The sequence below is a fragment of the Beta vulgaris genome, chromosome 7 (genome assembly GCF_026745355.1).
Source record: "Beta vulgaris subsp. vulgaris cultivar EL10 chromosome 7, EL10.2, whole genome shotgun sequence".
In the NCBI taxonomy this organism is placed as follows: domain Eukaryota; kingdom Viridiplantae; phylum Streptophyta; class Magnoliopsida; order Caryophyllales; family Amaranthaceae; genus Beta; species Beta vulgaris.
In genome coordinates this window covers 30,044,861-30,116,949 of record NC_079208.1, presented here as the reverse complement: position 1 = coordinate 30,116,949, position 72,089 = coordinate 30,044,861, and the positions used below count along the sequence as shown (strand labels likewise).

Below are 72,089 nucleotides of genomic sequence, written 5' to 3'. Positions count from 1 at the left end.
CAACAATAGTCGGTTAGGACGATTAGGTACAGAGCTTAGGCACTTCTCTTGGCGATGCCTATGCCGGGGTACTCCTTCGTTCTGCCAGGCAGGGAGGATACTATCGTTAGTGATCCGTCAGGACATTTTGCCGTTTATCGGCTGGCTCTAGACGCAGGGTTGGGATTTCCCCTTCACCCATTTATTAGCTGCCTTCTTCATCACTACAACCTCAGTCACAATCAACTAGCCCCTAACTCTTGGCAGAATATACTGACATTCTTCACCGTCTGTGAGTTAAAGGGTGTTAAACCTTCTTTGGCCGCCTTTACCCAGATACACTATGTATTTAAGGTTCCCAAGACGGTAGAGCCCGGTTTAACGTCTGCAACCTTCGTGGCTTCTTGATGTCTTGGGACAAGACATCCAAAATGCACGCCTAGAGGGCGGAGTTTTTATTCGTCCAAGTCCCTAATGAAGAAGTGGCTAGACGCTGCTGCTATTTTAGCCGGGATCCTACCAATACCGGACGAACGAATTCCTTCTTAGATCTGGAGGATGACTCAGTTAAGGAAATGTTGGAATACTTCAGGATACCGGAGTATTCCACTCCAAACAACTCATCTTTTAAGGGTTCGTCCAATTGGATTCCCTTTAAAGAGATGTTCTATGATGATAACTTCTTGGTTGTCGTAGGCTTGCGACAGGCCGAGGATAGAGGTCTACCTCTTGATTTTTCCAAGTAAATGGCCTCGTCCAACGACTGTAACCTACTAATATTATGCTTGTCCTTTGCAGCTTCTACTAAAGTCGTCCTAAAGAAATATTGGACAGGAGACATTCGCATGTCTAAGTTCATATAGGGGACCTTCTAGCAGAGGATGTTCCGCTGATCGAGGGGGTGCCCTCGACTGTCGAGGCGCCTGTTGCTAGCGGGGGAAGAGGCCCAGGAGGAGCACTCAGAGGAACGGCAGAGCTCGAGCAACCACACCTCTTCTGAGAATGATGAAGAAGATGATGATGATGAAGAGGACGTCCTTGAGACCTTGGACAGCGAGACCTCGAGTAGCTCTGCTTAGCTTTGTACTTAGCTGATAACTTTTTTCTTTTTGCCTTTCCTGGATGTATCTAGCTACGCCTTTAGTGGCTTTTAGGATGTAATCCTTTCTTTTGAATGGAATGAAGATACATTTCTTTTTGGCCCATCTTTTATTGATTCATTCTTTTACGTCTAGTCTTTCGATGTGTGGTATACTCGAGACTTGGAGCCTCTTCGAGGAGTTTTGTCATCCCTTTGATGAGCTATAGCTCATATGGGCGTGTTATGCGTGATGTTTCTTTTCTGGGCTTTGACACGTGGAGCCCATTAAAGGGTAGGTTATTAATGCCTTTTTGGGGAACCGTAATCTGACTTGCTTATAAGTACGGACAAAAGTCCTGCAAAATTCATAATCCCATTTTCCTCTCTTTTCTCTCTTTAACTTAATTTTCATTCCCTCTTTCTTACCCTCGACCGACCATGTCTCAACCCTTGATCACTGCTAAAGCCCTTCGAGCGGCCAAACACTGCAAGCTGGCTAAGGCCGGGTCTAGCTCGTCCTCTGCCTTGAAGGAAGTAATGGGGGCTTCGACTGTGAAGCTCGAGGCTGATTCTTCCATAGAACGGTTGAAGCAGCCCCCAAGCATCCTGGCTCCGAAGCCTGAGTCGAGGACCTGACGACGGTTAAGGTTGACAACCAGCCTGCGATTGTTGCCTCGAGTGCCGCCGTTACGAAGGTCTAGCAAAAGAGGTTGTGGCCCGAAGAGACCACGAGACTACCCTTCTCAGCCCTCTCGAGGGCCAAAATGGCGGCGAGGTTTGACAAGGCCTCGGAGCACCTCATGACTGAGGTGGATGAGAAGGCGTGCCTGACCCCTGATGGGCAGGAGGTCGAGGCCGTTAAGGCGACCCTGACCGAGGTAGGACTACTCTCTTTTCTCTTCTTTGAGCGTTTTGTTTATTTTAATGATGCTAATTTTCCTTTTTTATGCCAGCTGTCGATCTGGGTGTTAGCCCTGGCTCGAAGGTCTAAGCCAGGGATAGTCGTCGGAACTGCATCGGGGGAGATATCATGGGATGAACGGAACACTCTTGTTAATCGGCTGCGCCTAGCCGAGATGCGGCTCTCGGAGGCCCAGGAGTCCGTGGCTAAGGCTTACAACGCCTTTGAGGAGAAGGTGGCGGAGCTCGAACATGCTGTCGAGGTTGCCACAGCCTAGAGAGAGTCCACCAGCAAGAGGCAGAAGGAGGCCCTCAAGGACTGCAAGAAGGCCGACCAGCAAGCTGAGAAGGCTCAAAAGGATGCTAAGGCGGCTAATGCCAAGGCCCGGGAGTCCCGGGAGGCGATAGTTAACGATTGGAAGGTCTCTGATGAAGGGAGAACCTTCCTCGAGGATGCCTCTCTGCAGGCTTCCGAGATAGGTCAAGCCGAGGCGCTCCGCAAAGTGCGGCTGGTCCTCGAGAGGGTTTCCCCCAACCTTTCTTGGGCTGACGTCGAGGAAGGCGTTAAGGCCCTTTCTCAGGAAGAAGAAGATGTTGAGGCTTCTCAAGTCGAGGGTCAGGTTACTCCCCCTGCTCAACTCGAGGGATGAACCCCGGCTCTTCCTTCTTTTCTTCCTGCCCCTCCTTTTTTCTCCTTCTTTTCCAGGCTCTTCTTTCTTTTCTTATGTCTCCTACTAGGATTAATGTTAAACCCTTAAGTTTTCTTGTTTGATCTAAGCTCTTTCTTGAACTTGTAATGTAGTAGCTTCGATAGCTTGTACAATGATTAATGGAATAAAACTCGGTTATTTGTTGTTTCCAAGTTTGTGCCTTAGAACTTTTATATTTTGTATTTTTTGAATCGAAACACATGCTGATTGATCAAACTCGAGGCCTTTTAATAACAGGCAATTTTTATAAAGACAATCTTAACCACTGTTATGATAATCAGTGCCCAAAATAAAGGCAAGTGACTTTTGCAACGTTATAGTTACGCAAATCGACATGCTTCAAGGTTGATTGCCTTACAAAATTTACAAAAGGAGTATCTTTTTGTAGTATGCCCCAAGCTCGAGGGACAAACTTTCAGACATAGAATTTCCGGAGATTATCCGCATGCCATGGTCGAGGAAAGGGACGCCCTTCCTGGTCTTCTAGGCGGTAAGTGCCTGGGTGGACCATCGAGGTGACTCGATATGGGACTTCCTAGTTGGGCAGAAGCTTACCCAACTTAGGTTGTCGCCTGGTTGCTTCGAACTTCCTTAGCACCCAATCATCGACTTGGAAGGGTCGGTGCTTGACTCGCCGAGTGAACAACCAAGTAAGTTTAAGTTTGTAGGAGATGGCTTTTAAAAGAGTCGTGCCTCGAGTCTCTGGGAGGAGGTCGAAGTTGATTTTCTTTTCCTTCTCATTGATGTCGTGGTCATAGAATGTGATCCGGGGCGATGGGATGCCTAACTCGATGGGTAGGACAGCGTCGCTACCATATACATAGTTGAATGGTGAGTGGCCCGTTGCTTCCCGAACAATTGTTCTCGTTGACCAGAGATGTAATAGCCTATATTTTAAGCAGGTTTAATAACGAATTTATAAATGTGATTTGATAAGTATAATAGTTGATATTTTCAGACACGTTTTAGTCAAAGTTAGATGTGTTCATATTAGTAAAGAAATTACTTTGAGAACTATTATTTATCGTCAAAGTAAGTTCCAAGCACAAATAAGTTAGTATGGATTTTATATAACAGAGATATTGAGTTAAGGATTTTAAGCTTTGAAATAAAGAGAAACCCATTTTTAATAACAATTATTCTCTCCTCACTCATGTCATCTACTCTAGATGCTAGAGCATCACTCTCTCTTCTTCATAACTTCTCAATCAAGTGCCAAAGTGTATTTTGCTATAGATAAAAACTTTCTCTTCAAGATTTCAGTTTAATTACCCAAGTGGTTGAGAATTGGGAGAAACCATAAAACCAAAATAAAACCCCAAAAAATAATTTTCTCTCTCCTCTGATTTTATACCCGGTACTGTGCATGTTCAATTTCTGCATTCTGGAGTCGAAATTTGCCTGAAGTTACTGCATTAAAGTTGTAGATCTCAAAAAGTTATTGAACTTAGACCCAAACATCACTTGATTTGGAGTTCGGAGATATGAGTTATGGTCTTTGCAAGTTTGGTGTTGCTACCTTCATTTCTCTCTCCTCTGTTTCTATTCCGACAATTTGTTGCCTCAATGATCTACCACATGCAATCCAATTTTGATCTTTCTTGCTGCATAAAAGTTGTAGATTACTTCTAGCCAATGAATTTGGGCACAAAAATCGCTCAATTCGGAGTTCGAAGCTATAAGTTACGCCTTACACAAGTTCAACACTGCTGTTGTACTTTGTGTTACGCTGCTGCCGTGGTCGGCTTTGTTTGCCAATGTTGTCATTGCTAACTTGTTTTCTTTGTTGCTTCCATTGTTTTGGTATTCCTTTCCATATGAAGGTATAAGCTAATTTTTCTAATCTCCTCTCCTTTGATTCTTATTCAAGTATGGTGCAATTGAATTTTATATTCTGATTTTAGAAAATTTGGTTCTCAATTTTGAAAATATAGTTATGATAAGAGCTGTTAAACTTAAAGATTGAATATTTTATCTTTCTTAATGGATTGCAGCTTCTAATATGAATTAATCCTCTTAAGTAAGTTTATAAAAACAGATTTATATAAATCATGTTGTTTGATGATACTCTCTAAAATCAAAATGATGTTAATTAGAGATAGAATTGATGTTGTGAGTTGGATTAGTAGAATGAATTGTATATAAGGGTCGTGGTTGGTTAGTTCATGGAAGAGCTTAAAGAGTATGAGTAATTCAATTTGTTTATCTAAATCGTTGTAAGGATGGTTAATGATTGTTCTTATTGTTTTGAGGTCGTTGTTGGAGTATGTATATCGAGATCAGTTGCGAAGTTCGAGCTATAGTTGGTTATACAGAATGTCGAATTATTGGGAAACGTTTGAAGGTACACACATGTCCTTCCACCTTCGAATCTATATTTGTGTTTTATGTGATTTCATGTGCCGAGCTTAATAAGCCTTTTTATATAAATACAGAATTATTCAAAGTGTGTGTGTTTACAAGAGTTGTTGACTACATATTTAGTTTTAAGCTATGAGCGAAAGCTACATATGTGATGAGTTTTAGTGAGTGATATTTTTATGAAGAACTGATTGGAGGTAGTTGAATCCTTCAAGAATATAGATGTGTGATATTATTAAACCTACTTGTTTCCACATCGAATTTATAATAAATTTCTTATACTTAGTAAGTTGATCTTTTATATGAAAGTGTAGCTATGAGAATTAAAGCAAGGATCTTTGATATATCTAACTATATAAGTGGTTTTACAACAAGTACTCCGATTTACGAACTAAGTCGGGACGTCGACTCGATATCTTTATGAACTTGATTTCGATTTAAACTATTGTTATATTTGAAAGTTTCAGAGAAAAAGAAAGGAATTTTGATCAATGATGTTGAGTTAAAATTTCAGATTTAAGACACTTGTGAAAATATTGGTGATATAAGTTTTATATGGAATTCTGAAAGTACGAAAGACTCTAATTATGCTTTGAGTATTGGGAAATACTAAAGTTCAAATGGAAAATTGCATCATAGAATATTCAATTATAACATGGAAATATGGAGTGAGATATTTTGACTTGCCATAGTAATTGTAGGTGATTTATGATAATGTAATAAGGTTATATTCTAGCAATGAGAGTTCATGTATTGGGGATAAGAAAACCTTTAAGGGGAAAATTCATATCATGAGAATTTTGGAATGCTATAGTTTAGATGCTGTAAGTTAAAGACGAAAGTCCAAGTACAAAGAGAAACTATTATGATGAAGGGAATTGGCGTGCTAGAGGATACCTTATATAGTCTACAAGTAAAATATTACAGGTTAATTGTACGAGCTTAGAATTGGGTCTCGATAATAATTAATCATCTTATAAGTCTTTGAGAAACATATTTTACATTTTGATTATGTTATGGGTTCGACAGAGGAGAGACATTTGATTTCGAATACGTTTTATGTATATTACTTCCTTTAACAGAATATTTGCGGTAAGTGAGATACTTTGAGATTCGAGTTTGTGTTATAATAAGATTATTGAGGTTCAGGTATTTTGGATATGTTAATTACATTTCAACTTTGTTTTGTTTTATATTAATTTACGGACGGAAGGTTAAGTCGTTGATACACTTTGGAATTGAGTATGCATGCGATACGAATTGAGAACAAGAGTATAAGTTTTGAGAGATATAAGTCTGTGTTATTGAGAAAATAAGTATTATGATTTAGTTATTGTTTTATGGGGAAAGTAAACAACATTTATGAAGCGAGATGCTCAATATATGTTATGGAGCGGGTATTGTTCCTTTGAGTAGTTATGACCTAAAGGTTATTGAGGTTAAGTTTTGGAAATTCCTAATTCGATGTACCGAGCAAGAAGTTATGTTCATTTTAAGTTCAGTGTTTTTGTTGCAATTATTTTGACAAAAGTTCCACTTGTTCAAGTTAACTCAACCCTTTTTAATAAAGTTTAAATGAGCCCACTAAGTGCCTATATGACTTTTACAAGCAGAAAAGAATTAATTATTTCCTTACATCTTTACACCTAACTAATAGGTGAAATTGTTGTCATAAAACAAAATATTTCAAAAGAAGATTCATGTCTTGCAATGATTAGCGACACTATAGTAGTTGTCATTCTTTTTCCTCTCCATGGATGAATATGTGTTCTTTGGAACACGTGTGGTATTGATAAACTATGCATTTAAACTATTTATGTAAATAAACTATGGAGACAAGTGGGTAAAGGTCGATACCGAATAAGGTACGGTATGAACAACAACCCTTGGAGGAAGGGTGATCTCCTTCCGAACTCTTGGAGGATGGGTGATCTCCTTCCGAACTCTTGGAGGATGGGTGATCTCCTTTCGAACCCTTGCTGGGTGGGTGAAGTCCAGCAAATAAATAAAAGTGGGACATGTCCTGGTTAAGGCTTGCAAGCATAAATATTTTAACGGTGGGGTGACGACCTCCATTAGTTTAGAGACAGTCGGCTCCTTGTGTAAGCAGCCCCTCTCTATTCGTGTTCGCTTTACTTAAATAAATTAAATGCTATAGACCCAATGGGTTTTGAATGATCTAAGTGGTGATCTTCATGATAAAAATTCTTACTTTAATGCGATTGTGCAAGGATAGTAATCCTGAAAGTTTTAAATAAGCACCTTACTTGTGAAGCATACTGAATTCTAGCATGAATTGTATATGAATGGTCTTATATTAAGCCACCAAAAATGAGGTTTTGGGATGATCTTATGTATTCAACTATTGTTGAACTTTGTCCTTATGGCAAGAAACTTATTATCTGTAGTATATGTATGAGTACTCTTTATCGGACTTTCTAGTTAAGGGTTGCTGGTGTCGTAATAAAAACATTTCTAACTATTTGATTTTAAGTATTTTGAAGATTGGGATTGTTCCACTTGATGAGTAATAAACCGCACAACTATATTTTAAGCCACTAAAATGAATTTTCTGGTTAGACAGTGTGTGTACTCAGTTTTTCTGATTTTGTTCTTGGAACCTGTCCAGGTGGGGGCAGGGTTCATTGTTAGTGATTTTGCAGGGTTGATGTCGAGGACTTGGAATATGATTATTGATCAAGAAGAAGATTTTTATGTTATGAAATGGTGGGCTGAGGTTCCAATTGGATGTTTTATTTGGAAGTATTCGTAATTTGTTATTTGGTTTTCAAGTTGTTATGTTGTGGGCCCCTGACCCACGGGATCGTTTTTATAGGTTTTATTTCCGCTGCGAATAAATGTAAATTCGAGGTTTGTTAAGTGTTGATTGTGTTTTGTGTATCTTAAGTGTGATTAGTGAGCAGCTTGAAAGTGCGGGCTGTTATAACAGAATTCCAAGAAGGTCATTGATCCACGAGCCCTTAGCTCCTTCGAGCACTGTTTTTAGCCCTTTTAAGACCACTTTGTTGGCTGCTCCCGCCTGCCCATTAGTCTGTGGTCGACTAACGACGGAGAATCTGGTTTCGATCCTAAACTTGGAACGATAGTCGCGAGTAGGGCCACTGTTGAATTGCCAACCATTGTCTGGTATAAGGACTCGAGGGACCCCGAATCGGGTGATTAAGTATTGTCAAATGAACAGCTAAACTTGTTTGTTAGTGATCGAGGCCAGAGGTGCTGCCTCAACCCATTTTGTAAAATAGTCGACCGCTACCAGCAAAAACATTTGCTGTCCTGAGGCTAGAGGGAAGGGTCCGAGAAGGTCCATTCCCCACATATCGAACGGCAGAGGGGCATGCATGGTGGTCAAGGAACTTGCAGCTTGATGAGGAAGATTAGCGTGCATCTGGCAGTCTTTGCACTTTTGGACCATTGTCGAAGCGTTCTCCCTCATGGTGGGCCAGTAGTACCCTTCTCGAAGAGCTTTAACTGTGATAGTTCGACCCCCTTGATGACTTCCACATGCCCCTTGATGTATTTCTCGGAGGAAATAGTCCCCTTCTTGGGGGGTGAGGCAGCGAAGAAGTGGGTGAGTAAATGATTTTTTGTACAGTTGTCCCTCGTGGTATGTGAACCATCGAGCCCTCCTTCGGATTCTTTCTGCTTCGAGCTCGTTTTCGGGAAGGATACCATCTCGAGAGAAAGATATGATTTTGTCCATCCAAGTCGGACTTCTGTCAAGAGTGGTTACCCCCCTGTTAATGTTGGGCGCCTTAAAACTTCCCACATGATGGGTCGAGGTGAGAGATCCTCTGCTGAACTTGTTAATCTCGACAGTGCATCTGCTTGTTGATTCTCAGATCGAGGGATGTGAGTTATGGTGAAGAGTGATAGGCCAGAAATTTCCTCCTTTACCTTCCTCAGATACATCTTCATGCTGTCTTCTTTAGCATCGAACTCCCCTGTCACCTGCCCAACGATGGGCTAGGAATCGGAGTGGACTTTAAGTTTTCGAGCGCTGACTGTTTTGTATAGTTGGATACCGGGGAGGAGTGCTTCATATTCGGCCTCATTATTCGAGGCGGTGAAGTCGAACTTAATGGCGTATTCTTTTCTTTTGTGGGTCCAGGATCAAAAGTCCGGCGCCGCATCCTTCTTTAGATGACGACCCGTCGACAAATAGATCCCAAGAACATTCCTTGGTAGGCTCGGGCCGGGAGGTTCATTCTGCTATAAAGTCAGCCAGAGCTTGTGCTTTGATGGCGCGTCGGGGTCAAACTCGATGCCGAAATCTGAAATTTGGTTAGACCAATTAGTCACCCTAATGGACTGGTTATTTCCTTCGATTACTTTCCGGATTGGCAGACTTGTGAGAACTTTAATGGGGTGATCTTGAAAATAGGGTTTGAGCTTCCGAGTGGCGAAAACCAAGGCAAATATCATTTTCTCGATGGGAGGGTACTTGGATTCTGCGCCTCAGAAGGCGTGACTTATGAAGTACACTGCATGCTGGTTTTTCTCGCGCTCGGCTACAAGGACTGCGCTAAGGGCATGCTCTGACACACCCAAGTAGACGAAGAGTGTCTCCCCTGGTAGAGGTGAGACTAATTTAGGAAGGCTTGCTAGGTGGGACTTGAGCTGATGAAAACCTTCCTCTGTAGATTTGTCTCATCCAAACGTCGACTGCTTTAGGGCTCGAAAGAAATTTTGTCGGCAGATCGGAAAAGGAACCGCCCCAAGGCCGCCATGCATCTGGTTAGGCGTTGGACTTTCTTGACGGTCCAAGGACTCTTCATTTCAATGATGGCTTGAATTTTGTCTAGATTGGCCTCTATCCCCCTTTCGTCGACAAGGAACCCGAGGCATTTTCCTCCCCTTCCACCTAAGACACATTTCTTCAGATTCAGCTTCATGTTGTAGGCGTGAAGGGTGGAAAGTGTTTCCCTTAATTCGGAGACATGGTCCCCCTCCTTTTTGCTTTTGACGATCATGTCGCCAACATAGACCTCCACATTTTGTCCGATTTGCTTTTCGAACATTTTAATCACGAAACGTTGGTAGATAGCCCCAGTGTTCTTGAGACCGAAGGGCATTACTTTGTAGCAATAAACCCCTGAGCTCGTGGTGAAAGCGTGTGCACCTGGTCTTTTGCTGCCATAGGATCTGGTGGTACCCCGCATTCGCATTCATGAAGCTGAACAATACAGGGCCCGCCATTGAGTCGACCAGCTTGTCGATCTTTGAGAGAGGGAAATCGTCTTTTGGACAAGCCTTGCTCAAGTCCGTGAAGTCGACACACATCCTCCAGGCCCCAGTCAGTTTTCGCAACAGGACTGCATTGGCTAGCCACTCGGTGTATTGGCGTTCCCGGATGAAACCCGCAGCTAACAGTTTCTTTACCTCCTCGGAGGCAGCAGCAGTTCTTTCGGCCCCTAGATGCCTATGTTTTTGCTTGATCGGCCTGTATCCTTCCCGGATATTCAGCCGATGGACTGTCTGAGGTGTAGGCAAACACATCCTGGAACTCTTTGATGACCTCGACGATTTGGGCCCTTATGCCATTAGGGAGTTGCTTGCCGATTCGGCCATGCAGCCCCTTTTTTCGTCGATACACACCTCCTCGTCCCTATCTGTTGGTCGAGGCCTCTCATATCGTTTTGGGTTTTCGGCCCGGTAGAGCCCCATGACGGGAAGAGGATCCTCAGGCTCAGGGTACTTTCTCTTTCGAGTGACTTCTTCATCTTTGTTCTTAAGACTGTTGATGCAGCATTCCCGGGCAGACTTTTGGTCCCCGAATAATCAGGCGACCTTTCCGTCGTCGCCCTCGAAATGTAGGAGCAACTGCTATGTCGAGATGGCAGCCTTGACTTTGTTGAGCGTGGGGTGCCCTATAATAACATCATAGGGGAGACTGGTGTCGACGACAAGATAGTCGACGACCACATTCCTTCCCTTTCCTTTTTGCCCCATCTGAGTGGGGAGTTTTACCGAGCCGAGGGGGTGGACGGATTGTCCGCCAAACCCTACCAAAGGTTGGTCGATGGGTGTGAGATTTGCTTCTTGGTATTTTAGTTTCCTCGGACAGTCTATATTAATGATGTCCGCGGAGCTTCCGCTGTCGATTAGAACTCGACCCACCCGCAAGTTGGCTATTTTCATCTCGACGACCGGGGGGTCATCGTGCGGGGTTTGAATGGGCCGATGGATGTCCTTGAAGGTCATTGTTGGACATGTTGCTGAAGAAGCCACATCGGTCCTGTTTTTCGGGGTGTAGAGGTATTTCTTTCGGGAGCGGCTGGTTAAGCCGCCCGAGGCGAATCCTCCCGCGATGACATTCACATGCCCGGCTGTCTCGTCGCTCTGGGTTTGCTTTTCATTTTGAGGCTCGATTTTCTTTTCCTTTGGATCTTTCAGATACCGATTCAATTTTCCTTCATCGGCTAGTTTGTCTAGCGCTCTTTTCAATTCTCGGCAGTCACAGGTTGTGTGACCGCAGTCATGATGGTATTCGCACTAGACCCTCTTGTCCCTCTTGTTGACGGACGTTCGGATGGGGTTAGGCTTTGGTAAGGTGTACTTCTCCTTGATGTCTAGGTAGATTTCTCTTCGATTCAAATTGTAGCGAGGATCGTGCCCATTGTCCTCCAGTCGGGGCTTCTTGTCTCCTTTTCGAGGGACATCCCTTGAATTGTCCACTCAAGGAGTATATTCGGGCTTTCTCTTGCTGGAATTGGGTTCCTCGTGTGTCTTGCAGATATTAGAGGCTTGGATGAACTTTTGGGCTAGGTTCATAGCCTCTAAGAATGACGAGGCTGCACTTTCTGCAAGCTTCAATTTGAATCTGTTCGAAGGGTACAACCCGGACATGAGCGCAGTGAACGCAACATTTTCTTGGAGATCGGAGACCTTTAGTGACTCCTCGTTGAACCGCTTGATATAATCTACCAAGTCTTCTTCCCTTCGTTGCCAAATAGACATGAGATGAATACTCGTCTTTCGGTGCCTTCGACCGGCTATGAAGTTCTGCTTGAAAGCCCTCTCGAGAGCTGCGAAGCTCGAGAAACTTCCGGGGGGAAGCTCTGTGAACCAGGTTAAGGCCAACCCCTTCAAGGTATTAGTAGGGAAGAACTTACACCATGTGGCCTCGCTGCTCGTCTGCACACTCATTTGTGCTTTGAATGCTGCTAGATGATCGATAGGGTCCGTAGTCCCGTCGTAATGGTCGATTGGAGGAACTTTGACCTTTCGCGGGATGGGAGCCCTCATGATATTCTCGCTAACAGGAATCACAAAGCCCATGTTGCCCATTTGGGCCTCAGACTCGTGGCTGGACTCAGAACTGCTTGATGCCTGTTCTTTTTCTCGGTGGCCCCTCTACTGTCGAGGCTCCCTCTACTGTCGAGGTTCCTTTTGTTCCCAGTTAGGGATGGGAGGGACTTGTCCTACTTTAGACGGTGCTCGCTTTTTGTTCAGGACTTCGCGGGCGTCACGATTGCCACTCCTCAGATGGCGCTCGTTGATCACATGTCTCGCGTCCCCCTTGCTAGGGGAAATTCGAGTTGAGCTTTGAGGAGCTCGTGGCGAATTTGTCGGGTCGAGGGCTATGACCTGAGGTTGGTCGAGATTTCTTGCTCGAGGCTGGCTTATAACCAGTCGAGGTATGGGGAAGAGGAGGCCTATTCGAGGTCCCTTCTCCTCCTGCTTGGAAGTTCAATATCAAGGCCTGAAGGTTGCGCTCGAGGTTGTCACTTATACGATCTGCCAATTGTTGGAGATCTTGTTGGAGGCCTGTTCGAGGTCCCTTCTCCTCCTGTTTGGAAGTTCAATATTAGGGCCCGGAGGCTGCGCTCGAGGTTGTCACTTATACGATCTGCCAATTGTTGGAGATCTTGTAGGAGGCCTGTTCGAGGTCCCTTCTCCTCTTGCTTGGAAGTTCAATATCAGGGCCCAAAGGTTGCGCTTGAGGTTGTCACTTATACGATCTGCCAATTGCTGGAGATCTTGTTGAGTGACCGGATTAGGGCTGGTCTGCTCATATCGAGGGGGTCCGCTTTAGTTTGAACCGTCCTCAATTGAGGTCCCCCAGGGTTGATGGCACTGGTAGCCTCTCGAGGGTGGACCTCTTCTAGGACATGTTGGTGGCGAGATGACAGGACGGCAGCTTGCCGAGGGTTCCGTGCTGTTTCGTCAACCACCTCGTGGGACGGTGTCCTCGAACGATGAGATGGGACGAGGGTCCTTTGCCGTCTCCGATTTCTCCGAGTGATGGCCATGACTTTTAGTTCAATCTCCCCACAGACGGCGCCAACCTGTTTTGGGTAAAAACTTGTATTATGTGAGATGGATCGAGATTAAGGTTAATGATGGTCGGATGCTCGAAGATTACTAAGAGACCTACACAAGACGAGAGTTAGATTACCCCCGGGGTAAATCCGGGATCGCCCCTCCGATGATCAAGTTAGTTGATGTGTGTTAATTGGGATCTGTGAAGTAGTTTTGTCTAGAAGTTATTAGCTCAATAAATGGGGATCTGCTCCATATTTAGAGGTGTTGAAATGTGTGAAAATGTCCCTGCCATGATGGCACATGAGCCAAGACGGGTGGGACCCACTGAGAGCTTGCCATGCTGGATAAGGACTTTGGAGGATATGGTGGCCCACTAAAGCTTATTGGGCCCAAACAAAAGAGATTAAATTTATATTAAGATTATGATAACATGAATTGAATAATTACTAAATCAACTCTCAAATCATGACTAACAATCAAAATTATGATAACATCGCATTTAATCATGTGAACTAAAAATATAAGAACATCAAAACAACTGAAAACTAAATCAAAAATTAATAAGTTATGAATACAAGAACAATAAAAAAACTAATTAATTGAAAGTAAGAAGGGAAAAACTCATAGATTGGAGTTACGCCTATGCAGCTGTTGTCCATGATTTCACGCACAAAGAATGACCATCCACCTTCATAGGCCTTCAACATCATAGCCCTAAATAGAACTCGAACCATGTTCACTATCTCACAAAACCCTTACATTGTGTATGCTTGTGTGTAACGCTCATTGACCATCCACCTAATTCATAAGCCTTCAACATCATATTTTCGGAGTTAAAAGATAATAGAAGATCTTTAAAACGCGTTTCATAAAGAGCTGTCAAGTGTACCAAAAAAGTAAGGAGGTGCGCTTGACACACCTCAGTACGCCTAGTGCACCACCCTGCGCCTGGCACATGATGTGCACCATCTGCACCTTACATGTGGCGTTATGTGTCACACAGAAGTGCGTACCGCGTATACGCTTTCTATTGGGATTGTCGCATCAAACACACCAATGTGCGCGTTGCAAACGGATTTGTGCATGACACGTCATCTTGCGTCCGGTGCAGTTGGCGCATGAAGCGCACATTCATTTTCCCTATAAATACTCTTGATTTTCGTACGATTTTTCATCAACGTCAACACCGGACTTCTACAATACAACTTTCAATACTTTACGAACCTCCCTACGAAACCTATCTACAAAACGCATACAAACACATACTTTCAGACATTAATACTTTTAGGTTTCACTATTGCTCGGGCCGAAGGTTGTCAATCTCGTATACCCAAGTTACAATTTAATCCTGAGGGTACTTGAATAAATTTCCTATTTTTATATTGAAGTTTCTAATAGTTTCTTTCCTAATGTAGATCTTTAATATTAAAAAATCGTGCCTTGGTATATTCTAATCCTTTTATTTATTTTCATATATTATTATATGTTTGTATGATTGATTTATGCATGATTTTTATCACCCACATGCTTATTTTTGCTAATCAAAGACCTAAAAGATTGTTATAATATTAATTAGATTAATTTGAACAACTTGCTAGGTTTCATGTAATTTGATTGCCTAATAACATATCACTAAAAAAAATACTCTTTTATGTGTTTCAAGAACCAATCTAGACTAAATTATTTTCAGGATGCATGAAAACATTATGTAGTTGTTCTTTTGAATAAATCTTGACAAGAATCGATATTAAGTAGAGGCCAGCAATGGGTGACATAGTACCTGACCATGTTCGTACCCTTACCTCAAATTCAAATTTTGGTTCATTGATCATCTACGGAGTCAAAACAGGAAATTATACATTGAATAAGTGTCTAACTTGTCCCCTATGATTTTCCATGTCCAATTAGGTTTATGAGTTTTCATTAAAGACTTGTTAGCGACTTCAAACCAATTTTCAATAAAACCTTACAATAGGTTAGTCAAATCAAATATGCTCTCATACGAGTTCGTACACTTACTACAACCCAGGTTTCACACCCATCTCGAGCTACAACTAACATGATACGAAGGAAAGGAAAATACGTCAAGTCTATCTCATTCCTTAAAATAGGTATAATTTTATCTGCTTTGATAGCTAGTATATAAGAGCAAAAAAAAAGCTCGCTTAAATTATTATCGTTCAGCTTGTATCTTGTAAACTCTTTTGCAAATTTTGCCGATGTCAAAAAAAATAAGCACGTTTTTGTTTGAGTGAACACCTATGTTCGAGACTTTTAGTGAACTAAAGTGACGAGAGAATACTTCTTGAAAAGTTAGGACACACCAGTTAGAGGAAATTGATACTTGAGTTCATAGGACAACTCCAAGCGTTTGGCCCAATATTCAAATAGATGAAATCTGAAAAACTTCTTGTCGATGTTTCTGCTAGTTTTGCATTAAAAACACAATGTCATGTCTTTGACTTTGTTTGGTAGAAAGAATCTATACTATTATCTAAAGTAAAATCCTAAATCCTACGTGTCAAGCTCACAATAACCGAGCAATTCTAGAGCATTTGGGGAGTAAAAAGATCATATAGGCTATCCACGTAGGATTGCCTATGTGGCATCCGAAATTTTTAAAATTTTCAGAAATTTTTAAATCTTAATTAGGGGTGATTTGAGGTAATTATTGATGATTGGCGTAAATTGTGGAATAAAAAAGGCAAGGTCGGATTTTAAAATTTCCAATTATGTTTAAATTTGGCCGAAAATTTTGGAGATTCACTCCATATGGAAACAAGCAATTACAATATTCAATCATGTGCAAGTTGATCACCTAAATCAAAATCATTTCTAATTTGAACGACATGATTTTAGGGATTAATTCAATCAAGCTTTAATATGGAAATTCGTAATTTAATGATATTTTATTATTTTTAAAAAAAAAATCGTGTTTAGGAAGATAACCTTTATTTTTCACTGTAAATACCCTAATCATATTTGCATTGCACTACAACATCAAAATTCATAACCCTAAACACGTTTCCATACATCATTTGAGAAAAAAATTATGTCAAGCATCATTCACGGTTTGCAACGAACATCCAATTTTCTGTAGAAGGTGAATTCGTCGCATCATCAAATGGGAATATCAATTCGTTATTCATGGCTTGCGTGAATGAAATAGTGTATCATATCTCACGTGGTTGCTTAACATTTTTGGATGGGATTGCATAAGATTTTTTTTTATGTTTAACATTATTTGTCATTTTATTTTTGTCATGATTGTAACACAATTTGTCATTAGTTTCCTCTATATTATTGTTTTTTATATATATATAGTATATTATGATAATAGTTTTATTTTTTTGGAAAGATATTATGGTCATAGTTAATTTGTATGAAATAGTGTAAACGGCTTACTAGGAAGTTAAGGATGTCATTAGTAGCTTAGTCAATTGTATTAAGCAAAGAATTTGAGGGTATTACAGGACCACAAGAAGTTTTTAGTGGCTTAAAGATTGTGGTTAATGGTTTGAAATTATAGTGTACAATAGCAATATCATATTCGTAAAATTGTATTATTTGGAGGAATGATGGATACAATGTCCTGGGTTCTCATTTATTCTAAATAAAAAACTCAATTAAGCAGAAGGAAGTAGTTATCATTGCAAATATAATTGGTGATTGTTTATTATGAGCACTCAATTGTTTGGTGACGATTAATCTCTATCCAATTCCAAGCCTCAGTATTACCAAATTATTTATAGAAGGCTTGCCTATTTATGTTTAAATAGTTTGCAGTGTTAGGTGTTTAGATTTCAAGATCAAACATTTAGTTGCATCAGGTTGTATTTTGGCTAGCATTGAAAAACAAAACACAAACATCCTAAGGACCAGAATAATTCTATAATCCTAAGAGATAGAAACATTGTATCACACCCAAAATAAACAGGTTGTAGCAATCAATTCTGATTTCCGCCAAACTTTCTCACATTCATTTACCGCTTCAAAAGTACTCCCTCTGCTTTTTTTATCGTTCTCACTTAGAATCTTGACACTATTCATACTTAGAGAGAATCTTCTCAATTTTTTTCAATTTATAAGAAAAAATATAGTCATGTGGGATCTTGTTTGATTCGTCTCAATTAGTACATTATTAATATTCAATCGTTATAATTTTTACTAATATATGATGAAAGATATTTAAGTTCAAAAATGTGCATTGGAAGATGTGTAAATGGAAAGTGAGAAAGATAAAACAAAACAGAGGGAGTACATAAATAATACTTCCTCCGTTCTGAAATAATTAAAACACTTTTATCTAAAAGCTCTCACATAAGAAAGAGAAGTGTTTCACTTATTTCAAAATGGAGGAAGTATACTTTGTTAATGTGCATATGTTTTGACATGGATGTGAATACTAGAATGAAATTCTCTTAGTGATAGCTAAGTGTTTTTTGTTTAATAATGCGAGTTTAGTTAGTGATTAACTTCAAAATATATATATTCTAGAGGTGAATGTGCATATAAATTATATCAAATTTGCATATAATTTTGAGTAAATGTTGCAAATTCAAATTAAATTGTAATTCTAAAAACAGTAATTGAACAATTGAAGCAACCTCTACCTTTGTATTTTCATTCAAGGACATGTCGTCACTTTTAGTTGAGATCAAACCAAAATTACTCAACAATTCCACATCCAATTCAAAAACAACTAAAATCCATCAAAATCCTTAGAAAAATTAAATTTTGTTTTTTTTTAAAAAAAAAAAAGTGAAAAGCAATTACAATTTTAGATTTTGAGGATTAAATTTCATATAATCTTAATACTAAAATAATCCAAAATAATGATCATATACTACTATATTGATAATATAGTAGCTTATTGTATTGAGTTGGTAGAATACAATACATAGCTTCAATTGAGAGAAATTCTATATTAAACTTACGAAGCTTTAATTTGTAGTAGTAGACAAGTTGAGTTGGTACAATACAATACATAGCTTCAATAAGTTTAGTTGCTTTTAAAAACTTCCTAGGTGGTTATTGATTATTTTCAGTAGAATTTTGCGGCAAGTTGTAGTAGAGTTTTGTCTTTTGAGGTGCTGAAATATGAGTGTAGATGGCCACAAGTTGTAGAGTTTTGGGGGAAGTTTTAAGTTTACTAATTGATAGACTTGAAGGATTAAATTTGGATTTTAAAAATAAAATAAAAGATAAAATCAATATCATATATCATATCATATAATATCTATATTTATACTTATTAAATTTGCATTAATATTTGTTTCTCCAAATTAAAATACGTTTATATTAGATTATATTGTGCATATTTAACTTTTTCCAATTTTAATTTAATCAAGGAACTATACATATGGTGCATAAAAATACAAGAATAAAGAAATTAATACCTTACGATGTATTTTCTTGAAGTCTAATAAATCTCCTTTGCAACATACTAACATGCAACCCAGTTTTTAATTTTAACTACATAATTGCAAAATTCGTTTAAATAAATATTATAATCAACCTTCGTTAAATATATATTTATGTACATAAATAAAAAATGTCAAAAATAAGAATTTACCTGAAATTCAGTTCAACCAAATATAAAATATACCAACTTATTGTTGATATTCCACCAACATCTATATATTTAAAACCAATAAAATCATATTATTATTCAATAGTACACTGTTTTACATTTAAATTATAATTTAAAAAATATTAGGACTTTATTTATTATTTTCATTATGCTGAAGATAACATTTTAATTTTAAAGAAATATTAACATGCAATCTAAATACTCAATCACATTTGTAATAATAACCAATAATATTAATAATTATAATGAAAAATTATGTAATTATAAATTCATCATGTATAATTATATGTTCGTACGAAAAAAATTGTATATGCAAAATCTTTTGTTCACTTTCTATTAAACTTATGTATCTTGAATTGACCCATAATTCACCAAATTTTTACATGTAAATCAATATAACAATATAATTTATTGTAGTTATTCATAACTTTTTTAAGATCTCTCAATAAAAAGTAAAAACTGCATATAAATATAATACAAACTATATATACATAAACGAAAAAAAAAACATGTTTAAATTAACAAAAATAGTTGTTTCTTACCTTAATTTTCAATAAACATTAACATGCAATCTAACTACGCAATCATATTTTTATTAACAACCAGTAATATGAATTATTATAATTAAAGAAAAATTTAAATTATAGATTTATCATGTATACTATTATCGGAAGAAAAAAAATTATAAACGAAATAATTTTGTCACTTACTATTAAACTTTTTAACTTAAATTCACCCATTATTCATCAGAATTTTTACATGCAAATCAAATTTCGAATATTCATTATTGTATTTATTCATATTTTTATAAGCAAAAGCAAAAAAAATATAAAACTACATATCCACATAACATATATCATATAAACAAAAACGAAAAAAAAAAGAATATTAAAACTTACCAAAAATCTTTAATTTCCATCTTGAATATGTTGAGATGATGACATGCAACTACATTTTGCAAGTAAAACATTTGAGAAATTCCCGAATTAAAACTTTGAAAAAATGAAAATATGTAGAATTTCCATATTATTTTCTACCGAGACATTTCGAACCAAAAAAATCTGATTTTTGTGTCTCATGTTTGATGTTGAATTTGTGTATTTGATTTTGAGAATAAAAATTTGTAGGACAAAATCGTGAGAAATGAAGAAGTTTTTGGAAATTTTTTGAGAGTAGATGAAGAATTTGTGAAGAATTCTAGAGAGAAGTTAGAGAGATAAGAATAAAAGAAGTGTGTCATGATTTGAGAAATGAAGTGAATAAGAATGCATGTGAATCATCACAATATAATAACAAAGGTTGCTTATAGATGTTGTCTTGACCAAAGTATAATCACTACATGTTGGCTTATAATTTGATATTTTGTACATAGTCAAATGGTATGTTACTAATGTTATTCTATGTTTTTAAAATAAAACAAATAATATATAGGTTAATTTAATGAAAGCAGTCTATTTTAATGTCAAAAAACATGAATTTTAAGAAGACTTTATATGTAAACATATTATCTTTAACCCTCTCAATATTAATTTATTTGTGATACTATGATTACTTAAGATATAGTCATAATAAAATATTATTATTCTAAATTTAATTAATTAGTATATTACAAATTATCTTTGTTTTGGTTTTCATTTGGCAATTATATTGTCGTTATATAATTCACTTTTTGTATTGTATTGTTTTTGTTTTTTGCAGTATCCTCAAGATCTCTAAATCAATTGTATCAAAACAAATTGAACAACGATGTGCAAGGCAAAAAAGAAAACTAATATTATCACAAAGACGTGAAAAAGTTTCAGGCCAATTTAGGGACGCAGCAATCCGTATTTAATTCCAATGTTTTTTGTCGTTCATTGAACGGTATAGATGTGTACTATAGAGGCTATTATTATACGAAATATTATCGTATGTTAAATATAAACTTATTTTATCTTTTCGTATTATATTCAGATGGATCCGTTGTTAATTCACCGTCAATAAGCACAATATTTAATGATTCAAGTATTATTTGTACTACTCCATTGGGCGTATAGGTAAATATATAATAAATTCCCTTTATATGGTAATTAAATTTAATGTTGATATTAAGATAATTAATATACAAATTTTTATTTTTCTAGATTTGCAATCATCATCTTCTAAGTCGTCTTTTGAGGCACCGCTAAACACAGTTATTGCTAACAATAATCCTACCAGCATTGTTATTAACGGTATACGCTTTACATACATTCCGATATGTAATTATTATTATTTATATTAAACGATTAAATAAAATTAATATGCAAAATCTCATGAAGATATTTATTTGACATTTACTTTAGCCACACAATCTCCTTCTGATATTGCCAGAAGTAACAGAAAGCGGATTATGTTAGAAAAAAGAGCTCGAGGTATGCATTCTCTACTATTCAATGAACTGATTGTATTCGATAATTACATCGATTTTTTTTATATTAACTAAAACGCAATAATTAATAGGCAGCTCTATGTTTCTGGAGACATGTTGGAATTGGCACAATCTCATAGTAATGTTAGATCTAAGAGACATGTGGTTCGAAGTTCAAATATCCTTAAATCAGTTACACGGAGAATTATAAATGGTATTAATTTATTATTTACTTATTAAATACAAGTATCTAATATTTGAAGTACTTTTCACATCGTATCTAAAATGTATTGTTTTTTATGACTGTTATATAAAGATGAAAATATTGAATCAAGTTCTCATGACCAATCAAATACTACCGTTCAAGATGAGTGTGTTACAGAAGACGATAGTGACAACGACGTCAATTATATGGATATCGTTACAGGTTGGCATATAATTTTAATAACTATTGCATCATGCGAAATGTCGTACTTATTATTATGATTTATTGTTTTCTTCTTATTTATGTTTATATCGCATATTTATGATTGATTTTGTTTTTTCACAGAGAGCTACTCAGATTTAGGAGACCCAACATATGTATGTGAGTTTTGTGGCGCGGAAATGTGGTTTAATGAGAGAGTTAACAAGCAAAACCAAAAACATCAAGCCAAAGTTTTCATGTGTTGCATGCAAGGGAAGGTTCAGTACCTCTGCTAAAACATCCACCTCAAATTATTTATGATCTATTGAAGAAGAAACATAATAGAAGCAACCATTTTCTTGAAATATAAGAGGATATAATATGATGTATTCGTTTACATCAATGGGTGGAAGGATTATTGCACCTACACTAAAGGTCGAGGTCCATATAATTACAAAATTGGTGGTCAAAATCATCACTTAATAGGTACTTTATTGCCTGCTGATGGTGCACGACCAAAGTTTTCTCAGCTTACATATATGATACTGAGGATGAAATAAAGAACAGGAAAACAGCTGCAAGGTACAACATAGTAAATGGATTTAAGTATCATTGTAACTTTAATTGTTTAATTTAATATTCCTTTTCAAATCCTAACTTATTATTCATTATGTCTTACCAGTACATCAAACCCAGACAAGTTTGAAGATCGCTTAGTCGCAAATTACAAGATATGTTAGATCATAATAACCCTTTAGCTCATAATTTTAGAATGGCTAGGGATAGGTTTGCATCTAACACGTGTGAGAATTTGAAATTAAAACTTATCGGCAAAAGAGAGTCTGATGGAGAACTTACAATTTGCCAACAACATCAGAAGTAGCTGCACTTATCGTAGGAGATATTGATAGTGCCGACAAAAGAGATATAATTATCGAAACGAAGGGTGGAAAGCTACAACAAATTTCCGAACTTCATCCTTCTTACCTCGCTATGCAATATCCACTATTATTTCCATACGGAGAAGATGGATTTAGAACAGATATTATGCACAGGGATAAGACTCCATCAGACGGTTCAACAGGAAAGAGGTTTAAACTCACAATGCGTGAGTTTTTTGCATACAGAATACAAGACCGAGCTCTGGAGGCGGCAACAATACTATTATCTCGAAGGTTGTTACAACAATTCTAGTGATGCTTACACAATGATTGAAGCTGAAAGGTTGTCTTTTCTTAGACACAACCAACAAAGCTTGAGAGCTGCTAATGTCAAGAATTTAAGAGGTGCTGTCGAAGAGGTGAAACGAGGGATCTTCGACTGGAAGTCGTATAGTATTGCCATCTTCCTTCACAGGAGGACATAGTTATATGAGAGAAAACTATCAAGATGCGATGGCTATTTGCAGATGGTATGGTTATCCAGATTTATTCATAACATTTACGTGTAATCCTAAGTGGCCTGAGATTACTAGATTTGTAAAAAAAAGAGGCCTAAGGCCAGAGGATAGGCCAGACATCATATGTCGAGTTTTTAAGATGAAACTAGACCAGTTGGTGAAAGATCTGAAAGATGGCAAAATATTTGGCAGGGTTAGGGCTGGTATGTTAGACATCGTCCTTATTTAATTATTATTTATTATATGTTATTTTTAATTGGATTGCTATCGTTATATTTTTATTTAACTTGAATATCAAAACTAATTTTGTTGTCTGCTTATTTTCAGTGGTCTATACAGTTGAATTCCAAAAGCGTGGTTTGCCGCACGCTCATATTTTGTTGTTCATGCATCAGGGAGACAAATACCCTGTTGCTTCAGATATTGATAAGATTATTTGTGCTGAGTTGCCTGATAAATCTGAAGATCCAGAACTATATCAAGCAGTAAGCGAGTACATGATGCACGGTCCATGTGGCTCAGCAAATACAAATGCTCCGTGTATGATTGACAAGCAATGCAGTAAGCATTTTCCCAAGAGGTTTAATGAGGCAACTAAGGTAGATGATGAAGGATATCCAGTGTACAGACGAAGAGATAATGGATCTACAGTTGAGAAGAGTGGGGTTCACCTTGATAATCGGTATGTTGTCCCTATAATGCTGAATTGCTTCGTAAATATCAAGGACACATAAACGTTGAATGGTGTAATCAATCTAGATCAATTAAATATTTGTTCAAATATATAAACAAGGGATATGATAGGGTTACGGCTGCGGCTTATCAAGATAAACAGAAAGAAGGTGAAGTTAAAGAAATAGATGAAATAAAGATGTACTATGATTGCCGATATATTTCGGTGTGAAGCAATTTGGAGGATTTTTGGATTCAACATACATTATCGAACCCCTGCTGTTGAAAGATTAAGTTTTCATCTACCGGGAGAACAAACCGTTTTGTTTAACGACCATGCGGATGTGGAATCTACTAGACAGACCTCATATTGACAATACGAAATTCCTACTCTTGGATGCAATGTAACCAAAAATATGAAGAAGCTAGGGAGCTTACTTATGTGGAGTTCCCTACAAAATTTGTTTGGAAACAGGCACAGAGAGAGTGGACCCAAGATCTAGAGGTGTCACAATAGGACGAATCTACCATGTCTCACCGGATCTGGAGAGAAGTTCTACCTTAGAACTTTATTAAATTTTGTAAAAGGCGCGACATGCTACGAAGACATTAGAACGGTTGATGGTTAGTGTTCCTACATTCAAGGAAGCTTGCTAGCAAGGGGTTTACTTGATGATGACAAGGAATATGTCGATGCAATAACAGAAGCAAGTTTTAGAGAATCAGGGTATTATCTAAGACATTTGTTCTCTATGTTACTATTATCTGGTAGCATGTCGAAGCCGGAGGAAGTTTGGCATAAGACATGGCAGTTATTATCTGATGACATACTTTACAAAGCGTTGTCTTCAAAAAAATAAAGGTAAATAACTACGAAAATATTTTTTAGTCAAAAACCATACTTTTTAGCAATTTGCATTCTTAATATAGGTTACTGTTTTTTTATATGTTTCACAGACCTGCATTTAACCGATGATCAAATCGAATCTTTTGCATTGGCTGAGATTGAAACCATGCTCCAAAGTAATGGTAGAGCTTGCGTAGATTGTGAAATGCCGTTTCCTGATGAACTAATCATGTTTGAAGGACAAAACAAGCTTATAGCAGATGAGCTTTCATATGACATTGAGGAAATGACCGTGGAACACGACAAATTGTATAAAGGTTTAACTGATGAGCAGTCGATGATTATCGAGAAGTATTGGATGTTGTCTCGAGTGAAGAAGGAGGTGTATTTTTCGTTACGGTTATAGACGGCTATGGAGGACGGGTAAAACATATGTTTGGAAAACATTATGTGCTGCAATAAGAAAGAAGGGCGAAATTGTATTGCCAGTAGCTTCGAGTGGAATTGCTTCTCTCCTCCTTCCACGTGGAAGAACAGCTCATTCTAGATTTGGTATCCCTTTGAATGTAAATGAAAATGCTACTTGCGCCGGAATTCGCCCTGTGTCGGAGTTAGCTGCTCTTCTCATTAAGACAAAACTTATCATTTGGGATGAAGCTCCAATGATGCATAAGTATTATTTTGAAGCACTTGATAGAAGTTTGAGGGACATAATGAGGTCTGTTGATAGGGATAACTTGCATCGACCATTTGGAGGTAAAGTGATAGTATTCGGTGCTGATCTCAGGCAGATATTACCAGTTGTACCAAAGGGAACTAGGCAGGATATCGTGTTCGCCACCGTTAATTCATCTTACTTATGGGATTCGTGTAAGGTCCTAAGACTTACTTGCAATATGAGATTATAATCAGGTTCCTCAAAATCTTCTGTTGATGAATTGCGAGAATTCTCAGAGTGGATACTAAGTGTTGGAGATGGAAATGCTGGCAGTCCTAATGATGGTGAAGCCGTCATCGAGATTGCAAAAGATATCCTTATAGATCCCGGGGCCGATCCGATTTCAGCAATTGTTGAAAGCATGTATCTAGACCTACAGGAACATATTTGGGAAGCTAAATATTTCCAAGAAAGAGCTAATTCGTGTAAGGTCCTAAGACTTACTTGCAATATGAGATTATAATCAGGTTCCTCAAAATCTTCTGTTGATGAATTGCGAGAATTCTCAGAGTGGATACTAAGTGTTGGAGATGGAAATGCTGGCAGTCCTAATGATGGTGAAGCCGTCATCGAGATTGCAAAAGATATCCTTATAGATCCCGGGGCCGATCCGATTTCAGCAATTGTTGAAAGCATGTATCTAGACCTACAGGAACATATTTGGGAAGCTAAATATTTCCAAGAAAGAGCTATTTTGGCCCTAACAAATGAGATAGTGGAGATAGTAAATGATAATGTTCTATCTACTATTCCAGGAGAAGTAGGGATGGCAATGGGGCGGGTCAAGTAGGAGATGAGAATTTAATGCGGGTGCGGGTGTGGGGGTACCATCCTCCGCACCCGCCCCGCCCAATTGCCATCCCTAAGGAGAAGAGAAAGTCTATTTGAGTTCGGATGGTATAAGCAAAGAGGAAGGAAACTTTGGAGTCCACGAAATATACTCCACTGAATTCCTCAATACAATAAAATGCTCTGGTCTCCCAAATCATAGCATACGATTAAAGGTTGGTGCGCCCGTTATGCTTCTACGTAATATTGATCAAACATCTGGATTATGTAATGGCACGAGGTTAGTCGTCAATCATTTAGGTAATCGTGTTATTGAAGCTACTGTTATTTCCGGAAGTAATGTGGGTGCAAAAGTTTTTATCCCAAGAATGACATTGACGCCGTCGGACTCCACCAAGTTTCCTATCAGATTTCAGAAACGTCAATTTCCTTTAATGGTTTGTTTTGCTATGACTACAAATAAAAGTCAAGGACAATCTTTGTCTCATGTAGGCCTGTATCTCCTAAGACCTGTTTTTAGCCACAGTCAATTTTATGTTGCTGTTTCCAGAGTTAAGAGCAAAAAAGGTCTGAAGATACTTCCTTTTGACAAAGAACACGGAGTGCGTACAAGTACAACAAACGTAGTTTACAAGGAAGTGTTTTCAAACATATAAATTGTGTTAAGAAATCATTTCTGTAAATAACGATTTGATGCCTTCATATATGATTAGTTAAATATGTTTCGTTATTTTGATTCTTTTTATTGATCATTAGTTATGCTATCAAGCAATTAATACTCCCGTGCATCATGCACGAGTCCTAAAACTAGTTTAGATGGAAAAGAAAGAAAAGAAAAGGTAAAAACAAACTTTCTCACATTTGGTAAAAGAAAATATAAAGGGTTTGATTGGAAAGGAAAGGAAGTGGAAGAAAAATTATACTACTCTTAAATCTTTGCTTTCCTTTCCTCCCAAAAGCGGAAGAATTTGATTGAAAAGAAAGCTAAAAAGCTTTTACCTATATTTTCTTTATTTCTTTCCTTGCCTTGCCTTTACTAATGACAACCAAACATATAATTCCTCTCAAATCTACTAAATATACCAAACATTAGAAACTGCAACTGCCTTATACTCTCTTCCTTTTTTTTCTTTCCTTTATTAAAAAAATACCAAACAAAGTGTTAGTTTTTATAAATTATATTTCCCCAAACATACATTGTCCCTCTCGAAATATTTCATCGATTAATCGATATTTATCACAATATACAACTCGAGTTAATCTTGATTCAGATCAAATGAGGTTACATGAACAATAATTTCAAGTACAATTGTACAAACTCCATGGGGTCAGATAATCCGGTAATCTAGAACATAGCATTTTTGCCAGATCAAGTTCCGAAGAGTACGGGGCATCCGATTGCAAAATAACTAATCATCAAAGCACAAATTACGTTAATATCATTTGCTCTCCTGATGAGGCATATCATCTGTTTCACATTTTTATTAGCATATAACCCATTACACGTGCCCAAGTATCTCAGACACTGATCCGATGTCCACAGGGATGAGCAACCATAAAACAAGCGGACACACTCACAAGCATAAAGCCCCCATAGTGAAAGGTGTACCAATACTTTATGACAAATAGAAAAAAAGACATTATCGTCATCATCTAGTAACCCCCCTGTATAAACGCATTCAAGCGGTCTAATTCATCTCGATGCTCACTAACAACTGCCCGAACTACATCTCCAATGGACACCATACCTGTCATGCCTTTGCCATCAATCACCGGGATGTGTCGGATACGATTATCTGCCAACAAAACCAAAAAAGTCGTTAAAAATCAACATGTATTGCAAATTGCAACTACTGTAGAACAAGAACCAGGATTCCAGGAGCCAACAATTTCAATTAACTAACCTGTCATCAATTGCATTGCCTTCAGAACCTTGGTATCGGGTGTAACTGTAATAAGCTTGTTCTGCAAGCACACCAGACGTTCCATGAGCAAACATGAAAAACCCAACTAAACCAACCATGTCTGAGAGTAAGTAGGACTAGATGCAACATACCTCCTCAGTCATGATGTCACCAACCTTGGTGGATTTCGAGGATCTTCCTTGCACTATGATTTTCCTGAGATAATCTGGAATACATAAAACGAAATTTAAATTCATTGAGCATGAAAAAAGAATCCACTAGGTGCAAGTTTTGCCGAAGAAGGCTTGGAAGGAAACTAGCAAACTTGCCAATAAGAATGTCATGCACGATGTGATGTTTGATAGAAGTAATGTGTTTGGTTGGGACTTGGGAGAAAAATATTCGCCTGAAAAAGAGGATTTTCCGTTGTCCTTTGTTTTGTTTGCAAGGGTGGAATATAATTTTCCATGACAGCATATTATAGGAATGAGCCTTTTCTCTTCCAATAATTTCTACACATCTATATTTAAATTTATCTGATTATTTTCCTTGGGTCTCTTTACAATTTACATGCCTTCTAAGTTCTAACTACCCTTGTGAAGTAAAGAGCAACTGTTGAAAAAACTCTTGGGGAGTAAAGAATAAAAGAACGAGGCCAAGTTGGTTGGAGCCTTTAAAAGTTAGAAGTGCAAGTCACAACTTCTAGCGAATATGAGTTCAAAACTTTATATTTAGGGACTTTTCTTAACCAATTAAGTCATATCTAAACATAATGAAACTCTGGAAAACCTTTGCCCACCTTACATAGTAATATGCAATTAACATCAAAATTGCAGGTATCTTAAGCAACAATCCAACTCCATATACCACAGGATTCTCTTCAGATGCTGCCAGACTTCAAAGAGATTACAGTTCATATGAATCTAAACTCAATCCAACAAGGATTCATAACATATCTATTAACATCTCTGCAGATTAGATCTTCACATGAAACCAGTCTTGCTTGGGATATGAGCCATTCTGATAGATGTCAAATACTCTGTAGTCTCAAGAAAAGTCACCCATTTGCTTTGGGTACAAAGATATACTAGGGGTTGTATAGACTGGATCATTTGAAAGACATTGTACTGAGGAAACAGCAAAGGTAGATATGATCGAATATAGTGAGTAATTTTGTATTATAGTTGTGATGTGGTCCAAACATTAACCATGAAATAGCACTTGAGTGAATCCCATATTAAAGAATTTGAAATCTATGAATATATCTATCTTAAAAGCAATTTGAATGTCTGTCAAAACAAACTTGTAGCAGTCGTAGGGGATCATATTTTACAATCAGCCTGATCATGACTACAAACTTTAAGGCGCACAAAATAATTGTCCCAAAGACTTAACTTGTATGGTCTAAACTCTAAGCCCGCACCGTTCTTGATATCTTGAAAAAACAACCAGATTTTTTGTTTCATTAACAGATATATCGTGATCGAATCTTCCTTCATCAATCTAAAGTCATAACCATACTTGTTCAAAATTTTCCATGAGTATTATGCGCAAGGCAACTGCTTTCAAAGGACTCCACAAGATTGATCAGAATTTTGAGCAAAATTCCAAGATCAAAATAGCATTTTGAGCACAATTGCAAGGGTATTCCACTCAGGCAATGAAGATCGAATAAATGATCGTGGGTATACATAAGCAAATCATGAATGATGAATATTTAATGTTAAGAGTGTTCAGCCTCGGATCATTTTAAAGGTAGATTGAATAAATGATCGTGAATAGTGTTTCCATCAAAGGGATCTCAAACTAAAGAGGACTAAAGTTTATACTTAGACAGCTTACTTGAGGCTAAGTAGAGAGAGCCGGACCAAAACCCCATCAAAACAGGTCCTCTGGTAGACTTTCAGGTTAATAACTTAGGGTACATGGCCGTGAGGGGCCCAAAAGAGTTCATCAACACGCACTAGATTCCAACAGTAATTCTATGAGAAAAAATTGAAAATATAGCATTTCATTATATGGTCTTCTTTAAGGATTAAATCATTAGTTTTGGAGTATTAGTACACAAAAGGCCCTCTTAAGATGCTGGGCAAAAACGTTCAGGACCGGCGATGGACCCAAACAAATGTAAACATATGAGCTCCGGTGGACTTTGGGGAGCCAAATCTAAGGCCAGTAGCATTAACAGAAGATCACTTAATTCAGGGAGACCTGACGGAGTTCAAGGTGCACTGAAACTTTGAGCACCTTAAGATTAAGGGTAGGAAATAATGAGCGAATCTCTGCTACAAGTGTATTGAGCTTATTATTAGTTTTGATTGAAGTTGCCTACTGCCAAAATTACAGATGTTCACTTTACATGTTGCACTGATTCTCAGAAAGGTACCGACGGGTTTCATGTTATTTTGGAAGATTGAACATATACCTCTTTCTGTGATGATACCAGCAATTACCTCTTGCTCTCCAGGCTTCACGACCACCAAAGCTCCAACATTGTGTTGTGTCATCTGCAGAGAGAAAGATGATTTACATTGTCCACATGAAGAATAAACCTTTCTGATGAACTTCACTACTTATATATAAATAATGTACTGATACAGGACACATACCGACTTAACAGCATCATAAACACTATCATCAGTTTTGCACCAAAGCCAGGAGCCATCAGCCCCTTTACCCTTTTCTTTCAAGATATCAGAGATAGTGGTTCTCTCAAAACCATGTTCATCAATACGAGCAGGTGTAGCAGACTCAAAGCGTGCAAATACAATGGGTCTCAAAACTTGATTTCCCAAGCGTACGTGTTGCAAGACCGCATTCTTCCCATTTAAGAGAAGACCTCTAACTGCCCCTTGCATTCTTTCTGTATAACATATGTGTCACATTGTTTAGAACTTGATATATGAGTACTAAAGGTTGAATAAATATTACCTTGAACAAACACCAAATTAAATTAGAATTTTTTTTAAACATAGATAGCATGAACTATTGGTAGTCAAGTCAAAATAAAAACCAACGCTCACAAAAATACAGACATATACCAACTATTAACTTCATAAACAGAACTATGAGATTTTCGGTTGTTGATTTGAATTCAATTTTTTGCTAATGATATGTATTTGCACGACTCCATCTCTGTCACACCTTGCAAACAAATCATTCAGGCTCCAAGGTTGGATTTGTTTCGATTGTGAATATATATACCCAAGAGTTACAATTGACAACAAAACCACCCATTATAGCTCCCACAAGTAGAGCACATGCATAGTGTAGCAAGTAGTGCTACATATGTTCTACCTAGACTGCGAATGGGAAAAACACAATTACTTCATAGCTAATTAAATGGAAAGAATATAAGCAGCAGCCCTTAAAGCCATAAATCAAGTAATGCCGTAACTATACAGTTGTACACTAGCATAGTGTCCTCTTTTACATTCTATATACTCATTGGAAGCTCATTTGAAGTATTTTTATCTATGGCCATAAAAGAAATCCGAGCATCAAAGCTGAAATCCTTAAAATTTCAAAGTAAATCTATTCCATACCACAATCAACTCCCTTCATTCCAGATCACTTGTCACTATATGCAGAATTATCCATATTATACTACCTTCATCCCCGACAAATTGATCATATTACTAAGACTCTTTAGGTCAAGCTATATCTATCTCGACTACTAATTTCATCACTACACTATGTAATATAATGAAAATATGGCTTACGATGAATCTAAAACATAACAAATCTAGGATTAAAGTATAACAAACGTTCTGATCATCAAAGTCAAATGTCTTTTTATTATTTCTAAAAAAAATAGAAGGATTAATATTTTTCTTTGCTTATTCAATCACTACTAGATCTTGACTACAAATAACATGTAATAGTCAGCATAAATGTGTTCTATCTCTAGCTTTTTTATAACAACGACCCAGTTAAAAGAGTGGTCCTGCTTTTTTGACTTAATAACGTACGGCCCTTTCTCTTCCCATAACATTTTTCAAACCGAGAAACATCAACCCACCAAAAAAAGCTGAAACAAAATAGCTAATTTAAACTTAACCCAGAAAAGTAAATCCAAAACAAATATATAATGATGTATCAAAAAATAAGCAAAGCATGATCTTATTAGGAGAAATAATAATAATAAGAAAGAAACAAAGACGGTTGTGAAATACCTAGGGTTGAAGAAGATCAACGGAGATGGAGGACAGAACAAAATGGAGTTGAAGAGAGAGAAAAAAGTGAGGACGTTGAAGTGAGTAGGATGACTGTAATTGGAATCCAAAAGACAAAATATCACTCATTTTATGGATAAGAGCTAACAGCTCTTCTGGGGTCCACCAATGTAAGAATATGATATATCTTGAGTGAGGCTCAACACCGAACAGTCCGGTGGTGAACAAGGTAGTGGGGCCCATATGTAGGGGTGAAAGTTATTCGGATAAAATCCGAAATCCAATCCAATCCAATCCAAATTAGTAATTCGGATCGGATTCGAATTGTGTTCGGATTGGATTCGGATTGAGAATTTTTGAAAAATTGGATTTTCGGATCGGATTGGATTGAGGGGAATTGGATCCAAAAATCCAATATAACCGAATAGTAATATGCCTTATATTATGTATCTGGATTGGGCCTAAGTGCTTAATTGATTTTTATTATAAAAAAACCTACTCCATAGTCCAATACACATAGAACTTCAATCCTTCCCCTAAAGCACTTACTGCACTTAATTCCTCATTTCCTAAATCTACTAGCCTGCTGTTGTGCTTAATTTATTTCATCGAAAAATTAAAGTTTTTAAAAAATCGGATTTTTGGATCGGATCCAATCTAGAGTATGAAATTTCGGATTGGATTGGATCGGATTCAAACCCTAATTGGTTTGGATTCGGATTGAAAAATTGAAATCCAAATTTTATTCGGATCGGATTGGATTAGGCCCTAATCCAAACCGCACACCGAACTTTCACCCCTACCCATATGTCTGTAAACTTGTAACCAAGCCCTTTTAGAAAGAGAAACTCTACGAACTATGGAAAACCTACCCAGCGATTACTATTCCCCTAACCCTAGAATTTTCCCCAACTTAATTTGGCTTCTCTTCAATGCGATTCCAGCTCATTTGATCCTCTATCCGTTTCAAAATCTCTCTGCAAGCTTTTTTTTTTTTTCTCCTCCTATATTTTAACTCATTATTAAGCTTTAATCTATCTATTTATATAATACTATAAAGCAATAAGGATTTGCTTATGTGTCAAGAGCAGATTGAATTGCTGATGTGTCAATCCTTTGTAATATCTTTTACAATTTTTTGCCACGTGTGTTTGTCTCTAAATATTTCTGTTATGCATTACTTTTTTTAGGCATATAATTGGAAAGCTATTGAAGAAAGTTCTCTGTTATGGAATATAAATCAACTAAATTTTAGGAATCGATTGCTATTAATTAGTAATTACTTATGTGTCATATAATATATTTCCGCATACAAATTGATTTTTATTTCTATATATTACCGTTCATTTGGTACAAGTATTATTGACCTGGGTCAGTGAGCTAATCACAAACTCACAATAAAAATGAAAAAAAAATGGTGAATTGTGCATGTAACAAATAAGTGACAATACAATTTATTCTATATTTTACTTTCCAAAATAAATAAAAAAATGGGTCAAATAGTATGAAACTTACAAGTTAAATTCTAATTAAATGTTCTAAGAGAGGTGCATAGAATCTTACTTCTACCTAGAAGCCAAATATATAATCTTAACAAAATCAAAGTTTGCTAATAAAGTTCCAAACTGTAACAAAACCTTACTTAGAACTCTCAGTCTTCACTGCCATAAAAATTATGCCTTTTTCCATCTCAATTTGAACATCTAGAAAGTGAATCATCATCTTCATATAAAAAACTTATGTAGATAACATCTGAATCTCAAACATCCAACGTCAATGGATAAAAACACAATCAAATTCATTTTTTTCTCCATTTTCGAAAATATCAAGTGTGTTTGATGAGTCTGTGGTCAAACTTTTTGGATAACTTTTTTTGAATAAATCTGGTATTGAACGAGAACTTTTTTCTTTAATAACATAAGATTCAATTGATCGAATGTAGCAATTATTCGAAAAATCTCCATTTTATTTAAATATGACATTGCCCAAATTCAGGAGAAAGGTTCAATTAAATATAACAATTCTAGCTATGTTTTAAATCTTCATTTTTGGTTTGTAATTTGCATGGTTTCAGTTAGTCATATCAAGAGTAAACCAGTATTAGGGTGAAATTTTATTTGTGATAAAGATCACGAGATCTCAAGACAACAAAAGAGTGGGGGTGAGAGGGACTATAGAAAGTAGGAAAAGAAGTGGTTGCATGATTGAATCCAAATAATGGAGCGAATTGTGATTTTATTTGATCCTCAATGTGAAGCAATTGGTAGAGCAGAGACTTTTTCGGTCAACGTCGCACGATAATATTAACTACATCAGTCATTGAACGCACGGGTTATAAGTCAGTTTTAAAATATTCCTAATAAACGATATGATTATAAAAAGTTTAAATCACGATCTAATATTCATCCCATGATTTTGGGAGAAATTAAACATCATAAAATCATAAAATTTATAAATAAAAAAAATTCCGTGCATTTTGCACGGGTCAAAACCTAGTATATATATCTAAAGTAAAATCCTTGAGGCCACGTGTCGTTCAGTTAGCGATTTCAAGCCCACGTGGCATTACGTGGCATGCTCCTTTGCTCAGTATTCCTCGAAGCTCAATGAGGGTGTCCACGTGTCACTCGAATCAAATCATATGTAATTGACGTCAATTAAGGATTTTGATTGATATGTGATCAACATAATTAAGGAAATTCATATTGGAATAACGTAATCTATGTCAACCAAGTTGCACGTGAAAATTAGAAAAAAAAAAAAAAGAATATCAATCACGATATTAATTGAGAGATTTTCGAATCAATTAAGGAATCAATTAAGGAAATCTGAATATCAATAACAATATCATTGCAAAATATAAACAAAATCACTCCTAATCATTTCCATTTTAGATATTCCATAAGTTGAAGATTTGTCCCGTGATTTTTGGGTGTCAAAGATTATTTCTCACTAATATATAATAAACGTTATATGATAGATTTCGGAATTAAATTTTCGAATTAATTAGGAATCAATTAAGGGACTTTGAATATCAATCATGGTTGTAATTGATAATAAACCAACCACCCATGCTAATATTAAGGAAACAATTTTACATTACTATAATTACAAATAAAAAAAAACAATAAAGTAGTAATTATACTCGGCCATATGTAGTATAAATATCAATGATTTTTTGGCTTTGTCTCACCACACCACACCATAACCAAACTACCGTAATTTTTAAAATTAGAGGAGAGTCCAAATGACGTTTTTAGGATGGTCATGGCACACCATAAAACAATTTGTTCGATTCTTATTCATGCGCTTTTATGAGATTAGTTTCAAAAAAATACTAAATCAAAACCAATCTAATACTAAACGTGATATGTCCGTAATTGAAGATGTAATTCATGAAGTCCCATGTGAAGCACAATGCGCCTCAATTGAAGATACATGGCATCCGAAATTGGCACATTCTAATTTCTTTGATGTTAATGCAATGGTGTTAACACTATTTCGTTCGGGTCGTCTTTTGAGTCATAAAGTATCAACTGCATTCACGCATGATATATGTTATGATTTGCCTATATGGGATACTATTGAAGACGTTTCTTCATCAAAACCTCGGTATAGGGTCTACTTGGATTGTGATAACATGATGTTGTACTACCTACACACTTTACCTCCAAGGATTCATAAAGTGTGCCATGAGTGTTTCGAAGAATTGAATTTGGTCGACGGAAATCTTCTTGAATTAAGTAGAAATAAAACTTTATTGTATTATATTGCAAGGAATGATTAGCAAGTTGTCTTACATACTCTTTTATATTAATGTAGTATGTTAATTTTCTTAATTGAAATACAAAATAAGTGCAATTAGAGTTGTACTTTTTATTTGTCAATCAAAATAATAAAAAAAAATGTGTTTGCTATTTTAACTCACGGTTGGTTCCAATACATTAAAGTCAAGCTTTTAAATACCAGCCAATGCATGCAAGTCATTAAATATTATCTACCACCTAATGCATGCAATACATTAAATGATAATTTTTTTGCCTATAAAATAGACTTGAAGCATCCGGTTTTCATTACCCCTCTTGCTTCCAATACATCAAAATCTGTTTTTAAGTTTTCAAGCTAAGTATCCTTCTAATTTCTGGAAAAACAACTTATTTTCTAAATGGATCCTAAAATTGCAAAACATGTCAATGATATTAATGAGTCTATGGTGGAATTTTTTGAAGCATGGTCTGCCATTGATGAGCAGATTGCGAATTCTCTAAAAGCACTAGAGAAATTAGAAGAAGAAGAAGAAATGGAAACCATGGGTTATGTTGTATGATTATCTCCTTTCGTAATAAGATTGAACTTGCAACAATAGAAGCAAAGGAAAGAGTTCAGTATTTGGATTCCCTAATAAATGATTAATGTACTTAAACGTGTGTAACAATTGAGGATGAAAAGATGAGATGATGTATTGGAATGAAGTATTCAAGTTTTCTCATGTATTGTTTCGCATTTTCGTATTAAATATGTATTACATATCTCTATTTATTTTTCATGGTCATGAATTTTGTTTGCTAAAGAAAAAGTCTTGCAGTAAATGACTAAATTGCTTAAGTGGCATTTCATAGTAATTAATTTTGAATGTTTGTATTAAATATGTATTATGTATGTATCTTTAGTTATCATGGTCATGAATTAATTTCAATTAAGAAAAAGTAAAATATAATGCATAATATTTTTTTTTCGGATCTATAAAAAAATCGTGACTACAATTTATATCTAACATAATTATTTTGTATATTTCGATCTAACAACGAACATATCACCCTGGGATACTTGTGTTAAAGATTTTGATTTAATTTACCTTTTAATATATTGATTCGTTACCAAACATATGCATTAAAACACTAATAAAAAACATTTATATTTAGCAGTTTAGAAACGAAATATTCCAGTGATTTTTTATTGATTGATTCTGAAATTAAGTGATTTCAAGAGACACATACTTTTATTTGTGGTATTGTTTGTCTTATATATATTGAACATACAAAATTTAGTTCTATTGTGATATTTTTTTCCAAGATCAAGTTGTTTTATTCTCTTTTGTGAAAGGATCCTCATGTAAAAAGGTGCGAAAAAATGAATTCACATTGCTAAATTCTTTGAAGAGTCAAGTTCACGTTGATAATAAGGAAATAGGTATATATATACTGCATTTTTTTTTCCACACGTTTCTTTGTTTTTTTTTTAAACTTAATTTTTTACATTCTTATAAAACATTCTAACGAAAATAAATCCTTTTTCAATTTTTAATCACAGTATAGTTTTACAAAGACACAGAAATTCATTCCATGCATGCTATGTAAATACGAAATCTATATCTTATATATATTATATAATGTTATGGAGGATTTTTAATATTTTTGGTTACATTCATGTGATAAATGTAGTTATCCATATAAAGTTATATTCGATATCACGACAATATAGAACTATCAATTTTCGCCTCTTTGTTCTATTTGGGTTTTTCTTTATTTTTGTCCACATTTATAATTATTTGTATCATAAATATATATGCATGTGAAATACACAATCTTCGTAAATGTGTAATTCTTAAACAATGACATGTTAGGTGTTGTTGGAGTACTCATCTATATGGGCGTGTTCAATCAAAAATTAATCGACAAAGCAACAAACAATATATCATACTAATTGACAAGAGGTAGTTTTATATTTTGTGATTTATATTACATGTAATTGTAGTTCATTTTTTTTTTTGCCATAATTAATATATTGATTCGTTGTTTCTACTTATATCAATTATACTGCTATGAAACTATGCGTTGTCGACAATTTTTTTGACCATTTAGAACAATTAAGTTCTGACCTATTACAAGACGCTATGGTTGTTTAGCAAGAGGATTGGTTTTGAAAATGACGACGGTAAGCATGAAAATTGTATTATTTAGGTAACATAGTTTACATTCTGTATTTAAATTACTTTTGTCTTTTTACTACTTTCATAGGCATTTATTTGCAATCTGTTGAAAACACACAAATCATGATCAATCCTAGGACAAAGATTGCAAGCAAACTAAAACAATGGTAAGCTACTATGTATACGTACATGCGATTTCATCATTTTTTCAATCATGCGCAACTTAACGTGTTCGCTCAAATACATGTTTTGATTGGGTTAATTAGGTTTCGTAACGATCAATTTGTTCGACACAAGACGATATGGATAAATAAGACTTCTCTTCTGCTCAATAGATTACTATGCATCTCAAATTCAATGCGTTTATCCATTTCTGAGTTTTACAAATACAACGGAGTATGTCCTATCTGATATTTACTTTATAATATCTTATATTTGTTCGTTTATATTTATATAAATATGTAAATTAAATTCATTGTTTCATTGTAGGGATGCAAGTGTAGGGTTGTTGGGAGAATAGCTGATATTATTAAAGTAAATAGTTCGAATTCCCTATTCATACATATCAAAATAGGATATAAGTGGGTCATTAACTGTTGGACTATCTCACAAGCAAATACGTTTTATATTACAATTGTCCACTCTTGATCTACCACCACAAACTGAAGAGGTATGTATGTTAATATTAGAAACTTCTAGATACAACTACAACTTTGTAATATAAATTTCGCATTATCGCTAATGATTATTTTTTGTAGGTTAAATACATGGACAACCTATGGACCAAATTGTTCTCTCACATTGGAGATGCATATGTTTTCGTACTTGAAGCGACATTGCTATGTTTTAAATCTAAAGTTCATGAAGTTGTGGATGTTACACACGTTTACTGGGCGGAAGAGTTGCTTATCAATTTACTTGCAAGTTGCCTATTATAAGGAACAAATGTATCACAAAATATAATTTATATGTATTTTATTTTTATTTTAAATTTTTCTTAGTTACAAAGTGTTTCAATTATAATGTACGTTTACTACTTTTGTTATGCGTTACTAATTATATAGATTCCACCACTTCTTTATGTCTTAACATAATAGAATGAAAATTTAATACAATAAATAAATATATATATTATATATAATATATATATAATATATTATATATATATATAATATATATATATATATAATATTATATAATATATATCATATATAATCGTATTTATATATTTCGGTTATAAATTTGATTTATTACCATACACTTAAAATAATAAACTAAATTAGTGCAATAATTAAAATTGGACGTATATATAAAAGAACCATATACAATTTTTAGTCACGTTTTTTTTAAAAAAAATATAGTAACTGGCGTCAAATTTTTAATTGAATTTAGAAAATTTCCCTATATTAAATAGTGCACTAATTGGGGTAGTTTTAGATTTGACAGTTACGAAATTTGGTAAGTGTTGCCAATAAGTAGTGACTTTCCATTTTGTCAAATATTATTGCCAAAAGACACAGCCATTTATAACAATGTAAATATATATAATATATATACAGATTTATATAGCCGGTTAGAAAATTGTTATATTACCAAACATTTACATTAATAAAGTGAATTATTGCATTAATGGCTGTATATTTAAGTATATTTCAAATAACTATATACAATCATTAGTCACTTTTTAAAAAAAATTTAAACGACCGTTTTTTTTTATGAATTTCCAACTAATTCCTATATTAAAATAGCATTACTTGGGATATACATAGATATTTGGCAGTTACGAAATGTTGCTATGATTTGATTTTAATTTGTGACTTTCCATTGTCTCAAATATTATTGCCAAAAGACATATCTTTTCATTTTCTCTAAGCATGCCTTTTTTATGAATGTTATATATATCTAAATATACATGCATAGTTTTTACAATTCATTCAACCAAAATACACCCTCCAAATTAAAATTTCGATTCTTTTCATTCTCCACACTCTCAAACATGGAATTCCAAATGCAAAGAAGCCTAACATTGTTCATTCCCTTCCTACTGAAATTATTATTGAAATTCTTTCATGCGTTGGTGCTGCAAGTGCTCCTGATTTATTTGCATGCAGAATGACGTGAGTTTTATATTTATAGATTTCTTTTGTTTTGACGGGATTTAAATTTACACATTATCATCTTATGAAATTAATTTGTTTTCAGTTGCAAGGCTATTAATAAAATGTCACACGATGAGAAGATATATAAGAAGGTTTCTTTCGAACATCTGTACATGCATTCGTTGCGTAATGATGAAAATAAAGCAAAGTTTTTTGATTTGTGCTTGCAATACAAGAACCCAGAAGCACTTTTGTGTTATGGCATGGTAAAGTTGTTTACTTTTGATTAACGAAATTTTAACGCATGTATATTTTTTTATTTATTTAAATTATGAACATAACTAACTATTTTTCTATAGGTACAATATTTTACATATGTGTTGTTAGATGAAGGGTTGAAAACCATCGACTTGGCACATGTAGAGGGCAATGTGTTGGCTACATATTTATTGGGACTTTTGCTTATATGCAATGTAGATGAAGAGCGCAAAAAGAGGGGTGTATCGTTATTACTAAGTGTTTTTCACCAGCATCCAATAGATGAAGTGGTTCAATTAAGAGGAACTTTACGAGATATGATGGTGTCCCTTTGGTTAAATAATAGCATTGTTCGTGAGTCAGATGAATTGGTCAAGTGTGATCAAGGGCACCTTCATGCATATGACAACATTGTGGACAAATGGGATTACTTCGCATGGGTCCTGATGATCTCAATAATTTATGTGATGCATACTTATGTAATCGCGAAGCAGCCTTTTTTCTACGCTTGCTCCACTAGATTTTCTTAGATATGAAATAGTTGTTTTAAGTTTTTTGCTTTATATACATTTGTAGTTTAATGAAACAATTGTATTAAGTTTCTTTTCATAATAAGAGTTTTAATTTCAATAAGATCAGTTTTTATTAATCTTATATTTTCCATAGTAAATGATAATCATTTTTGTTAAGTTATGATAAACTTATATTCAGTTTGACCACATATTAAAGCAATCTATACCAATATTTAGATTAAACACTAATAATCAAAACTTATAAATGGTTGATTTAAATTTCAGATTTTGTTGTTTATTAAGGCACACCTATAACTGTTTAAGCCTATATAACGTTAATTTAAGTAGTTGGCTTATTTAAGATTCAAAATATACTTACCTATATATGCAGTGAATAATTAATTTGTAAGTAATGTAATCAAATATTATTGTTACGCCAATTTAGGTAAAGGTTGTACATTATATGTCTTATATATTTTTTTTTCTATACAAAAAAAAAAAATACGATTTGTGGGCAATGATTTTACAAGAGCTATACTTATGTCACCAATGATACCATTTTTCGTAATAATTGTATTTTAGGAATATATGGTTTATTCAAATAAAAAATATGCTAAATATATTAGTAATTGATTAGTTGATTATCTGATTTAAGGAATATATGCATAGATTTGCGAATATATGTCCTATATTTTTTGAATCTCAACATTAATTCAGAAGGAATCATGCTACTATTATTTTTTATTAATATTTGTATTTCAGGAAGATATGTGTTACTCGAAGTTAAATTAGGCTAGATATGTTATTAATTAGGGCAGTTTATGATATGATTTTTAGTGATTTAATGATTTAAATGAATGTAACAACTTATTTTAAGCAATTAAGAAATCGGTGATTAAGATTATCATATTTTTACAAGGAAAAAAAATTGATTAGGAAATCGGTTATTAAGATTGTCAATGATTATGAGATATTCATATTTTAGGTATGTAATTCCTAATATCACTGTACGAATATATTCAAATTTTCTTTAGTTGATTTGTAGTTAATTCAGAAGGAATCATCGTACTACTATTTTTTTAAAAATAAAGTAATAATGATACAATTATTCGTAATAGTTGTATTTCAGGAATATATGGGTAACTCGAAGTTAAAATAGGCTAGAAATATTATTAATCGATGTAGTTTATGATACGATTTTGAGTGATTTAATGATTTAAATGAAGGTAATAACTTATTGTAAGCAGTCTTATAATTGGTGATTAAGATTGTCATTGATTATGATATATTCAAATTTTAGGTAAGCAATTCCTACAATCACTATACGATTATATATAGATAATTTTTAGATCTCAACGTTAATTCAGAAGGAATAATGATACTATTCTTTTTTTAAAACAAGTTTACAATAATAAAAATTTTCCTAATAATTGTATTTCATGAATATATAGGTTACTCGATGTTAAAATAGGATAGATATCTTATTACTTTTTTTTTTTTTTTGAGGGGAGATATCTTATTACTTGATGTAGTTGATGATATGATTTTGAGTGATTTAATGATTTAAATTAAGGTAACAAATTACTTTAATCAATTTTAGAATCGGTGATTAAAATTGTAATTGATTATTAGATATTCATATTTTTCAATTTTCTAACCGAATTGGGTCTTACATTTTGACCAAATCATTTCCTTAAACAGCTTCATATTAACGTGAATCCTAATTCGTAAATATCATTTACTTCACTTTATATAAATACACACTGAGCTCTTACTCCTAATCTTAATTCATATTTGTTAAAACCCGTTTATTCCATCTTTCATTCATTCGAATATATTCCTACAAAATGGCATCCCAAATGATGCACCTGTTAAAAAAATAATTAATGTTTCTGATTTGGTTAAGGGAACAAATATATCACTATTGAAGTCCGGATTATACGGGTTTATGAGAAGCCAAACTTTACGAACAATATGGAAGCTGGTAGCATTGAAATGATTTTGATGGATGTACATGTAAATGATCTGTAATTATATTATATATATAGATATTTGTATTCGTTTCTTTTACTAATAGTCAATTATATTATATATGTGTTTATAGGGTACAAAAATACATGCCAGTATTCGAAGGAACCTAATTGTTGCTTTTTGGCCTAAGATTGAGGAAGGTGGATTTGGACATATTTCAAATTTTTTGCTACGTGATAATGCTGGATACGAGCTAACAACGCAACATAAATTCACCATATCAATGAATTATGGATCGTCTATAGTAGACTGCAATCCTTTGGATATCCCACTATATGGTTTTGAATTTGTTCCATTTGGTGATATTTTGGCCAAAAAAGGTTCTGATGTTTATCTCATTGGTATGTTTATTTTGTTCTATAATCATTTCCTTTATTTCTATGATTTTAGTTTATTTTGAAACGTACACCTTAATTATAATTTTTTTTAAAAACATCTAGATATAATTGGGCAAGTGACTGCGTATGGTGAACTAATCAATACCGCTAAATCGAGGTGCATGACTATTGAGCTGATGGACACAAAGTATGTGTATATACATTATTATTATTGACCTATCTTTTTTGGGACAATTTTTGAAATTTTATTCAAACTTTAATATAACAACTTATAAATTTTTCATTCGTATTTCTAATTAGGAATGACAACCTAACATGTGTTCTATGGGGCACATATGCTGATGAGATGATAAATTACAATGCTGAGGGAGCTAATGGTGCAATTATAGTCATCTTACAGTTTGCAAAACGAATCATGTATAAAGGTAATTCGTACTTTTATTTAATCCACGCTTAGATTTGAATTTTTGTATTAAATATGTATTAGCTTTTTAATTTTCGTATTAGATTTGTAATAGATTTTATTTTCGTACTAAATATGTATTGAAGAATCAAGAAAAAGTAAAATATAATGCACCAGTTAATTTTTTTTTCCGGATATTTTTAAAAAAGTGACTGAATTGTATCATTGCTAAATTAACTACTTCGTATGTTTTTTACGTAAATTAGATATATATTTTAGTTATTTAAATGTTTATTGTGTTATAGATATTAATTTGTCTATCTGTTTTTTTATAATAGGTGGTGTTCGTGTTCAAAATTCTCGATATGCTTCAAGATTGTTCATTAACACACAACTATCTGAAATTATTGCTTTTAAAGATAGGTAAGTTATATTAATTTTCAATTTAATAGTGACATATCAGCCACATTTATATAATTAAACATTTATATAATTAAAGTTTTAATGATGATCAATGTTATATATCAATTACCCTACTTAACACTCATAAATACAAACAAAATAAATTTCATACAAGAATAATCCTTTGTTAATCATGCAACTATGTATTAGAATATCATGTAATTGTATGTTATCTACCACAATAATATAATTTGAGATTTTGTAACTACATCTAATTATTTGTATAGAACAACACATTCATTAGCAGGTCAATATAATTGTACTTAACCATGTAGGTGAACTATGAATATGAGTTTATTTTGTTCCACCTAATAATATCAAATACAAATAAATAATTATTACATTTAAATTAACAACAAATTACATCGCTTTAAAATTTATTTACATATAGCAATAAACTAATATTAGGTGGAATAAAATAGTTACCCATTAATAGTAACTAACATGGTGAAGTATTATTATTTAATTTATTATACCAATTAAATATATGTTATGGATCACATAGTAAGCATGTATTGATAGTATTAATATAAATGTAATTTATGTTGTGTCATATAAAGTTAAAGAAATTATATCTGCGTTTCATCACATATCACCAAATATGTAAGTTTCGGACTCTATGTTGTTGCATGATATCCTACAAATATATCTACATTATATATTAGCTATTAACTTTGTTTGTAAAATCAGTCTATATGAAAGATTGAGTGCATTATTAGATAAATAGGAAAATAATCTCTTGGAGAATGCATTATTAATACAAAAACTCATACAAATAGTAGGAACATACAAAATGCATACACATTTAGCACGATTTGTCTAAGATTATGCTACATGATTGTTTTGCAGCATGTGTTGCAAAACTCAACAAATATCTGGCCAACTAACTCAACTGACGAATGAGAGTGATGACTTTTTGAAGCAAGAATATGTAAAAGATATTTTCGACATTATGAACATGAAAAAGGTGAGAACTTTGTCATTTCATGCAATAATATATATTGCCATCACAATGAAAATCACTAATTATCCTTAGTACACTTTTTCATTTCTCAGTCTTGTGTATGCGTATGCCTAGCCACAATAGAGGACATAGATGTTGGGTATAGTTGGTATTACGATGGATGCAACAAATGTATGAGTGGAGTGATAAGGGAAGATGATGTCATCCGGTGTAGAAAGGAGAATGTAGTGTTACGTAGTACAACACCAAGGTACTTATATTTTCTAATTTACCATTACAAAAAGGAAAATATACACTAATATTTAATGTTAAGTTTCAAAAATTACATATTTTTATATTTTAATAGCTAATTTTCGAAAATTCTTATAGATTCAAGATAAAATTGATTGTTGCTGATAAATCTGGAGATGCTTCTTTTATGATGTTTGATAAAGAGGTGTCTAAATTGGTTGGTAGAACAGCAAAAGAAATGGTTGCCTCTCAAAATCAGGTTTGTTATCATACAATATCTAATTACCAATTGTAATACATGGTTTCTTATGTACATTTATAAATACTAATATCGAAGTACATGTAGATGGAAAACAATGAGTTTCCTGAAGAATTCAAAAGTCTATTGGGGAAAAGATTTTTGTTTAAGGTCACCGTGCCATATAATAATGGTGTTGATCAAAATTATTCCTACACTGTGAATTCTACGTCTGATGAACCTGAATTAATTAACAAGTGGATTGAACTTTACGTGAAGTTGGAGGTATTTGAATTGATACACACGATTTTACAATTTGTTTCATTATCTATCATTATGTAAACAATTAATTGGTAATTACTTATGTACACTTATTTTAAACAAAACTCTATTGTTGTGAAAAAAGAGAGTGAGGCAGAAAGTGTGCAAGAATGTGAAGAGAACATGGTAATAATTAGCTATTTCAACTAATTTCTTCGACCCACATTTATGTAAATATATATATTATAATATATATATTATATATATATTTATATATATATATATATATATATATATATATATATAGATATGTTTACGATTTCTAATTTTGATTATTTTTTCACCATATTCAATAGGATCTCTCTCATTCGGAGGCAGACTCTTCTTTCTCCCACATCACACCGCAAAAGAGGGCAACATTACTTGATGAACATTCACCCTTAGGGATGCAGCTTTCAACTAACAAGAAACTCAAGTCTGTTGTGCCTCAAGAAGAAGAATGAGAAAGATAAAGTCTTGACAATTCATCTATATTTAGGAACTACAAATAATTTGCGTTCTATATTTCTAAACAATTTACATTAGTTTATTAAGGATTTGGTTATTGTCCTTTACAATCATTTTGAAACTTTTGCGGTTGACACATGATTTTTTACGCATTATTTAATGATATATTTGATTACCATATATGTTTTCCTCACTATATACTCTCTCCGTTTCCTAAAGATCTTCCCACTTACTGTTCCTACAGATACCAAGGAAAATCAAGTTGTGTGGGGCATGATGTGAGTAAAGTAGGAGAGAGAAAGGGGTTAAGATAAATAAACAAATAAAAAAGGGTTAAAGTATGAGAGAAAAAGGGAGTAAAATTGAATTAATAATGTAATGGTGGACCATATGATAGTGACATGAGAGGGTAAATAGGGAAATTTGTTTTGCCAAATAAGGAATAAAGCAAAAGAGGGAAGATCTTTTGAAAACACCCTTTAACGGAAAGAGAGAAGATCTTTAGGAAACGGAGGGAGTAATGTTTAACTAAATATTTAACTAATTTGTAAACCTAACTGTTATAAATTATACATAATCAATCAAATATATATATATATATATATACACACACACACACACACACATATTACTTATGATTGACAGTATTTAGTATTACATGTTATGTATATTATTATAAGGAATCCGAATATAAATAGATAAATGTAGTCTTAAATAAATAGTTCATTTTTATAATTCTTTGGTATACGTTATTAAAAAAAAAATCATTTTCCAGTGATATAAACTATATGTATGTGTTTTGATACTAATGTTTTATGTTTAACTAAATATTTAACTAATTTGTAAACCTAACTGTTATAAATTATACATAATCAATAAAATATATATATACATATATATATATATATATATATATATATATACATATATATATATATATATATATACATATATACATATATATATATACATATATATATATAATATATTACATATATATATATATATATATTACACATATATATATATATATATATATATATATTATATATACATATCTACATATATATATATATATATATACATATATATATATATATATATATATGTATATATGTATATATGTATTATATATGTATATATGTATATATACATATATACATATATATATATATATATATATACATATATACATATATATATATTATAACATATATACATATATATATATATATGTATATATATATATATATATATATTTAATATATATATATATTACTTATGATTGACAGTATTTAGTATTACATGTTATGTATATTATTATAAGGAATCCGAATATAATGTTTTATATTTTAAACATCATCTTACACATTTTTAACAATTAATATTTAAGTAAGTTAATCGTAGACAACATATTTTATTAAAGGAAAACAATATCAATTATTATAAAATAATTTCTATAAAACACGTTATTATTTCTAAATAACTAACTATAGAAATTAAGGCAAGTTTTCCAAATGCACATCAAATCAACTTAATTAAAAGGTCGTAATTACGTTTTTTAACCTATATGATCATGAACATTTTGTTTCCAAACGTGGGAGATATTATATGATACTAGGAATTTAGTCTTTGATTTATTCGAAAATTAGTTGAAACATTCCTATTATATGATATTCGTAATAACCATTGCTCACATAATATTTTAAGATACTTTAGATCACTCCACCATATTCTAAGGAAACTTTAGCATATTAGACTCTATATATATAATAAGATATATAACTACTAAGGAAACTTTAGCATATTAGACTCTATATAATACCTCCACTCCACTAAAAACACACATATATTCTTCATGGTCATTTAGACAAATTAATTATATAGTGTTCTTATCTTTCAAATTACACCATATTTTTATGCGTTAATAAAAAGTAATTAGAGAAATGAGTTCCTCTAATAGTAAACGTGTAAAGAAACTTTCAGATTAAGGAAAAGAAAACGATTTTGGTGGCAATACTCCAATTGTTTGTAACAATTCAAATCAACTTCATGATGCAAAGGTTGCTATGCAAAGGAGGAAATCAATTTTGAATGATAAGTGAAGTAGAAGCCAACGGTCAAATCTTTCGACTGAAAGAACTCCTTTAATTGACATTTCTAATGGTTAGTTGATTTGCAATTAGTTTTTTCAATATATAGTTACTTACTTTAAACATAATTGTGAATTGACATTAACTAAGCCATATTATATTAAACATATTACTTCCAGGTAACAATAGAGATAATGATCTACATACAAAAACAACGTCTAATACAAATGATGATGACAAGGTCAGTAGGGGAAGGAGGAAGGGAAGCTTGATTGAAAATAAAAGGAAAACACAGGAATTGAGTGTACCCATTCTTTTATCTCCTGAAATTAATATTCCTAATGGTATGTATTATTGGTTAGTATAACTGTATAGTATAATTTTAGGATTACTATGTTGGCATATATTTTGTGGATACATTTGTATTAAACCTACTTATTCTTATTATTATGTACACCAACAGATTCATCAGGACCCCATGTTTCATATGTTGTAATAGACTAATGGTTTTTGCCAAGTTTTTTTTATCTATAGTGTATATATTTTCTAATTATATCTTGCTTAGTCATGATAGTAAAATATTGCATCGCGTATTTAAAATAATGCAAACATAAATGGTTGAATTCTATTACTATTTCCCATATATATATTAACATTTTCTACTCCATCTAAAATTAAATCAAAACAATTTTTCAAGAAGATATGAAACAATATAAACTATTCCTTACATTTTTTTATTCATATTTGTGGAGAATTTATGGAATAATCAAACATTGACTAAACAAATAAAGTTATTCATCATGAAATGTGCTTACTATAACATACATAAGTCAAGCTAATTGAGTATATCTTATATTTATCATGTATATAAAGTATATAATTATTAATAATTATAAAGAGGAAAAGAGAATACTACCTTTTTCATCTCACATTATTTCTTCAATGGCCACCATCCTTTGCATCCAAAGCAAACCCTCGAAAAAAACAAACATAGCTTATGTATTTAACGATATTTTTTAAAAAAGGATTTATGATTATTTATTAATCTATTAAATCATAAATATTATCAACTACATTTATAAAATCAGAACATAATATACAATTGAAAAAAATAAACTTTTAAGAACATACGATTAAAGATATCAACTACTTTTTATAGAATCAACTACATATTATCAACTACTTCGTCAACGATATTTATTTACAAAGGATTTATGATTATTTATTAATCTATTAAATCATAAATATTATCAACTACATTTATAAAATCAGAACATAATATAAAATTGAAAAAAATTACTTTTAAGGATATACGATTAAGGATATGAACTACTTGATTTAAAGGATCAACTACATATTATCACCTACTTTTTTAATTAATATTCGATTCTATATCTATATCTATAGATAGATATTTCATACATTTATAAATTATTTTCGAAATGATATTATTTTTACGATATTATTTTTTAAATGATATATGATTATTTACTACGATTTTTATTTTTAAAATTATATATTATTATTTATTAATCTAAAGCTAACTTTGGTGACATGCATGCGAGAAATTATTTTTTCTTTAAGCTTATATTTAACAATGAAGCACTTTGGGATATACTTGAGTTTTTAATTCTACGGTTTTTAAAAAGGTATAATTTTAGATTGATTAATTAATGATATATTCATGAAATAATATAGGAAATAATTAGCAAAAATGCAAAATTTAAATGGTATTATGATATTTCTACTTAATTTATATTTCGTATTTTTGTGACATGCATGCAAGAAAATTTACAGATTCATACATATTAAATACGGAAAAGAATTAAATTGATGATATGCATGCAAATTTAATTGTAATTTAAGATTGATGCATTAATCATATATTCATGAAATAATATAGGTTGTAAATAGTAAAAAAATTTAACTTTTAACAATATTACACAATTTCATAATTTTCTGTGCAATTTGGTTGCGAGAAATGTAGAGTCAAAACCATTTAATACGTTCATTATTTTAATGCATAACTGATTTTTTTTAATGTATTTAACCATAAAAATTATCAACAAAATATATAGATCAACATGCAAAGTACAAGGAAAACACAAATTAACATATTCAGATATCGTAATATTTTCATCTAATATCTTTTTTTTGTCACATGCATGCAAAAAAATATCTAGATTCATACAAACTAAAAACGAAAGAAAAACAAATAGAGGATATAGATGCATGTTTTTAATTTACTGTTTTTTAAGTAGATGAAATGTTAGATCTACAAACTTATCATATATTCATGAACTAATATAATTATTAATTACAAAAAAAAACAAACTTAAATCTATAAAAGCACTACACCTGTAAGTAGTTGAAATCTGATGAAATAATTCGTTTCTTCAGTTCTTCATCAATGGCAATGAACATACAATCCGGTTTGCATGCGAATAAAACTTCCGAAATTTAATTCCCCAATTTCTAAATCCCCTTTTTTTCACATTTTCTGCTGTCTTCTTTGTTAATCGAATTTGTTTTTGTTGTGTAAATAGCTTTCAAATAAATCTGGAAAATATAGAAGCAAAGGAAAGTTGCCATTTTTGATGAGAAGATGTGCTTCATGCATGTTTGAGAAAGAAAAAAAAAATGTTCGAGAGAAATTTGAGAGAGAGAAATAGAGAGAGAGAGAGAGAGAGAGAGAAAGAGAGAGAGAGAGAATATGAACGGTTCTTAAAATCAGAAAATGAATTGTTTTTGGTGCATTTGGTTTTGATGCATCTATATATATACTTAGGTTTTTAAGGGTTATGTTAGGTAGTATTAGGTAGTATAAATAGAGTATTATAGTGAAGGATATGCTTAAATGGAAATGTATAATGGGCTTTAAAACAAGTTATATATATAATTGTGTATTTATATTGGGTTTGGAAATCTTATTATAGTATTATGTTTAGGTGGAAATGTATAATGCGCTTTAAAACAAGTTATATTATTATAAGGCCAAACTAAATAAATAACTTTATGCCTAAATTAATAATTCGTCGTCACAACTATTTATAAATCATTGTTATATGTTATAAAAAAAATTAAATAGTTACGGTGATATAAGTTATATGTAGGTTAACATATGTTTAGGTATTTAAGGTTTACTTGAGGTAGTATTAGGTAGTATATAAAGAAAGTAACATTTTAGGGTTATGTTTAGATGGAAATGTATAATGGGCTTTAAAGCAAGTATATATATATATATATATATATATATATATATATATATATATATATATATATATATATATATATATATATATATATATATATATATATATAATTATATATATAATTATGTATCTATATTGAGTTTGGAAATCATACTATGTATTTACAAATTTTTTGGAGAATATAGAAATGTCATGTCCTTCTCATTAAGCATTCTAAACATATTTCATTCGTAAGTGTTATTTTATGTAAATAATCAATTTGTTATTATCATCCATTCAATATTGTTTCATACATATTTAAGAAAATTGTTAATTCATGCTAAATTTATGTTATTTAATTTGTAAATTAACAATATAAATGACTTAATGTTTATGTTATTGAGCAAACGTGGAATTTAAAGTTCGCTTTTAGTATACTACACCTTAATTCTTATGATGTTAACTATTTTAATTTGCTTATTGCTATACTTTGACAAGAAAAACTTACTATAACATAAGTAGAATTAAAAATTAATTTCATTGAATGTACATATGAATTCAAAACGATATAATATACTACACATTATGCTATTAACGTGGAAAACATTTCTTATTTTAGTTACCACTCCTCATTCACTCAATAATTGTTATCAAAAGAAGCTCAACAAAAATATGCAAGACAAAAGAGGAAGTTATTATGTTAGAAAAGCGTGCAAGATTTACGCGTTCCTCTGACTCCTATACGACCACAAATAATATCACGCCAATCAACTTACCTCTTAAGGATCTTCATCAGGTATAAATCGCAATTAGATTAAGTAATTAACACATATCATCCAAATTTTGGACAATAATTAGTTATCCTTTTGTTTTTATATATGCAACTAACATTTTATTGTCTTGCATTATAAGCGTTTCTCAAGTAATGGATTTCTCCTTTATCGTCGACAATTAAAACTTCTCTACTAATTCTACGTAACTCCGATTCCTAATGGTGAGTGTATATAGTTTTTTACTTTGAAAACGTATTACTTGCAAGATAGTAATGTAAATTACTCTTAATGCAGTATTTTCACAAGTGACCATCTTCAAGTTCACAAGATATTAATTGTCATGTGGACATACAACTCAATCGCCATTAAGTGCTATAACAATATTAGTATCGGTTGTTTATAATAAATTATTCCTTATTGATTGTTAATTTGTCTAATAACGTTACTATATAAACAATCTATAATATTTTGAAAAATTATGTGCTTCAGATAAAGAACATGCATCAAAGATAGCAAGGCATCAACGAAAACTTATAATTGAAGAGAAACGAAGTTCTGGTAATAAATTAATCTATTAAAATATTACATGTTTATACTATTTCATTTTGGCATAGTATGATCATAAAATATAAATCGTTGTGACCAACTAACATCACCTATTGTCGCTGAATAGCGTCTACGCCATGTCCACTGTCAACGGAAGTTATACAACCTATGATTGTGCAGTTCATTTAGATCAAAGACACGTGTTATCCGAAGTAAGCAAGTCCTTAATCGGTTTCAAAGAGAATATTCCAGGTATGTTATAGTAAATATTAATTAACTAATAGCACCATAAATAGATGTAAGATAATTATACAATTAGTTATAAACTTTGTTTATGCATTAAAAACAAATATTTGTATACAGATGACAATGATGTTGAAGGAAATGATATGCATGTGACAATATTCAAATTCTATGCGCGAGCAGAAAAATTTCCAGGTATAAGTGATGCAGTAAGCATATATATTTGGTATATTCTTGTTATATCGTTCTTTTTTTTAACTAATTTTTTAAATAAGAAACATGTAAATCCTATAACGCATACGTATCATATATCTTTTTTAGAAGGCATTAATGTGGTGACATTGCAGTCAATGGTGCGTTATTAGACTTACATATTATACTATCATGTTAAAATTCATTAAAACACTATTTAAAGTTATAATTTTTCTTTACTGTAGAAGGTTATTCAGATTTGGGAGATCCCATGTGTTTGCGAGTTCTGTGGAGCACAAATGTGGTTTGGTGAACGAGTAAACAACGAAATAAGAGTGGAGACCAAAGTTTGGGATGTGTTGCATGCAAGGAAAAGTGCAATTACCTTTACTTAAGCGTCCACCCAACTTTTGGAAGATCTATTGAAGAAGAGACATAGTAGAAGTGCGCACTTCCTTGATAATATTAGGGGTATAACATGATGTATTCTTTCACTTCTATGGGAGTAGAATAATTGCACCAACTACTCATGGCGTGGTCCATATACATACAAGATTGGAGGTCAAAATCATCACCTGATAGGCAGTTTGTTGCCGAACGATGGAGCACGTCCTAAATTCTCTCAACTATACATATATGACACTGAAGAAGAGGTTCAGAATAGGATGATGCGGCAAGGTATCGTGCTATTTTACTGCAAATATTTGAACATGTATTTGTTTTAAATGTAATATATACATCCTCATTCATAATAAAGCAATGCTAACGTTGAACGTACTATATTGCTTCAGTTCTAAAGACCCAAATAAATTTGAAGATCGTGTCGTTGCACAATTGAAGGATATGTTGATCAGCATAACCCATTGGCCAAGAGTTTTAGAATGGCTAGAGATCGTTTCGAATCAAACAACGGCGAAGACTTAAAACTTAGGCTAATTGGAAGAAGGGATTCTGATGGAAGGACTTATAACCTTCCAACAACATCCGAAGTGGCCGCGCTTATAGTTGGAGACATTGATACAGCAGATAAGAGGGATATAGTAGTCCAAAGGAAAAATGGAAGATTAAGGCAGATATCTGAGCTTCACCCATCGTATTTACCGTTACAATATCCACTGATTTTCCCATATGGGGAAGATGGATATCGAGTAGATGTTATGCATAGAGACAAGACCGCATCAAGTAGTTCTACGAATAAAAGAGAACGACTTACTATGCGTGAGTGGTTTGCATACAGAATGCAAGATCGTGAAAAGAAGCTGATACTTTGTTATTATGTCGTCGGTTGTATCAACAATTTTTGGTTGACGGCTACACTATGATTGAGGCAGAGAGGCTCTCCTTTCTAAAGAATAACCAACAAAGTTTAAGATCAGATAATGTGAAGAATTTAAGAGGGGCTGTGGAAAGAGGTGATACAGAGGGATCTTCCAATGGCAATCGCTTGTTATACCAGCGTCATTCACAGGTGGACATAGCTACATGAGAGAGAACTATCAGGATGCAATGGCAATTTGTAGATGGTATGGTTATCCAGATCTGTTTATAACCTTTACGTGTAATGCTAAATGGCCAGAAATAAGCAGATTCGTTCAAAAAAGGGGACTTAGACCCGAGGACAGACCGGATATCATCTGTCGAGTCTTTAAAATGAAGCTCGACCAATTGGTTAAAGACTTAAAGGAGAATGAGATATTTGGCCGAGTTAAAGCTGGTACGTATAAATCAAATCTGGTATAATGATCTGATTTCTACATTTTTTTCATCTTTAATATATATTTATTGAATTAATTGAATTTCATACTACTTTACAAAAACATTTACACATCAAGATTAGTTGGTCTACTTATAAGGTTGTTCAAATAATGATGCATACATATCTTCTTTTTCTCCAGTTGTTTATACAGTTGAGTTTCAAAAGCGTGGCCTTCCCATGCTCATATACTTCTTTTCCTGCACCCGCTGACAAATATCCACAAGCAAGCGATATTGACAAGATTATATGCGCTGAGTTACCAGATCCAATTGAGGATCCGGATTTGTATGAAGCTGTTACAGAAATGATGCTACATGGTCCATGTGGTCCCTCAACACTATGCACCTTGCATGGATCAAAATAAGTGCACAAAGCATTTTCCTAAAAGATTTATTGACGAAACAAAGGTTGATGAGGAAGGATATCCAGTTTATAGAAGAAGAGATAACGGAATCTCGGTTGAGAAGAACAGAGTGCATCTTGATAAGTATCATGCCCATATAAACGTTGAATGGTGCAATCAATCCAGATCGATAAAGTATTTGTTCAAGTACATAAATAAGGGTTACGATAGAGTAACTGCTGCTGCTTTGTCAAAACAGAAATAGCTGCGATGATCCACAAAAGATTGATGAAATTAAAATGTATTACGACTGCCGTTACATATCTGCTTGTGAGGCAGTGTGGAGGATATATGGATTTCCTATTCACTATCGAACCCCTGCTGTTGAGAGATTGAGTTTCCATCTACCTGGGGAGCAAACGGTCGTCTACACTGACCAGATGGACGTGGGAGATGTACTTGATAGACCTAATGTTGATAGCACAAAGTTTTATCGTGGATGGAATGCAACCAAAAGTATGAAGAAGCAAGACAATTGACTTATGTAGAGTTCCCCACGAAATTTGTTTGGAAACAACCTACGCGAGAATGGACACCTAGGTCGAAAAGTTTCGCACTTGGCAGGGTATACCATGTCGCTCCAGGTTCTGGTGAGAAATACTATCTAAGAACGCTCCTTAATTTTGTAAAAGGCCCAACGTGCTACGAGGATATAAGAACGGTTGATGGTTTAGTGTATCCAACCTTCAAAGAAGCTTGCTACGCAAGGGGGCTACTTGATGACGACAAGGAATACATAGACGCCATAACAGAGGCAAGCTTTAGAGAAACGGGCATTATCTGCGAAATCTATTTTGCATGTTACTTATGTCTGGTAGCTTATCTAAACCAGAAGACATATGGGAAAAGACATGGCACCTACTATCTGATGACATTCTATATAAACAATGTCGTATTCATAAAAACAAAGGTACAAGTTACAGTATTTTGCATACTTACTTTTTTTTTTCCGCTTACTTGGATGTTTAATAATTGTGCAACGAAAAAAGGATCACTATAACATAAGTGAAGGCAGCTAATGTTAAATCTTCCCTATCGCATTGCAGATTTAACTCTAACGGATGAACAAATTCAAGCTTTTGCACTGGCAGATATTGAAGCTAAACTGCAAAGTAATGGGAGTAGCCTTCGAAAATTCAGTGAGATGCCTTTTCCAGATGAATTAGTCGTGTTTGAAGGTCAAAATAAGCTAATAGCGGATGAGCTTTCATATGACATACCCTCATTAATTCAGGAAATTGACAATCTGTTTCCATGTCTAACCGAAGAACAACTAATGGTTTTCAACGAAATAATGCACTATGTCAATGGCCAATCGGGAGGTTTGTACTTTGTATACGGATATGGAGGCACGGGTAAAACATACATTTGGAGGACATTGTGTGCTGCAATTAGGAAGATGGGTGAAATTGTTTTGCCAGTAGCATCAAGTGGAATTGCGTCCCTACTTCTTCCAAAAGGCCGAACCGCCCATTCAAGGTTCGGGATTCCACTCAATGTTTGTGAAAACCTACGTGTGTAGCTATTAGGCTTGGTTCTGACTTAGCTGCATTGCTCATGAGAACAAAGCTAATTATCTGGGATGAAGCACCAATGATGCACAAATATTGCTTTGAAGCACTTGATAGGAGTTTGAAGGACATTATGCAAGCTGTTGATCGAGATAATTTGCATCGACCATTTGGAGGTAAAGTTGTTGTCTTTGGTGGTGATTTACGACAGATTCTGCATGTTATACCCAAGGGTACAAGGCAAGATATAGTATTTGCGACGTTAAACTCTTCGTTTCTATGGGATTCATGTAAGGTTTTGAAGCTTACACGCAATATGAGACTTCAATCATGTTCTTCTTCGTCTAACGCTAATGAAATAAGGGACTTCTCAGAATGGATACTGAGCGTTGGTGATGACAGAGCTGGAGGGCCCAATGATGGAGAAGTCGATATTGAAATCACTGAAGACATTCTTATAGACGGTGGAGTGACCCCATATCATCGATTGTCGACAGCACATACCCTTCACTCACTGATCACCTTTGGGAAACCAAATACTTCCAAGAAAGAGCAATTCTAGCTCCAACTAATGAAATAGTTGAGAAGGTAAATGATCATGTGTTGTCCACAATTCCAGGTTATGAGAAAATTTACTTGAGTTGTGATGCAATTAGTAAAGATGAAGGGAACTTAGGGGCTCATGATATATATTCTACTGAATTCTTAAACACAATAAAGTGCTCAGGCCTGCCAAATCATAGTATTAAGTTAAAAGTTGGTGCGCCTATCATGTTGCTTCGTAATATTGATCAGACATCTGGATTGTGTAATGGCACGAGGCTGGTAGTCAAGCATTTAGGCAATCGAGTGATTGAAGCTACTGTCATTTCAGGGAGCAATGTTGGTGACAAGGTATTCATCCCACGAATGACACTAACACCGTCTGACTCAACAAAATTTCCTATCAGATTTCAAAGACGGCAATTTCCTTTGACTGTGTGTTTTGCCATGACAATAAATAAAAGTCAAGGACAATCATTGTCGCACGTCGGGTTGTATTTACCGAGGCCTGTTTTCAGTCATGGTCAGCTATATGTCGCTATTTCCCGAGTCACAAGCAAAAAAGGACTTAAAATTCTGATTTGTGATAAAGAGAATAATGTGTGCAAAACAACCACAAATGTTGTTTACAAGGAAGTGTTCCAAAATGTATAACTTCATATACATTTTTGTAATGTTTGTTAATATAACTTTTACTTATTCTTTCATTACAAAATTTGTTGTCTGCTATTGGTTTCATTGAAAATTCTGTCTTATTAAGCAAATCACTTCCCGTGCATTTTTGCACGGGTTCCAAAACTAGTCTCTATTATATAAGCTAAGGGAGGAGGTGTGGTGTCCTCTTTTGGAGTGACTAAAATACCCTTAATGATCTAATTAATTGAATGAAAAAATTACAAAAGCAAATCATTTAAAAATTCTCATTCCAACTTGCCATTTAAAATAAGTTTAAAATGGTATATGCATCAAATACTTCAATCAAAAATTAAATGGACAAAATATTTATACCTTATAAAAAAAAGATGGCATACATAACATGCAAATGAAAAGTCTGAATATTCACTACCTTTGATACTCTTTAATTCAGTTAGCCAACTCATTATTTTCTTTCTTTCTGTTCAATATTCATTCACAAAAAATTAATGTTAGCAATCACTCACAACCTTTTTATTTTTTTTACATTAGCGAATTGATATATCTAAATTCATCTAACTGTTGAATTTTTCACATTTAAGTTTAATCATAAATAAAGTACGAATGAAGTATCTAATAGAACAACAAATTTTGAAATTAACGCACGCATCGCGTGCATATGAAGGCTAGTTATTAAGTAGGTGAAGGCTATGTTCAGTTCACCTTATTTTTGCTTATTTCAAATCAGATCAGATCAGAAAAAATAAGTTCAGATCAGATCAGATCAGTTCAAATCATGCTTATATTTAAAAATCATTATATCTTTCATTACATATTAGTAAAAATTATTTTGAATATTAATAAAGTACTCATTGAGACGAATCAAACAAGACCCCACATGACTATATTTTTTCTTATATATTGAGAAAAATTTAAAAGATAAGATCATGTAATCAGATCAGATCAGATCAGATCAGAAAAAATAAGTTCTAATCAGATCAGATTAGTTCAGATCATGCTTATATTTAAAAATCATTATATCTTTCATTACATATTAGTAAAAATTATAATAATTGAATATTAATAAAGTACTCATTGAGACGAATCAAACAAGACCCTTCATGACTATAATTTTTCTTATATATTGAGAAAAATCTAAAAGATAAGATCATGTAATCAGATCAGTTCAGATCAGATCAGATCAGATCAGAAAAAATAAGTTTAGATCATGCTTATATTTAAAAATCATTATATCTTTCATTACATATTAGTAAAAGTTATAATAATTGAATATTAATAAAGTACTCATTGAGACGAATCAAACAAGACCCCACATGACTATATTTTTTCTTATATATTGAGAAAAATCTAAAAGATAAGATCATGTAATCAGATCAAATCATATCAGATCAAAAAAAATAAGTTCAGATCAGATCAAATCAGATAAGTTCAGATCAGAAAATTTCAGGTGAACTAAACATAGCCGAAGTTTCTCCAATTCAATTAAAAGGTTATGTCTATAGCTATGGGTCAATAAAATCATTACAAAGTTTCTCTTTTTCGCCAAGTATATTAATTCTTCCAATTGTCAGAGGGAATTTGTCTTTCTAACTTCCCAAAGAAATTTCATTTTGGGTTAAAGGTTTCATGTTTCTCCCGATTAAGTAGAAGCCAGCTGGATTAATTAGGATTTCTCTGAAGAGAGCATTAAATATGAGTGAGAGTTATCTCTGTATTTTGGGCGTGTTGTGTCAGGCTAGAGTGTTTTTCGTAGTTGATGATGCGACCTCGCCGGATTTTCGAGTTAAGGTGTTGGGTTGTTTTTTCTGAATTTTCGTGGTGAAGCATTTAATGTCATGGAATTAGGCGAGTTATTGGCTGAGAATAGAGGTGTCCATGGTCTGGGTTGGTGCGATTTGGGATGTAACCCAACCCGAACCGCAAATATACGGTATGACATTTTTCCAACTCAAGATACACCGCACTTTTGCCCAAACCAACCCAAACCGAACCGCGCGAAACGGTTCGGTGCGGTTTGGTTTACACTTTAACCATTTTTTCGTTCGCGACATTGAATTTGTAATCTAAGAGTAAAAAAAAAAGGAAAATTAACACCAACAGTCCGAACTATAGCGGGGTCTTCTACAAACAGTCCTAACTTTGGATAATCCATGAATGGTCCCAGCTATGCACCTGATCTTCCAAAAATGGACCAGGTTACCTGGTGACCTGCTACTTCAGGTAAACCGTAGTCATGTGTCGATCACGTGACTTCCTTTCCCATTTTTTTTTTATTTTTTCATTTATCTTTTATTTTCTGATTTTTTTTAACTCTTTTATTATTATTTTCATTTTTCTTTTATTTTCTGATTTTTTAACTCTTTTATTATTTTTTCCTTTTCTTTTATTTTCTAAGTTTTCTAGAAATCTTTAACACTTTTAATTTTTTAAAATTAACCTTAAATGCCATTATTCACCTAAAAACTTAATCTTTTTCCTTTTTTTGATTTTAATTTTCTGTTTTAATTTTTTTTCTTTTTTTTCATCCTTTTTTTAATTCTCCCTGCTTATCATCTTCTTCTAATCAATTCTTCATCCACCATCGAGCATCACCTGCATCAAATTATTCATCTCAGCATTCATCACTTAAACACTCTTCCATCATCATCACTTATCAATTATCATCATCATCTTCTCTCTCCTACATCCATAATCACCACCCTCATCCTCTATCTCCTTCCTCCATCAACCGACACCGCCCATCACCGCCCATCCTCGACCCACCCCTCACAGCCCAATTCAAATTTTAACTCAAAAAATTATAATCAAACTCGAAAACAAAGGATATTGGGGGTTTGAATTGGGGGAAGTTTGTTTGATGGTGTTTTGTTGTTCTTGGTGGTGTTCGGTGTTATTAGTAGTGCTGGGTGGTGCTCGGTGGTGTTGGTTGATCTGGCTGATGTTGGACGGTTCGGTGATGTGCATGGTAGTTTCGATTTCGATGTTGGGGTGGCGGTTTCTGGGTTGTGACTTGTGCGAGTGGCTGGAGTTTGGGAGTGGGTTTTCTAGGTTAATAAGAGATTAATGTAGTTAATAAATAATTAAAGAGGTGAATAATGGCATTTAAGGTTAATTTTAAAAAATTAATAGTGTTAAGGTTAAACATGACTCCTAGAAAGTTACCAAAATACGAAGTTCTTTCGTTCTCTTCTTTCTTTTGACTTGGTTGGCAGGATCAGGGCCTTTCTCGCTGGGCGAGCGCATCCGATTCGAACTTTCCTAAAAAACTTCCCGTTCAGTTGCTGAAAAAGAAAAATTAGAAAATAAAAGAAAAGGAAAAAATAATAAAAGAGTTAAAAACCAGAAAATAAAAGAAAAATGAAAATAATTATAAAAGAGTTAAAAAAAATCAGAAAATAAAAGAAAAATGAAAAAATAAAAAAAATGGGAAAGAAAGTCACGTGATCGGTACATGACTACGGTTTACCTAAAGTAGCAGGTCACCAGGTAACCTGGTCCATTTTTGGAAGATCAGGTGCATAGTTGGGACCATTCATCGATTATCCAAAGTTAGGACGGTTTGTAGAAGACCGGCTATAGTTCGGACTGTTGGTGTTAATTTTTCCTAAAAAAAATTGTTTATAAACATAAAGAGTTCAAATAAATACGAGGTTGACTCATAATTAAACATAAATAATAATTTATCAAAATTATCCAAATTCTTCACCTGAAACTTCTTTTTCACTTGTATACTTGTATGCCACCTTGTCAAGTGTATATAAAAAAATCAAAATAGATAAAAAAATTTTTTTAGCAACATATAAAATTGCACCTTACGGTGCGGTTTCTGTTTACAATAATTAAAACCCAAACCAAACCGTAAATCACGGTTTGCTTGAAAACATAACCCAAACCACAATTTTGAAACTGCGAAAAAAACGGCTTGAGTTGCGGTTTGGTGGTGCAGTCCAAACCGCACTCTGAACAACCCTACCTGAGAGCGGTGTCCCTCTCGCTATTCCTCGCATTCAAGGCAAACATTCCTACAAAAGGGATGCTCATGTGACATTAATTCATTCTCAATTACATTCCCCCTCTTCTTTATTTTCTTGTTTTTAGCTATTACATTCTCTGCAATTTCGTTTTCATTTGAGATGGTTAGTCTTGTGAATTTCAAAGAAGCTTTATTAGCGAACCCTAACCCTAATGCTCAAGAAGGGACTCTTATTCCTCAATCACTAACCCCTCCTATTATGTCTAATTTCCAAAATGGTCCCCCACCCCCTACTTATCCTGAAACTATTGTGCTTGATAGTCTTCCCCAAGTCTAAAAAGACATTATTGAGCTTTCTAAGTCTTTTTTGCTTGGTAAGATGTTATCTACTCCTTTGGACTTTCGCACTATTATTACAAGAAAAAAGGCAGATTGGAAATTTGTTAAAGGAGATGTGGATTACCTTGAGATGGATAATGGGTGGATCTTATTGCGTTTTACAAATCCCTATGATTTTGCTCTTGTGTGGAGTGAGAGGCCTGACACATTCAAGGGGACATGTTTGTTTTATCTCCTTGGAAGCCTTTCTTTGACCCATATATGGAGAAGATCAAGTGGATCTTGTTACGTTTTAAAAATCCTCATGAGTGCTCTTGTGTGGAGTGAGAGGCCCAGACACATTCAAGGGGACCTCTTTGTTTTATCTCCCTATAAGGCTTCCTTTGACCCCTATATGGAGGAGATCAAGCGGGTTGATTTGTGGGTAAGGATTCCCAAGCTCCCTACTGAATTACTGAATTTTGATTCAATTGCTAATTTGTTAGTCTCAAATGATATTAGTGCTCTTATTAAGCTTGATCAAAGGTCTCTTATTCGTAACAGAATTTGTTTTGCTAGAGCTTGTGTTAGGGTTGGCATTCAAGGTCCTTTGTTAGAATTTGCTGAGGTAAGTAGGGTGGGTGATTTTATTCATGGTTATGTTGGTATGAGGACTTCTCCTTTGGGTGCTCTTCTATGGCGAATCTGATCATGCTCTAGATGTATGTCCATTACTTAACTCCCCTAAAAAGGAGCTTACAATTCAATTTCTTAAGAATCCTAAATAGAAATCTTTGTATGATGCTATTACTAAGGCTGCTTGCAAGTTAGCCATGCATCCACAGCTAAGACAGCTAATGTGGTTCATATGAAGCCCAAACACCTTAACAAGGCCTCTATTGCTAAGCCCCCTCCTACGAAATTTTCTTCTAAGTCTGCTGTTGCTAATATGATTTCTATTATTGCTAGTGGGGAGATACGTATTAATGATGCATTAAGTCTGTCCAAAAAGGTAATAAAATGCCTCTTGTTGTGCATGGCAAAGGAATAGGAAAGATGGTTGTTTGTCATGCTTTTTGTTCTAGTGATTCCTCTGATGATGAGGCTGAGCCTATTCTGCCTCTAGTCTCTTCTCCTCATGGACCTGGTCAGGGGAAGATTGTAGGTGACACTGAGTTTACTCCTCATATCCTCTCTTTTGCTACTATTCAAATCTACTGTGCTTCAGATTTAATTGATGTGAACCAGTAGCTTGCTTTGGTTTCTCCTGATGTCACTCCTGCTGAGGGACTCTTCTTTACTGCTACTTATAATGAAACATTCTACCTTGAAGAACAGGATGAGAACAATCTTGATGAGCTTAATTCTCTTGCTAATAATTCTTTTCATTCCTTACACTCTGACAACTTTTTTATCAAGCAAATTGAAAGGATGGCAGTTGATGCTTCCAACGCAGTGCAGTTCTCTTCTCAAACTAGGTTAGCCAAGAGGGGAATTGAATACAAGGAGGATGAAGATGATGCTTCATCTACCCTGAAGAGGAAAAGGGATTAAGCCAGTTCTGCTATGAATATGATTGATGATTTACCACCCTTTTGTCACTATAATAATGTTTATTTCATGTTGGAACATTTGTGGATGTGCTAGGAATAACGCCTTGGTAGAAAATCGAGACTTTTGTCTTCATAACAATGTTAAAATTCTTATGCTTTGTGAAGTTAAATCACAATACTCCCTGTAGTAGGTGTGATTTTCTTTCGCCTACGTAATGTGAGCGCGTATTTGACTACGCCATTGTTAAGTTTTATTAAAATATATTTTGAAATCGCCAACAAGTCTTTAAAGGAAGACTCATAAACCTAATCAGTTATTTGGGAAACCATAGGGACAAATTAGGGACTTATTTAATGTAGATCTCCCCGTCCTGACTCTATAGATGGTCAATGAACCATAGATTGAGTTTGGAGTGAGGATACAAACGCGGTCAGGAACCATGAATGTTGCATATTGCTAGCCTCTACTTAATACGATTCATAACAAGTTTTATGCAAAAGAACAAAAACATAATAATTTTCATGCACCCTAAAAAGATTAGTTTATGTTGGTTCAAGAAACACATAAAAGACTACTTTTTTAGCTACAAGTTATTTATTAATCAATTTACATGGTACCTAGCAGGTTGTCTATATTATCATATTTAGTTAGAACAGTTCCTTAAATCTTAATTAGCAATAATAACATGTGGGTGATAAAAATCATGCATAAGACAATCATAATAACATGAATACTATAAATACAAAATAAGAGAAAAAGTAGTTAGAATGTACATAATGTTTATTTACTAATATCTATATCATGACAAGAAATCGTGAGTAACTTCAAGAAAATATAAATAAAAGAATTATTCAAGGGTCCTCAAGCGTATACCAATGCGGTTTAGGTCTAAGAGCACAACGACCTCACTAGTAGAAAAAAGGCTCCTTGCTGCGGTGAAAAAGTGCCCTATTGCTGCGGAATAGGGCGCGCAGCAATTAAGGGCGCAACAATAGGTATTAATAATATTGCTGCGGTTTTAAACCGCAGCAATATAACGTAATATTGCTGCGGTTTTAATGACCAAACCGCAGCAATATTAGGAATTATGGTGAAATAAGGTGGCCCAGAAAGGTAATATTGCTGTGGTTCTAGGCCAGAAACCACAGCAATATTACTTTTTTATACAAAAAAAAGTAATATTGCTGCGGTTTCTGGCCCAGAACCGCAGCAATATTTCTTTTCTTTTTTTTAAATTTTTTTTGTTTTATATTAGTGAAGAGGAAGCTATATATGCAACCTTGAGGAAGCTATGCAGCAATATGCTAATAAATTTTCTGCGTAAATTCCGGCAGAGCTCCGTTTGTAAATTGGATAAACCCATAATAGGGACTTAATTAACCTGTACAACAACCAATAACATCTCCGAATCCACCATCCAAGCAAATCCAAAATCCATCAAACAACCACCATGATCTCCAACATACATCATCCAATATTCAAGCCAACAAACCAACATCATATTCAACCCAACCAACATTATAAATACAATTCCATAATAATCCAACAAAAATATTTAGCGCAATCCAACATAATATATATATATATATATATATATATATATATATAATATATATATATATATATATATATATATATATATATATATATATATATAGATGATAATCCATCACTACAAAGTTGGTTGTACAAGTTGCAATAATGTATATGTTCGTCTAAAGTTAGAACAAAAAAAAGAATATTAACATAAACTAACTAACCTATGCAATGCACTCATCAACAAAGTATCTTGCCCACTTATTCTTCACCTCATTGATTTGATCCTCCATACTTGGTAAAGTGTTTGAGCAACCTGAAAATAATTTACCAAATTAGCATCAAATAGTTAAAATATATTAAATATGAAATGAATAATTATATAAACTTACTTTGTCCATATCCAACGAACCAAAATATGAAGCGAGTACGTCAAAAATGTACCGCATCACAAAATAACCGCACTCCGTGCCTCCTTGTTGTTGCGGGCACTTTATCAAAAGTTATAAGAAAATGAGAAAAATTACCGCATAATGAGAATAAAGTAAGCTTACTTTAAATTGAATCAAGCAATTCGATCAATACATACCTCAACATATTTCCACAAAAGCTTCTCTCGACGAACTCTGTGGCCGCTCATCCGAAACCTCCTAAAAGCACTAGATAACACAACATTGTTTGATTTAGTCCTTAATTGTGGAATGTTACCATCTCAATTCATATAAAGTATATCAAACATATATCAACTTACGCTATCATAGGCAATTTAAGCTTTAACTTCCGCTGTTTGTGATAGCTGGCAGAATCGAAGATATAAACTATCCCAGGCAAGGGACATATGACAAGGAGCATCCAATGTTGGCTATTGAAAGATTAAACAACAATAATTACTTGAAAAATCACATATCATGCAACAATAAATATTTGTAGATATTAAGAAAGAATATTACTCTTGAAAGATTGGCGCGAACATGATACTAGCATTTACATCGACGCATCCAACCATAGCATGCACAATGTACTTGTTACCTCCTCCGATGATGAATGCGACTCCATAACGGTGCTTTGCGGACACATCCAACAAACAGTCCAATAGAATCCCCAAATCCATCCAAGTCCGTATGCGTAGCCCTAAAATTGGCAAAAGTAAACTATATGTGAAAAATACAACTACCATATAATTAAATGTTAAAAAAAAAACATAATTTGATTATTGTTACCTCATGTACATTGGATAATAGAAATATTAATCATTTCTCCTCTCAAAAACTGACCAATATCCTCCTTGGTCAGAAAAGCGGTGCCATCATCTGTCAAATAATGGAACAAGGATCTCGGCAAGGTAACACCAACAGCATCATCGTCTGCGACGGCAAGGGAAGCGTATCTGCTAACTCCCTGCAGTCCTCAGTAAGGGAGTCCAAGAACGATCGATCGTCGATAACTGGACTAAACTGAGAAGCCGAACCGGCTGATGAATGCAACTGGCTAGAAGATCTAACAGCCTCCCCCGAAATCCCTTTTTGTTTTTTAGGTGTCGGTGTAACCTAATAATTATTTTTCAAAACGGGCATAAGATTATGAAAATTTTATTATTTTTACAAAAATGGAGGCCTATATGAACAATTACCTCATCACTTAACATTTGTGCTAAATTTTTTGGCCATTGCACCCAAGTACCCAAAGCAGTAGCTGTAGTGTCGATCTCATATGCAGGGACGGGAACAGGTAGTGGCAAATGACCATATTTCTCTATAATTCAATGAATACTTTTAGGTGATCATTCATCATTCTAGACCCATGAACTGTAGTGGTCTCATCAAAAGCATAAGAATATGCATCTGCCACTAGACAAGTCTCTCCACTAGTTGGATCTAACCAAATACAATCGACATGGAACCTCGTCCTAACAGCAACACGTAATATTGATATTATTTGAATAAAACACACATTAAATATGATAATTATTTGTATAAGGACATGTATATAAGATAATTTTTGTATAAAGCACATGTATATATAATAATTATATGTACCTTCAGCTAAGGAGAATGAGTGTCTGATCCAGATAATGGAGTACGTAGATGAGTGGGCTGTGAAGGAGCTACCTCAGGAGATGGCCCAGGAGATGGCCCAGGAGATGGCCCAGGAGGTGGCCCAAGGGTGGCCCAAGAGGTGACCCAAGAGGTGGCCCAAGAGGTGGCCCAGGAGATGGCCCAGGATATGGCCCAAGATATGGCCCAGGAGATGGCCCAAGAGGTGGCCCAGGATATGGCCCAGGAGATGGCCCAGAATATGGCCCAGGAAATGGTGAAGCAGATGGTGGAATAGGAGGCTGAGTCGGCTGTGTAGGAGGAGATGGCACAACAAATGGTGAAGGGAAAAAATGATACAACCCAGGTGACTGAGTAGGCGGCTGTACATGAGAAGGAGATGGCCCACCAGATGGTGAAGAATATGGCCCGGTAGATGGATGTAAAGGTGAAATCATCACATTCTGCATATATGTGGCAATGTCCTCCTCCACCTTTCACTCATTTTCTATATGAGTGCCTCCTCTTGTTCCTTCATCGATCTCCTATAGTGCGTACGAGGTACGTGCCCAAAAGCCTTGGTATAGCCAACATTAACACCCCCAAAACCGTAACAGCGACCCGATGATCTGGCTTTTCTCCAAGAGCCATAAAAAGGGCGTCTCTGTTACGAACCGGAATGAACTCACCCTTGGCTTGCTTCTCCTTGTACTCCAACTGCCCAAAAAGCAAGTTAACAGTAATAATGTAGTTAATAAATGAAAAAATATTCATGTCAAACTAAAAGTTAATTATAATGATATACATACGTATTTGTCAGCTGCTTTCTTTGTTTCCTCATCTGGAATGAATCTCTGTTTAGTAACAGGATCTTTCTTATGCATCGCGCACCACCAATCATCACCCCGGTTAAAATGGAGGACACCGAGGAGGATGGTGTACTAGAAGACGATCCAGAATCAAAACTAGGTGGACCGAATTTCTCCTGCCTCCACAACTCTCTAGCATCTCCATAACTCCTCTGACCTAAGTGGTGATGATGTTGTTCTTCTTTGCGCTCTCAAGCGCCTTTTCTCGCTTTTTCTGCAAAATAAAAAAACACATTAAGTTAGTATAATATTATTTAAATCAATAAAACCAAATTAATAATAAGAATATAAACTTACTATAGCATATCTGACATCATCTTTTCTTTGAAAGTGGCCCAATCCTCCTTCTTGATGTGCTTGTATACGTCTGGCGGACTATCACCTAACTTCTCTTTCTTTGATCTAACTCTCGTCATTGTTATCCAACAGATACCAATTTGCTCTTAAAATCCTTCCATCTAACGTTCAAGCAGACAAGTATTGCTTCTTGTATCGAACCTCGTCGGGAATGTGAAACATGTTATGTTTTTCAAAATAGGCTAAAATGACTAATATTGGTTCCAACTTGCCTATATGTTGTATTTCAATCAAATCTACCTATAAATACATCAAACTAAGTATATATGATATGTTAGAGTTGTTTATAACTTAAACTAGCATGAAACAAGTCATTTTCATTCATTTGGGAAGAAAAAGGCCCGAAATGGCCTAAAAGGGCTAATTTTGGTTCCAACTAGTCTATATGTTATATTTGCAATCAAATCTACCTATAAATACATCAAAATAAGTATATATGATATGTTAGAGGTGTAGACAACTTAAACTAGCATGAAACAAGTCATTTTCAATCATTTGGGAAGAAAAAGGCCCGAAATGGCCTAATTTTGGTTCCAACTAGTCTATATGTTGTATTTTCAATCAAATCTACCTATAAATACATCAAACTAAGTATATATGATATGTTAGAGGTGTTTACAACTTAAACTAGCATGAAAAAAGTCATTTTCATTCATTTGGGAATAAAAAGGCCCGAAATGGCCTAAAAGGCCTAATTTTGGTTCCTAACTTGTCTATATGTTGTATTAGCAATCAAATCTACCTATAAATACATCAAACTAAGTATATATGATATGTTAGAGTTGTTTATAACTTAAACTAGCATGAAACAAGTCATTTTCATTCATTTGGGAAGAAAAAGGCCCGAAATGGCCTAAAAGGGCTAATTTTGGTTCCAACTAGTCTATATGTTGTATTTGCAATCAAATCTACCTATAAATACATCAAACTAAGTATATATGATATGTTAGAGGTGTTTACAACTTAAACTAGCATGAAACAAGTCATTTTCATTCATTTGGGAAGAAAAAGGCCGAAATGGCCTAAAAGGGCTAATTTTGGTTCCAACTAGTCTATATGTTGTATTTGCAATCAAATCTACCTATAAATGCATCAAACTAAGTATATATGATATGTTAGAGTTGTTTACCATAGTGTCTGTCCACATCACATCCAACAAGGTAGGAGAAATGTGTCTCCATGACCAGTTGATGTTCAGCTTCCGTATAGAAAGACCGATCAAACACCATACTTGGCTCGCCATGGACCTAGTAAAGAAACAATTAAAAATCCAAATATGAAATTGTAATAAGCTAAGTATGATAAAATACATCTATTTACCTGTTGGTCTTCCCAAATCATCGAACTCTAAGACCATATCTCCTGTGTTGTGGATATTCATCGTGGGACCTCGTTTACTCTTTCGTGTTGCCTTTGGATTCCCACTTGACTTCTTCCCGCTCCCCTGTGCACCATAATATGTAGTGGTCTGACCTGAACCTAACATAAAATAAGAAAATTAAATTAGAGAACGAACAAGTAAATTACATAATGAATGTTTAAAAAATTGAAATAAACGCGAACCTGACGGGGGTGGCTGCCCATCACCTGTCACCTCAATGCCAAGTAAAGCATTCCTATCAGCCTCTAGCTCAAATCTCTCCATCCACTCATCTAAGCATCTGCATCACGATCACTGCCTCTCCCTGGTCAGGCTCCTTTTCTGGGTGAAAAGGGGCATCAGAATCCGATGAATGCTCGCTCGAATCGTCACTAGCCATATCTGTAGCATATAGATAGAAACAAGAAATAGTGTTAACGAAATTTAAAACAATATACATCATCACATTATTGTAACAAAATTCAAAACAAGCCAAATTACTCATATAGAACATTTTTTACCTTTAATTTTGGTCAATAGGTTGCTCAATGACTGTTATACCTTCTTGGTGATCCATTCACATGTAACTATTTTCAGTATCAATCACATTCATCATATCGTCATTTGGGATTGAGAAAGGGGGGATGTCATCAAACTTATCATATTCTTCTTCGTCGTCAACATCACCACTCCTAAAATTCGCCTTTTACCATTAACAACAATGCACCACTGAGTGTCTACAGGATCAGATACATAGAAACTTGTTTTGCTTGCGATGCGAGGATAAAAGGTTCTTCAGTGTCACGCAGACGACTCATATTGACCAGAGTAAAACCGCACTCATCCTTTTGCAAACCACGTCTATTATCCGCCCACTTGCATCGAAAAATAGGCATAGTGAAGTCACAATAATCGAGCTCCCATATTTCTTGAATGATCCCATAATATGATTGTGTAGCATCAATCGGAGTTTTATCCTTTGCACTCGCATACTCCCTAGATGATGCAATCGTTGAAACCCACAATTCTGGACCACCTTTGATTTCTTATCCTGACGTTCAGTGTAAAAGGTATAACCATTGATATCATATCCTTCATAGGAGTTAAAACTGTCACGTGGACCGTATGCCAACCACTTAATTGTATCAGGTACATGATGGTTGTTTGCAGACAATTCACCGATTACTTTATTGTGAAACCAGTCAATGAACGACCTGTTATGCTCATTCATCAATGCCTCTCCCCTTTTGACGGATTTTTGTGACGCAATTCACGCATATGTCTTTCTAAGTATGGATTAACTTCAGTAACATGGTGCAACACAAAAGATGAGCTTTATGCAACTCATCCAATGAAGGTGCAATATGTCGCATTCCGACCCCACCTTTGCCTTCTAATCTACCCTCGTGTCTCGACTTTGGAAGACCTATCGTCACAGCCTTAGCAAAATAAGAAGAACAATATCCTCCAACCTCTTCGGCAATTGTTCCTTGAATAATACTCGCCTCTGGTCTTGCTGGATTCTTCACTTTCTTTTTCAAAGAACCCATATGTCTCTCAAAAGGGTATGCCCATCTTAAAAACACAGGACCACACAGCTTAATCTCCCTTACCAAATGAAGGACTAAGTGAACCATAATGTCAAAAAAAGAAGGTGGAAAATACATCTCAAATTGACAAAGTGTGATCACCACCTCATTTTGCAAAGCATCCAACTATCAGGATCAAGTACCTTGTTGCAT

The 72,089-nt window shown here is 34.1% G+C and overlaps 2 protein-coding genes and 2 pseudogenes across 3 annotated transcripts; 3 read left to right on the top strand and 1 right to left on the bottom strand.

Annotated features, from left to right (window-relative positions):
* The first annotated feature begins 23,099 nt into the window (after positions 1 to 23,099).
* On the top strand, positions 23,100 to 26,786 carry LOC125491892 (uncharacterized; annotated as a pseudogene).
* Positions 26,787 to 27,540: 754 nt separating this feature from the next.
* On the bottom strand, positions 27,541 to 32,370 carry LOC104898947 (CBS domain-containing protein CBSX3, mitochondrial). Of its 2 annotated transcripts, none has more exons than XM_010686090.4 (6): positions 32,210 to 32,370; positions 30,644 to 30,897; positions 30,460 to 30,541; positions 28,187 to 28,260; positions 28,035 to 28,095; positions 27,541 to 27,926 (listed from the first exon to the last, which is right to left on the bottom strand). In XM_010686090.4, exons 2-6 carry the CDS (start codon positions 30,890 to 30,892, stop codon positions 27,784 to 27,786), a joined length of 609 nt encoding a protein of 202 aa, XP_010684392.1. In that variant the 5' UTR covers positions 30,893 to 30,897; positions 32,210 to 32,370; the 3' UTR covers positions 27,541 to 27,783. The 2 variants fall into 2 exon arrangements, with proteins under 2 accessions (XP_010684392.1, XP_048503782.1); XM_048647825.1 differs by lacking the exon at positions 32,210 to 32,370 and adding an exon at positions 31,076 to 31,106.
* Positions 32,371 to 40,359: 7,989 nt separating this feature from the next.
* On the top strand, positions 40,360 to 46,438 carry LOC125491890 (uncharacterized). Its single transcript, XM_057390790.1, has 11 exons — positions 40,360 to 40,503; positions 40,597 to 40,935; positions 43,112 to 43,379; positions 43,479 to 43,563; positions 43,677 to 43,801; positions 44,118 to 44,202; positions 45,091 to 45,208; positions 45,298 to 45,455; positions 45,575 to 45,695; positions 45,783 to 45,959; positions 46,292 to 46,438. Exons 1-11 carry the CDS (start codon positions 40,360 to 40,362, stop codon positions 46,436 to 46,438), a joined length of 1,767 nt encoding a protein of 588 aa, XP_057246773.1.
* A 9,112-nt stretch (positions 46,439 to 55,550) lies between these two features.
* Positions 55,551 to 58,347, top strand: LOC125491889 (uncharacterized; annotated as a pseudogene).
* Positions 58,348 to 72,089: the final 13,742 nt, after the last annotated feature.

Excerpts from the sequence above, each read along its gene's own strand:
- LOC104898947 (XM_048647825.1), bottom strand. Across the intron at positions 28,261-30,459 it reads TGGTATCATCACAGAAAGAG|ATTATCTCAGGAAAATCATA; the intron begins GTATATGTTCAA and ends TATGTATTCCAG. Across the intron at positions 27,927-28,034 it reads GGCAATGCAATTGATGACAG|ATAATCGTATCCGACACATC; the intron begins GTTAGTTAATTG and ends TTTTGTTGGCAG.
- LOC125491890 (XM_057390790.1), top strand. The coding sequence starts at position 40,360 with ATGTCACACGATGAGAAGATATATAAGAAGGTTTCTTTCGAACATCTG. Across the intron at positions 40,936-43,111 it reads AATGGGATTACTTCGCATGG|GGTACAAAAATACATGCCAG; the intron begins GTCCTGATGATC and ends ATGTGTTTATAG. Across the intron at positions 45,209-45,297 it reads ACATTATGAACATGAAAAAG|TCTTGTGTATGCGTATGCCT; the intron begins GTGAGAACTTTG and ends TTCATTTCTCAG.